General features: G+C 34.1%; 3 protein-coding genes, 1 long non-coding RNA gene and 1 other non-coding gene across 20 annotated transcripts; 1 reads left to right on the top strand and 4 right to left on the bottom strand.

Moving 5' to 3' along the window:
* Positions 1–1,039: 1,039 nt before the first annotated feature.
* On the bottom strand, positions 1,040–4,895 carry LOC107949688 (uncharacterized). Its single transcript, XM_016884422.2, has 8 exons — positions 4,420–4,895; positions 4,067–4,206; positions 3,776–3,875; positions 3,577–3,675; positions 2,780–3,127; positions 2,223–2,315; positions 1,927–2,133; positions 1,040–1,614 (listed from the first exon to the last, which is right to left on the bottom strand). The coding sequence occupies exons 1-8, from the start codon at positions 4,732–4,734 to the stop codon at positions 1,351–1,353; spliced, it is 1,566 nt and encodes a 521-aa protein (XP_016739911.1). The 5' UTR covers positions 4,735–4,895; the 3' UTR covers positions 1,040–1,350.
* An 11,446-nt stretch (positions 4,896–16,341) lies between these two features.
* On the bottom strand, positions 16,342–19,663 carry LOC107949689 (flap endonuclease 1). 16 transcript variants are annotated; one of them, XM_041090134.1, is made up of 8 exons: positions 19,457–19,663; positions 19,207–19,301; positions 19,065–19,083; positions 18,417–18,465; positions 17,702–17,861; positions 16,791–16,825; positions 16,627–16,675; positions 16,342–16,530 (listed from the first exon to the last, which is right to left on the bottom strand). In XM_041090134.1, the coding sequence occupies exons 3-8, from the start codon at positions 19,075–19,077 to the stop codon at positions 16,492–16,494; spliced, it is 345 nt and encodes a 114-aa protein (XP_040946068.1). In that variant the 5' UTR covers positions 19,078–19,083; positions 19,207–19,301; positions 19,457–19,663; the 3' UTR covers positions 16,342–16,491. The 16 variants fall into 16 exon arrangements, 10 of the variants coding, with proteins under 10 accessions (XP_040946068.1, XP_040946070.1, XP_040946069.1 ...); XM_041090136.1 differs by having other exon boundaries at positions 19,065–19,120; positions 19,207–19,245; XM_041090135.1 differs by having other exon boundaries at positions 19,207–19,245.
* Positions 19,664–21,414: 1,751 nt separating this feature from the next.
* On the top strand, positions 21,415–23,759 carry LOC107950830 (uncharacterized). The gene is made up of 3 exons (XR_001698223.2): positions 21,415–21,538; positions 22,013–22,092; positions 23,396–23,759. It is a non-coding gene; the product is annotated as an uncharacterized lncRNA (long non-coding RNA).
* A 13,699-nt stretch (positions 23,760–37,458) lies between these two features.
* LOC107949690 (glutamate dehydrogenase 2) lies at positions 37,459–40,663 on the bottom strand. Its single transcript, XM_016884425.2, has 9 exons — positions 40,368–40,663; positions 40,178–40,291; positions 39,388–39,609; positions 39,211–39,285; positions 38,993–39,109; positions 38,650–38,900; positions 38,384–38,459; positions 38,217–38,303; positions 37,459–37,955 (listed from the first exon to the last, which is right to left on the bottom strand). Exons 1-9 carry the CDS (start codon positions 40,473–40,475, stop codon positions 37,770–37,772), a joined length of 1,236 nt encoding a protein of 411 aa, XP_016739914.1. The 5' UTR covers positions 40,476–40,663; the 3' UTR covers positions 37,459–37,769.
* A 4,086-nt stretch (positions 40,664–44,749) lies between these two features.
* LOC121215712 (small nucleolar RNA R71) lies at positions 44,750–44,856 on the bottom strand. Its single transcript, XR_005911688.1, has one exon. It is a non-coding gene; the product is annotated as a small nucleolar RNA R71 (small nucleolar RNA).
* Between the last annotated feature and the right edge of the window lie 27,233 nt (positions 44,857–72,089).

Below are 72,089 nucleotides of genomic sequence, written 5' to 3'. Positions count from 1 at the left end.
ATATTCACACTTTCATTTTGGTCATCCAATTTTTAGGTTGCTTTCATCTTGATCACCCACAATATGTCCTTTTTTTTATGTATTATCGAGGTAAAAAAAAACATTTAACAATTAGAGTAAAAAGGCAGTAGAGACTACAATCATGCTTTAAAAATTGTAAAATTGTACTTGTTTATCCTTCCGAATGTTCTAAATTTCTTTTCTTTTTCAATATTGAGATCTTAAATTTCAAAACATCAAAATCAATTAGATAAATTATTGAATTTTTTTATCCCTTAATAGTGTCGACCAATTTGTTACTCTAATATTGAAACTAATTAAATTAATTAATTTAATCTCCTTCTAAATTTAAATTTTACTTTATGTTTCAAATTAAAATCAACTCAAATAAATCATCTTTAATAATTATTTTTAAATCCCAATTTTTTTATTATGTTATCATGAGTCTTTCAAACTAAGCTAAAAATAAAGAAAAATTCTTACAATTAATTTAATTAAATAAATTTTATCTTCATGCCAAACAAAACCCAGAACTTTTTATCACTTCTTCACTTAAACGAAGAACAATCAATTAATTTAATTGATTGCAATGTTTATTCTTACTTTTAACTTAGTATGGAATATTCGAGATTATATAATAAAAAATTTAATTTCGTAGATAATTATTAAATATAAATTAAGTTAATTTCATTAAAAATAATCCAAAAACATGAAATAAGTTTTTAAAATTTAGTAAGAAATTAATTTAATTAATTTCAATTTCAATATTACATTAACAAATCAATTAACATTATCAAGGTATAAAAAAAATTCAACAATTTATTTATTTGATTTTGATGTTTTAAAATTTAAAATTTCAATATAAAAAATTTTAAAATTTTCAACAATGTGATAAATAAGACAATTTGATAATTTTTAATACATTATTTTAATTTCTACAGCTTTTTCGCTTTTAATACTTAATTTTTTTGGTCGCAAAGACAAGTTACCTAGAAGTAAAATCAGGCCGCTTTTAATAAAAAAAATGTGGAATAATATAGATTGTTAAGCAAGATGAAGCTGATAATAGACTGCAACTGAAGTTATTTACAGGGGGGTCAAAAGGCACATCCTTTGCTCAAGCTTTACAATAATCACCATTTAACAGTACCGAAGTCCGCATCATGTTGCAATAGTTGAGGTTTCATTTTAGTGCTTGAAAATAATATTGAAAAACTTTCGTGTGTTCTCCGTTACTTGGATATAGTCCTCACCGATGTAATAGTTTTACTAATATGGTTAGCAAGAAAGTGCAACGGAAAGAATGCGTGTGGTTCATTGAAATTTCAGTGGTTATCAACAAAAACCTGCTTAGAGCCCTGGTATAGATTCAAGGTTGTATTGTTTTGGAGTTGAAGTTTCTACCTCTGGGTTTTCCTGTATTTTTGGCTTCTTAACGGCATCAGGAGTCTGTAAGTAGGTATAGGAAGTTGTCTGATTAACTGACAGGCCAGGATTGCTTATTCTGCTTGCCAGGAAGCGACGGATTAATCCCCGAAGGAAAGGGGCCATAGTATCTGGCTCATATTCTAGGTAGTACATGATCCCTCCCATGCATGCACAAAATAAGGCAACCTGCGACAGTTCGGAAGCATCAACTCAGGAATGAACATTTTAAGAAAAGACTTAATTCCGTTAATAGCATAGATGCTCAACACTCGGACAATTCACAGATTCACAGTAGCACTCAGCATGCATAAACAGTGTAAATATAATACATTATATTATTAGCCACCTAATTCATGACTTTTTGCAATAAGGATCAAAACTAAAGGTGCCTTGACCCGATATTTCTCAATAACAAAGTTGGTTATCAATTTCAAACTATGGCCACAAAGATGCTCTCATGAGAAAAAAAAAGTTTTAAGAGCCAGATTTCTAACATACCTCGGCATTTTTAACATCAGGAAGTAGCTTCCTGTTAACCAAAATATACCACAATGATTCCCCAGCTCGAGGAAGAACATATAGAGCAAGCTCACTGCGTCTAGCTTTTTTCTCCAGTAATACAGAAAGAGCTGATAAACCACCAGCGACCCAATATACCAGCTTGTGGTCTTTTGATGCAATCTTTCTATGCATGCATATAACCGCCTTGAATTGCACAAGAAAAATATTCAAGAACATATTCTTACTGATTTTAATAACAGGTAAAAGTTATTGAGAAATGAGAAACAAGCTACCTGAAAAATTCCAACAAATGCAGACAAGAAAGTTGTTGATCGAACAGAACCTTTAACAGCAAGCCAACAGGTACGAGCAGGGGTATCCAAAAACTAAAGGGACATCATAAAATTCCAAAAAACAAAAAGAGGATCAATTTCAAACTGAAGTTCCGTTGTCAACTACAAGAAATTCTCATTTAGAAAAGGATAAAATCATCAGATTGATTATTTTGCTTTGCAAGGCATAAGTGGTTTTACTCTACTACAAGCAGATTAAAATAAAAATCCATCATCCTCAATACACCCACCCAGCATTACTAAAGTGGCATTTTACTAAACCTCGAAATTTACTAAACCAGATTGACAATTCCATTTTTCAAGAGAGTATTTAAGTGCAAAAAGGCAGACCTATGCCAATCTATTATAGCGCTCATTATGCATCAAGAGTATGATGGTCTAGTTTGCTTTTTTTCATATAAAGTATAAACAGAAGCATATGATAGGAAAGTTCGAAAGCAAAACCAACTCCAAGGCCCCTCCGGACACATGCAGAAAGGAAAACCAATATGTCGTACCTTCTGTAGGTGCAGAACAACAAATGGCACAAACGTCAAAGAGAAGTACAGAGGAAACGTTTTCCTAAATGTAGCTGATGCAGCCTTAGCATTGTGCGATAGACAAGAATTTGTGTCGGGATGAATAATAGAACAAGGAATAATAGATGGGAACTCTTCCAACTTCACATTATTGGCCTTCCCTCGACTAGATAAGTAGGCTGAAATAGATGCAACATTCACTGGAGCACCTCTACAGTTTTCCCTTACAGCCTTGTATACAGGAGCTGCAACAGGACCAGTCTTCTGGATAAAATCTTGATATGCTTTTGGCAAGCTTTCAGGACGCATCACAAAGGCATACATAACCTGGTATAAAAATCAACTCAATAAAATGGGAGAAAGTGAAAACAAACGCAGATGATAAGAAAAGCATCAACCTAACCCTAGAAAGTGAAAAGTAGATACAAAACCACTAGAAATTACCAATCATTTGTTAACATCGGAAGCAAACACCTATTTGTAAGACAATAGCAACCATGAATACATATTAACTTTTAGAAAGAAATGTAGTCAGACGAAAATTCATTTGGAGGTCAAATTCACAATCTCATAGAAACATATTATGATTTGAAACATTTCCAGAACATCACATGTAAAAAAGTCAAGTTGTGCAGTACCTAAAATTTAGCCTAAGCTTCTCTTTGACACCTTTAGCTCACCAAACTATCATCAGTTGATGTGCATAGATAAGATGACTAATCCAAAGATATAAAGTAAGTATCTAGACACAAATATCAAGTTGAATTTTGCATTACCTGGGCACAAGCTAAAGAAAAGAGCAGAGAATCACCATGCCTCCAATGACTTCCCCAAAAGTGAAACTTATTTTTTGACTTTGCAGAATTGTAAGCACACTGAAGAGTAAAGCAAAATATTTGACTGCAAATCGGAGAACTCATATCTATTATACCAAATAGCTTTACAAATTTACTATTTAAAAGTGCATTCATGTACCTGTGCTACTCTAGCTAGAAGATACAGTGCAAGTGTACGTCTTCGGCTTGAATCATCCAAAGCCAAAATGGATAACCCTGCAATCGAACCTGCTAAAATTCTGTTCCATGACAACCTTAAACAATGTCAAAGATAAGAATATGCACTAGCATACATAAAAAGTTTTCAAATATTCAAATAAACATTTAACATAAACCAAAATTAGACATGCATCTCATGGGAATCAACCATTTAAAAACAAAACAAAACAAAACAAAAAAGCCAAATTAAAGCTATATATAGCAAGCATACGCGTTCACTGGTGTCTCTTTCTTTCTCAGTTTTCTTAGTAAACATCTAAGCGCATGGTATGATCCTGTGAAACCACCAAAAAGTAAACCAACGCGGCATGCTTCCTCTCTCACCATCAAATCTTTCTCGGAGACAAGTTGCTGGTGAACAAATTTAGACATTCAAACGTTAGGTTAATATCAAAATTCTGCATATTCTTACGTAATAATTCCTAGCAAAGCCATACGGTAAAACTCAAAATCACAGCAGTTCTGCAAAACTATCATCTCATCTCATTAGCCACTTTTTTTTTTTTAAAAGAGAGTTCAGTTATGTTAGCTCATAAGACTCCGTTTGATTGGTTAAAACCAAACCTTGAGATCAAGAAGCGAAGAATAAGACTGTCGTCTGGCGAGGCTGAAAGCGCGAAGAAGAATCCCGATACCTACTCTAACGCCATAAGAAAGGAGAAAGCTTTGGCAAAGATTACCAATGGCATTGGCCACGCAGGAGTCATCAGCATGGTCGCAGGGCGGGTCGTCGCCAATCGCCGCCGTCCTCTGACGCCTCTGGAGCTCCTGTATTGCTTCCCTCAATCGGTCCTCAGCCTCACGCAGCCGTCGCTCCGCCTCCACGCTGTCCGCCAACAAGCATGCTGAGGAATTCGGGTATTCAGAGAGAGTGGGCATTTTAAATTCGAAATCGCGGTTCTTTTGATTTGCATCTGAAAGCCAAAATTGAAGAAAAGAGATGAAAAGAAGGATAAAGAGATAATATTATAACACTGATAAACAATGTGTTTTCCACTCTTTTTCATTCTTTTTCTAAGTTATGAATTTGTTGCAAGTACAACGTGGAAGAAATTAGGCTAATTTAGGCATATATGCCATTTTTTTAAATTAATTAGGGTTATGGGCTTTTAGGCAAAATAAGGTGAATAGGTATTTTTTTTAATTAATTAGGCATTTAGGTTAACTTTAAAATTAATTAGAGAAATAGTTTGATTTAAATGGAAAGCGCATCTAGTTGGGCTAGCTTTCTGTACACGTGTTAGGAAAGCTTGTCTAGCTCGACCCGCTTTCTCTTAACGGTCAAAAAGCGACGGTTTTTTTAATGTTCTCGCGCCAGCGATAAAAAAATTTAAATATATCAACTGTAATTCTTTTACCCTATAAATACCCCGAATTTCATTTTTTTTCATTCACATCCTTCTCTCAACTCCCTCGTTTTAAATTTTTCGATATTTTCATTTAAAAATATCATTATTTTTAATTATCTCATTTTTAATCATTGAAATCGATTTCTCACGAATGGTCGCCTCTCTAATCCGCTTCGACAATAAGCATATTTTCGCCGCTCAAGCAACAATAGTAAGACGGAAATTTAAATTTCGTTTATTTCAATAATGTTAAATTTATTTTTTTTAATTTAAAATTTCTTTTTATTGTGTAAATAGGCAAATAATTTTGTTCTAGAGGGCTTCATTCATAATATGGGAAAGCTTGCAATCCTTGAAATTTGTGGAGACTTGCAAGCGACTGGATTTTTACATGCGTCTCGCATGTTCGGGGGCTACAAACTCAGTTTGGCATTAATCAGCGCGTTGGTGGAAAGATGGAGGCCCGAAAGGCACATTTTCCACCTTCCATCCGGCGAGTGTACAATCACACTCAAAGGTGTAGCGCTACAACTCAGTCTGTCAGTGAAAGGGCCAATCATTACGGGATTAGCGATCGTTCCGGGCAAAGTGGGCCTCTGCGAATCACTATTGGGGAAGGCCCTAGACAAGTTCGAAGGTGGTCGAATATCGATGAACTAGTTGAAGGATAATTTTGACAAGCTCCCTCAAGACTTTAAAGATCAAATGGAAGAGGTCATTGAACAATACATCTGAACATACATCATGAAGTTAATCGGGGCCATTTTAATGCCCGACAAATCTCGAAATTTGGTGAACGTAAGGTGGCTGCTACATCTAGTGGACTTCAATGATTGCGGAAAACTAAGTTGAAGATTTTCCGTATTGTCCATGTTATACCGGGAGATGTCTCGAGCCACAGTACCAAGTGCAACGTCAATCGATGGTTGTCTACTCCTACTGCAGTCGTAGGCCTAGTGGCGACTATCGTTTTTACATCCCAAGATGGTTGACCCATATATGTTCCTGTTGGTGACGAGGTAAACATCATTTATTAACAAATACGTAGTTTGTACAATAATTTTTTTATTATACGTTTCGACTAACATATCGCTTGTACAGGTGAAACCATGGGCCGAGCTACGTGGGAGTGCTCGAAAAGTTAGAAGATATTAGAAAGTTGTTAGATCAACGCTCGGAAGCCGAGATTAGTTACTTATTCTTTCGAACCTATATTAATTACGTAATGATTCGTAAAATAATCATACATAACGATATTTACAATTTTGTTTTTCATTTTTAATGAATTTCGTACGCTGACACCGATATCATATCTTGCATCCAGCTGGAAGTGTTGGAAAATCGGTAGATGTGGGACACCAATGTGCCATTGGTAGTGTACGCAACGGTGGAAATGCACGAATCAGACTGGGTGTTGCGATAGTTCGGATAGAGGCAACGAATTTTACTGCCATCACGAGACCTAAAGGAGCTACACAAGGTGGACATGCGAGGGAAGGATAACAACAACTAGGCAGTGCGGCATGGGGAGCACATCGAAGCGTGGGATCGTAGGATGCAATCCTTACCTGTTTGCGAGCCATTTTTCTCAACGGACACTTGGGTAGCTGATTATTAGTTGGTATGGTTCAAAGTCGTCGCCAAGCTGTATCTGCTATCACTGGAGGAAAGGAGTCAGCAAATTCGTCCAAAGAGGCAACGTCGACCACTACAGCAACTTAGGAGAGAACGCAATCACACGACAGGTTCGTCATCTGTTTCGGCAAAAGATGCACCGTCTATGGTTACACAATATCTGGGTCAGTTCGCTCCACTTATTAATGTTCATTTAAGTAACCCTATTTTTTTCACAAGCACCACCGCACTACGGACCATCACACGTGGTCGGTTCTTCTTTTATCGTAGGTACATATTTCGTGGCACCGATGTCCCCCGCATACTATACCCCTGTGCAGATGTTGATGTTGAACCCCGTACCAGGACAGACGCTGACGTATGCACCACCACCGATGATGATACCGATGCAGATGCCTGTGCAGCAGTCGATGATGATGTCGATGCCCAATACCTTTTCGACGTACTCGAGATTTGGGGCACCTTATGGTCACACACATAGAGTGACCAAAACATCTCGTGCATCACTATTTTACTAGGGTGACTCATCTTCGTAACAACCGGACGCGAGGTGACGGATACAGGATGGCAGACGAGGATAACACAACAATCAACTACGGAGGAAGATGACGACAGTGTCGATCTTGAAGATACGATTGCCCAGGAGGCATGCTAGGTACATATTTAGGCGATGATGACAACGAAGAGGAAGTCTACAGGCCCGAACCTCTAGATACACCTCTGAATGCACCTCTGGTTGAACCTCTGGTTGCACCTCCAGTTGTACGACCAATTGTACGTAGAAATCCTCCACACACCGTCGTCCACCACCTTGTGGCACACATTCTCCCCGACAACACGATTGAGCTTAGTTTTTTCTTACAATTATTGTGATATAAATATAGATATGTCATAAATAAAAAAATCGAGGTTGTTCATTCAAATAAAACATTTGTCTTTATTACTATCTATCATGAGTTATGCGTAAGTTAACAATAAATAACAAACGTCAGATTTTGTTATCGATATATTGTTTTGAATATGAAATTCGATTTGGATTTAGCTTGTGATTTGAATAAGAAAAAAAAGAAAGATGAACATGAAAAATGTAGAATAAAAAGAAGTAGGTAGACCGTACATCCAAAAATCATGACATTTCACAACTAAATAAATTATATATCCTTATAACCAATCGCAATACAAAACACCAACCTTTATAGTTTATATGGAATACAATAAACACTATTAGTATGGCACACTAATGAATATGAAATATGGTAGAAAGCAATGTTATCGACGTTAAGGCCCCAAAGTATCCCTGTACAGAGAACATGTTGGCTTCGTATGCCCTAGGTTTCTACAATACCTGCATAATTTTTGTTGACCATCTCTCTCCTGAATATCAATATTGTTCCTTATTCGAGTAGAATTCGGGCGACCTTTCGGGACGTGACGCAAGTCCTTACTTGGTACCAACTTGAACGATGCGCTGGACACAGGCGGCCACATACTCTCATTTGGGATAGTTGGGAATTACGGACTCTAGACACTGCGAATGCATTGTAGTCGATAGACGTCGTTGATGTAAAGCGCGTACTTAATCCGTATGTTCCTTTATACAGCAATGGCATGTGCACATGGGAGACGAAGTGCTTGGAATCTCCTACAATCGCAGGTCCATTCCGTTAGGTTCATACGATAGGATACACCTGACATTTTTTGGTCGGGCCTAACATACTTTGTGACTCAAAAATTGAGGTTCCGAGACGAGTGGCACACTACATACATCATGTTCACTCTCGTTGTACTTCATTGAATCTCTTGCATCACGTTATCGCAGAATGTACCACCGCCTACTATCTTTCCCGCATACACCGACTCTCTCTTAGAAAACAAAGGTTCTAGTTAAAAGTATACCTCTTTGACAACCGATGTTACCAGCAAATGATGTGTCCCCTTCAGTATCGAATTGATACACTCGGTCAAGTTTGACGTCATGTGCCTGTATCGTAGGCCCTCGTCGTACGACTGCGTCTACTGTTCGAACGGTATATTCTAAACAAACACCGCACTATAGGCGTTAATGGTGCTCAAGTTGTTTAACTTTTGATGGAAAACATGTTGCACAAGGTCATAACATGTTGATAAATAGCTATCAGTTAGTGCAATGAAATAACCTCTTATTTGAAAATTCGATGTGTAGTGAATACGTACTTGAAACTACAAATCCATGTCGATGATTAGATCTCGCTCAGTCGCTGAAGGATATTTTTGTTAGTAGTTGGATCCCACAAGTCGTATGTAGTACCGATGATGAGTGCAATCCTAGAGAGATCCGTGACAATTAATCGCCAAAAGTATTTTGGGTCCTCTATCCGATATGACACATATGTCGGGTTGCGAGCAAACGAGGCAGTGCAACCGACTCAAGAAGAAATATCAATCATTTACTATTTCTCTGGGAGTTATTATGAATGCTATAGGCAGAATCTTTCGATTACCGTCTTGAGCAACAGCAAGAAACAGACGTTGCTAATATCTTTTGTATAGCCAAGTGTCGTCATTTTGGACCATAGGCTTGCAGTGTTGAAATGTCTCTTTATATTGCTCAAAGGTTCAAAAGAAGCGATGGAATACTATTTTCCTAGGGACCAACTGATCGCCGTAGTACCTTGGGCGCGTTTCAAGATCGATTATAGAACCTGGTATATACCGATCCAATACCTGACACCATTGCCATAGATAGTTATACGAGCTCTTCCACTCGTAATGCAACTTTTCCATATCCTTCTGTTTGCAACCCACACTTTTTAGTACGTTAGAGTGTACTAGTACTGGCTACTTATATCCATAATCAACACCGGTATTTCAATTTGGGGACTGTCCTTCACCATAGGTAGAATAATGTCAGTAATCATGTTCGAGTCTAGCCTCAGATGGTCCTGACTTGCATCTATCGTAACACACGTATGGGGATCAGGATATTTTTTATCGTCCACAGCCATGTTTTCTTCTGGTAAGACGCTAGGATTGTCCACTTACACCTTCCGTCCTTTATTTCACACTTTTCTTTAAACTTTTTAGAGCGAGACTTCGTGACGTAGTAGTTCACGCTGTTCTTGATGATGTACCGTTTCAGTGCAGCAAGAAAACATCTTTGTTGGGGTATTCCATTCCAACTTTCGGTACATGTACATCATGATATGTGCTAACATGACTAAGTGTTCTATGCGGAAGCCTTAAAAACTCTAAACCACCCTCGACGATAGGTCAATGTTCGTCATGTGGGGCAGATGTTTATACACCCTGAATTGCGCATCTGGATCCGAAGCATTGTCTGAGGCGTCATAGTCAGACTCGTAAGTTTTCAGCTCTGTTGTAATCGAATCCACTTCAAAAAATAATGTCACTTATGAATCATTTGAATCGCATTTCTGGATTGGCTTAGGTTCTAACTCCTCCCTCCCCCCGTTTGCATCCGCAACCCCTTCTTCCTCACCTGTATCCCCTTCCTCGTCTGCGCCTTCATTATTACCTTCGAGCATGGTGTTGGACGTACCCTTGCTAGCCACTGTCGAAAGGAATAGGTCATCGATTCTCTTATAACCCATGTGCCCACCAGAATATTCAACGGGTTGATAACCGGTGTTCATCGATGATCCCCAATATAACTACTTCTGCCCCATAACATCGATCCAGTGTCAAAGTTAAAATCAAATGCACTGATTGAATGTCAAGCCCGAGTGTCTAGATTTGGGTTATGTTGATACTCCGACTGGAACTGACCCTCGAAGTTTAAATCGGTACGGGAGATTGATGAGTGTCTACCCATAAATGTTTCTGGAACATCGTAGTAGTCGCTTTGAAGGAGACTAGAAAACTCACCGCACAATTATGTAGTAGGACTTCCTACTTCAGTTTACCCATACTCGCCGCGACAATGGTTGAAGATGGGCCAGATCCATCAGCATCGGCGAACTTGACATATAACTCAATAACAACATTTCCCCTCGAGATGTGCGATGATATAACCATCTCGAGATACTTATAGGGGTCAAAAAATGTAAAAAATCTGCATTGCAACCTTGTAATTCTTCCCCGGGTCGATCTACCGACTTTTTTCCTAATTTCGATCTGTATCTCCAACATTTGAATGGTACTATTGGACGCAAATTCCATGGACTTCGCTCGTACAAATACCACCCCGAATTCTGTATTACATATTTGACCGTTATAGTATATAACAAATTTCACTCGTCGACTCATTTCAATATCGGTCACAATTTGGATGAATAAATGTAAAAAAGTAAGTACAGAACTGTCCGAAAGAATACACACAACTCTCACCCATGATGCAAGATTCTTCTGTTTGATATTAACTTGATGCATGTCTATGTTATAAAAATTACACCCCTTTTGTAAGAGAATTATGTAAGGAGAAAGAGAATACGTGCTATGAATTTTATTTATGAATGCACACATTCGTTGAATAGTGTATGATGCAAATAATTTTCATCATGTGTTCAGAACTTATATAATTTCATCGAGATTTTACGCTGCATAATATGCACAATAGGTATTTGAAAAGGTACTTTTACCTTTAGAAGATAATTTTTTTTAGAGAAAGCTTGCCCAGCTAGGGGGCCTTTCCTACTGACATGGCAGGAAAGTGCACCTAGTTAGACGCACTTTCTAAAAGCACGACCAGCTAGGTACTTCCTACCATGTTCGTAGGAAAGCCCCTCTAACTGGGTGACCTTTCTCTAATAAATTTACTATTCCATCAAGTAGAAAATCCTGACACTTCGAATAATTCAGACGCTTTAAACATTTCAACACATTTAGAATATGCTTCAGCGTGTTTTCAAGGTTTTTTTTTGCAAACAGACCCTTACCTACGGCTATAAAATAGCTCTCACATACCAAGCTTCATCATCCCCCAGTCATATAATTTCTCTCTAATCCTCTTCATTTCTCCACTATAAATCATTTCCCGGTCTTAAAAATTTCAGTCGTTAAAAATGTTTGGCTTACGTTTGAGATATTCTTGAGTCTTTGGTGATGCGATATCACTCCAAGCCGTACAAATTTCATATATCATGTCAAGATGGGATCATTGCTTCCGAAACCTATTCTAGGAAAGTCAGTTATAGGGTGATTTTGCTTTCTACGATCAAGGGTAGAAGTCGACGTAGAGGTCTCAATCGACGAATGTTATGCAGTAATGGATCGTGGTATGATGGGAGAACCAATTGATGGTCGTTATACGGCCACGAGCTCAATCTTTTCGAATACAAAAAATGATGCCCTATAAATACCATACAGAAGTTTGATGGCATATTCATACGAAAAAACTCTAAGGCTTCCCGCTATAATCAATATAATTTTTTTCTCCATTTCTAGGCAACCAGTACCTTTAACCTGTAATGCCCCAAAATTTCTAATTTCGTTATTGTGAAAATATGACACAAATATCTGTCAGCTTTAGTGGTTATGTGTTCTGGAAGTGTTTAGGAGGTCCCAAGTTCAAGCCTTCACTTAGGCAAATTTTGGTATCTTGAATGAATTAGGCCTTACTCTTGTTTAGTAGGCTTTTATTTAATTGTTGGGTAAATTACATCAGAATGGGTCTGCTAGTTTGGTGGTTAAATGGTGTGTTATTATGGTGGAGGTCTTGTGTTTGAACCCCTATTCAGGCAAGGGTATTTTTTTTTGCTCAGGTTTCGGGATAGAGTTGTGTAATAGGGGGATTCTGAGTAGTGGATGTATAGTGGGAATTAGGGGAGAAGATTAAGGGATTTTGGAGGTTATCGGAATTTTTTTCCCATAACCGAATTTTGACTCTCTTTTTCAAAAAAAATTCTGCTCTCTATTCTTCTCCCTCTCCTCTTGCCGAAATTCTCTGAATTTTTGTAACAACCCAATTTTGACCCTATTCAGAATGGTGGTTTTGGGACCATGAATCCGAGTCAGAAAAATATTTAAATATTATTATCTGTGTTTATACTGTGTGAATTTATATCCATGAAATTTTCGCGTTTTAATTTTGTCGTTTGAGTGTTGATTTAATAAAAAGGGCTTAATTGCATAAAATGTAAAAGTTCCGTTCTATTTGTTAAAGTACTAATTAGCTTTGGTTTATTAATTGTTAAGTCCTTAAAAGGAAATTAGGCCACTATATATGTTAATGGACGGTAATGGCATGCATTATGTGGTTTTCTTATTATATTACCAAGGTTAAAGTTGTAAAATGCATATTATTATGTATTATAATAAAACATAAATTAAAAATACATGCATTAGTGCTTATCTTTAGCCGAATATAGAAAGGAAAAAGAAAAAAGAAGAAAAACAATGTTTGGCCACTTCTAGGTTTAATTAATATCAAGAAAAGAAGAAATCGAAATTGGATCAGAAGAAATCTAAAGTTGTGGAATAGTCGTCCCGGCTCATCCGTCTTCGTCCGAGGTAAGTCTATAGGCAAATAAACGTTGTTAATTTTGATTATATGTAAACTTAATATGCTGATATGAATTTTATGAGTTTATAATTGTGATAGCCTAATATGATTATGCATAGAAATAATATGTTCAAATTTGATTCGATTGAATTACGACGTCTGAAAGTCTTGTACGAACCAAAGGAATTTCGATAAGTGTTTTCGAGTAAGACCCTGTGTGGGACAGTGGCATCGCTATGTGAATACATGTAAGACCACGTGTGGGACGTTGGCATTGTATGATAATTGTGATTCTTCAAGCACTCTATTTAATTCCGAATGGTTCAACGGGCAATGATAAATGTGATTGAACATGTTAAACGAGCTAAAATGATCAGGTATGTGATAGTGGTTTACCTAATTGGTAATAAGGTAAATTGCTTTCTTAATATGTGATAAAAATTATTCATGATGCTATTGAAAATGTATGTGTTTATGAGAAGTATATTCGGCCTTATGATATGTATAATATGTGAGATTAAGCTTGATTAATGAGTATAGGTACATGAAGGCATTTGTATATTCGGATATATATATGATAATATGATTTTGAGAATTTGATGATAAATTGATAAAGTATATAGGTATATTGGACAAGTTAAAGTTTACATATGAATGAAATATGTGGGTTATGAAACTATAAGCTTGAATTTAAATGTGATTAAAATAGTATAAATTGGTTTGGTTAATTAAGTTGTTTATGTTATTGAGATGTTTATTTTCTTATGACTTACTAAGCTATGGTAGCTTATTGTGTGTATATTGTTTGCCTATGTTTTATAGATTTTGGAAGCTAGTTACGGGCTCGGGGATCGTCAGCAAAGTCTATTACACTATCGGTTGTTTTCGGTATTTTATAAGTTTGAACTTGAATGTATGGCATGTATAAGTTAGATTATGTTTTGATAAGTTTGGTATTGTATATATGAGCCATACGAAAATGACTAAAGATGATGATTAAGTATATAATTTTGATCATGGTATATATATGTGTGATGAGCTTGGTATACTATGATAATGGTTGTGTGAATTTGATCATGGTTTAAGCTTGCTTCGATAGTAATGTGCATTTATTTGTATATGTGATACTTGGATTATGCTTGATGTTGTGAATCTTAGGTTATAAGATTGGGTAAATAGGTAATATTGTTGGATGTATTATAGATGTAATAATAGTTAAATTCGGTTCATAAGAGGTAAGTATAAGTGATGATTTTGATTTAATTGTTGTGCGGAAATGTTGATTAAAATACGAAATCATTTGTTTAGTTTATGTTAATGATCATTATGGTTGTAATTGGTATGTGTGGTTTATACTATGAATTAGGAATTTGAATATGGAATTTTGGTTAAATGAATTTAGTTTTTCAGGGTATAATCACTTTGGTAAATTGAATTGGAAACAACCAGTAATTTTACAGATGTATGTTCGGCTAGGATAAATAATTTATGCGTGATGGTTATGAGCTATTTGTAATTCGGCATATGTACTTATGAGATTAATAAATGGTTTGTTAGTTGGTTCGTTTTTAGCATGGTAAAATAAAATGTAAGTTGATTGAAACGTAGTATTTGGGTATAAAATTTAATAGTGGTTATGCTTGATTTTGGTATTGGTTATAGAAGGAAATGATAAAATTTTTGGTTATAGGTTTAATTATGTATTAGTTGAATATGAGATCATTGAATTAATCTTGTATATGACCTTGTTATATATTTTATGATAGGTAATATTATCATGTATGGATTTGATTTTGGTTAGTTAAAGTGTTAGTCAATATGGTTTTATGTTATGCATATATGTATATTTATGATGAGTTAATGATATAGGCAAATTATGTTTGATATATATAGGTTTAGTTCTTTGAAATGTTTTGACTTGTTAAATGTTTGGATTAAGTTGATAGTGGACATTGTTAAAGCATAAATATTAAATACACTTGCATTTGGCTCAAGCTTTGGAAAATGACCAAATGAATAGTAACATGTTAATTATTGATAATGAGTAGTTTGAGTGGATGCTTATATTCGGTCAAATAGTATGACATTATGGTGATGTGTTGTTTTGATATTTATTGACATGTAATGTTTTTTATTTAGTGTTATTATTTATGCAAGCAAGTTAATGAAATTGGTAATTATGTTTTGAGGTATTATATATATACAGTGAGTAATGCTAGTTAATAGACCATGTTTCCATGAATCTTTGCCACATATACTATTAATCAATGAGTTTTGATACATGCTATTTTAGATAGTAATAAATGCATGATTATAATGTATATAAAAATTTTATAAGGTGATTAGTTAAATGTATGAAAGTTGTGCATCGTTCGATAATGCCTCATAATCCCATTTCAGTAACGGATACGGGTTGGGGGTGTTACAGTTTTTCCATCTTTCTCTTCTTTTTCTTCTTCTTGATTTTTCCCTAATCCATTTATTTTCCTTCGTTTTCGCACGCGGTTAGTGCTCGCTTAGTTTCAGTAAGTGTTCCTCTTCGTTTCTGTCATGAATCTCTTAATGACTGAAGTGGTAATGTTTTTTCTCTACGATTTGGTGTAAAGGGAGGCTCGGACTGGTGAATTCAGTGTTCTCGTCTTAACAATAGTTAAACGGGCACTACACCAAAACAGGTTTTTAGCGGCATTTTTTTATGCCTTTAGCGGCGCTTAAAAATGCCGTTGTTGACAACGCCGCTAACTTTTGCGGCGTTTTTAAAAATAAACACTGCTAAAAGTCATGACCCTTAGCGGTGCTTTTCCCACAAACGCCGCTATAGATCATGACTTTTAGCGGCGCTTTTTTCACAAACGGCACTAAAAGTGTCATTCCGCTAAACATTTTTATTAAATAAATTTTTATAATAACAAATGGAAAGGTCAAATTTTATTTTGAATGTATTACTTTTCATTAACAATAAAAGTAAAATAAATTATAGTAATAAATTTCAACATTCACCTATAATAAATAAATAAATTAACATAAACAATTAAATTTCCTAACAAAAAATAAATTTCATTATACGGGAAAAGAACATATGTTCCTTTCATTATTATATAATAAAAATTAGTACTACAAATACGGTTATTATACATACGCTTCTGTTTTCTTGTAGCATTGAATTGATTGAACTCTACAAGTATCTACTACTGACCGCTGACAAAATTTTGGCTACATATTTAATTTTTCAATGTCCTCCTTATTTCCAGTCTAATAATAAAAACAACAGCACCTTAATTTTCCGTAGTGGTGAAACAACAAAAGAAAACTTTACTTATCACTCCATGTTTGACCAAAGAAAAATACCTCCATGGCTTCTTGCAAATCCTCAGTAGCATCTGCCCTCTTTGAGTAACTACATGACAAATTTAGTATAAAAATTATGAAAAAGCAACATTCTACTCATCAAGCTCCGGTCATATTGAAGGAAACCATCAAAAAAACAATTTGAATAATTTGCAATAAAGTACCGCTTAGCAAGCTCTTGTTTTTTCAAATCTGGAGGCTGCCCATCAAAAACATAGCTGAAAGAAAATACCACAAACATTAGCAAATAAAAGGTCTTTGGGATGTGGTACCATATAGGCAGCATAAGGTAGAAAATATCTGTGTTAGGAAAAATACTACAACCAAGAAGTATGAAGGTCATCGAACAAAATACAGATTGTTAGAACTGTTTAAATCGTTGTACGAATGACTAAATTTTGCTATTTTCTCCTTGAGTTGGCTCATCAATAATGAAAACAAGGCTCTCTATCAGTAAGGGAAGCAACACCGAAATCGGGTCAATAGGTTAAGATTCTAATTTCCTCTGACACACGTAAGCAGTCAACTATGCATCAGTTTTTTCACAAATTCAAAACCAGAAAGATTTTCTGCCTTCCTCTGGCCATAGTTGTTACCTCTTTTGCTCATCTACAATGGTCAATATTAACATATAACATCTTAAAAAAAATAAGAACAGAGCAAAGAATTTTCTTTTCACAAAAAAGATTACTAGTTGTTAGCTTGGCTACACTAGATGAAGTTCAAATCACTAAAAATAAAACCACTCCTAATAGCTCACAATAGCAATTGTATAAAGATAAAATGAAGACAGAAAACAAATATATCACTCAAAATATAACCCAAAGTTAAAATCCTGAAACAGAATGATCCCAAGATTGATAAATTTTTCTAGAGGAATAGATGAGGTATTAATAAGGTTAAAACAGCCTAAAAATACAAGAGATTATATGAGATAACTCATAAAATCAATGCCCTTAAACCACATATCACAAGAAAAGCATAAATTTCACAAAACATGGAGAAAGTTGCAAACAACGAACAAAGAGAACCCATTTTATTAAATAACTACACAAATATAAATAAAAGGAAATACCTTGCATCTGAGCTGAAGAGGAGTCCAAGAGAAGAAGCAGGGAGAATAAAAGAAGTGAAAAGAGAAGCCTTTTCTCCATCTCCATGGTGAAGGCAACAAATGGTAAAATGAGAGACCATGAAAAAGAAAAGAAATGGTGGCAAAAAGAAAGCAACAGCAGCTAAAAAAAAATAGAGCTCTTTGAGACTATATATATTAAAATACAAAACCCACAAAAGAAAAAATAATAAAAAATGAAAATCTGGTTTTGATGCTCTTTAGAAATAGTAAATTTCAAAATTCAGAAGTACCCATATTATGCAATTATACTTTGAAGTCAGCTTGATTAAGGATAAAAGATCCATTCCACCATTAGTTTTATAATATACAGCTGGTCATCATCAACTAATCTTCCTTTGTTTTTAACTAAAAAGAATCATTTATAATTTTTGTATTTCATAAGAATTGCTCTAACCAGTCAAAGAAATCCCTACATATCAACTCATTAACATGATTCTAATTATTTTTGTACTGGGGAGGGGCATTTTCTGATTTATATAATAGAGTTTTTAGATTTCATAAATAGGGTTAAAATAACGAATATGAAGTAAATTGTGAAACTTTAAAAACCGAGGGGTCATAAAGCAAACTATATGGGGGATTTTAAATTCACTTAACAACATTAAGAAAAATAAGTCTGGTTGAAAGTAATGGAGCCAGGAGAGAAGAGAAAAACCTCTTAGCTAGCTGCCTCAGCATAAGCATCTTGGATGTTCTCAGCAAGCCTATGAAGAAATATATTAGATATGCCTCCAGCAGCAACAATGAATGGACCAGTAGCTAGTGTTATGAGAACAATCTCCCAACAGTTGATAAACCAATAATATGATCAAATTGTAAGCCTTTACATATGATCAAATTATAAATCAATATAAAGGAAATTTATGCTTTGGCCCCCACAAAAAATGGAAAAAAAGTATACTTAATCCTTTCAAAAATTATAAAATCATAAACTAATACATTATAAAATATATATTTGACATCTCAGAAAATTACAATTCAATTTTGGCCCCTAAAATAAATTCTGGATTCACCCCTGCATAGACAAATGCCATTGCAAAAATAATATCCAACACAAATCACTTCAAAAGATATTGTAACTGGCTGGCCTCTAGTGACATTCAAAGAGGGCAGCAACTACATATTCTAATAAAAAACAATGAACCATAATAAACCCAAAGATACAACTTTTAAAACTATAAAAACAATGAACCAGTAATATAAACTTTTAGCTTTGATACATTTGCTTGAGAGACATCAACGAGTTCATAATTACGTCCAATGAAACTAAAATCAATAAAAGCTAAAATCCAAATCCAAATACCTTTTGGGGCCATTGCTTGCTGCAATAAAAGAGTTCAAAAAAATGGCGCATCGAAGCTGTTAGTGATTTAGAAAAAAAATGAAAACCCAAAACAAGAATGATAAAGAAGAATTGAGAGAGTAGCCGGCAAAGGCAAACCTACTTGGAATTGTAGAGACTACCTCACCCATCTGAAGCCGATCTGTTGGAAAATGATCAAAATAGAGAGAAAATACGAAAAGGGAAAGCATCTACAAACTAGCAAAAGTAGATTAAGGTAAAACAAAAGGGCAAGTCAAATTTACTACAATTAAAACCATTTAATCCAAAGGGCTTTGGGAATTTGCCTTTCTATTTTTGCCAAACAAAAAACTGAAAATTTTGTAGCTGAATTACATGCCAAAAATACTCGCCTTCACAAGCCATAAGGGCAACTTAGCTACTTGTGTTTTTCCGACTCTTCTTCTTCCTTGATGCAAAGCTGCTCGGTCCGATTTCTATTTGGGGGATTTCAGCTGAAGAAAAACAAACTTTTATTTGGGGGATTTAGGGCGCACGACGGAGATGAGAAGAAGAGGGAGTAATGAGCGGGTAACAAAAAATCATATTTTTTTTGGGAGTGAGCGGGATTTTGATTACCTTTTATGCTTCCACATTTGCGGCGTTTTAAAAAAAATGCCACTAAAAGATTACATTCATTAAACAAAGCCGTTTTGACAAATTTTAGTTCATATTTACGGCATTTTCCGAAAAAACGCCATAACTAAAATTTCATCCCTAAACTTAAATGACACCGTTTTGAACAATTACAATACATGTTTGCGTCGTTTTTTATCAAAACCTTTTGCGGCGTTTTTTTCTAAAAACGTCACTAAGAAATTTAAATTCTTCTATTGAAACGGTGCCGTTTTCGGAAATTTTAATACATAGTAATGGCGTTTTTCTGAAAACGCAGCTAAAGCTCGCATATTTTTTATATTCAATTATTGTATCTTTCATATAAATTTTACATAAAGAATTATTAAAATTTTAAGTAATATTTAAAAGAATTAGATAATATTATAAAATTTATTTTTTATTTCATTTTTATTTTTGTACTTTTTTTTCTTATAATTGGGTCCTATCCAAATTAAATAATTACCTATATATACATATCAAATATATCAAATGGTTTAGATTAAATATTTTTAAATATAAAAGCATTAATTAATTGTATAAAATTGTATCATTTAACAAATCTCAAATAAACCTTAAACCCTAAATTAACCATTCAATATACATAAAGTCTATCTATTATATATCTCTTAAATAATATAAACTATACTCATAATTTCAATATATTAAATTTATTATTATCTCTTTTACAATTATATAAGAACATATTTAATATATAAATTAAAAAAACTAGTTAATCTAAACCTTAAACCTTAACTCGACCCTTGAAACCCTAAATCCCTGACTCTTAACCCCTAACCCTAACTCCTAACCCCTAAACCTTAAATCCCAACCCTTAAACCATAATGCCTAATCCATAATCCCTAAATCCATATATAATTCCCAAACCTTAAAATAGTAACTCCTAAACTGGCCTTAAATCTTAAATTAACCATATACCGTAAACCATATAAACTCTAAACTATAATGATAACTAATTAAATATTTTAAAATTAATACTATCTTATCTTTTTCAATTATATATGAAATTATTTAATATATAACTTAAAAAACATATTTAAAATATAAATTAAAAAATAATTAATCTAAACCCAAAACCCTAACCTGACCTGTGAATCCCTAAACCCTAAATCCCTAACTCTTAACCCCTAACCCTTAATCCCATAACCTTTAAACCTTAAATCCCAACCCCTAATACATAATCCCTAAATCCATACTCCCTAAACCTTAAAATAGTAACTCCTAAACCGGCCTTAAATATTAAATAAATCATATACCTTAAACCAAAAATCCTAAAATATAGTGATAATTAATTCAACATTTTAAAATTAATACTATCTCTTTTTGTAACAGCCCGATTTTGACCCTAATCGGACAAAGTTGTTCCGGGACCACAAATCCGAATCAAAAAAATATTTTTAAATTATTTTTGGTATTTGCAATATGTGAATTGATATGTGTAAAAATTTTGTATAAAAATTTGATCGTTTGAGTGCTCAATTTGATAAAATAACTTAATCGCGTAAAATGAAAATTTAGAAGGTCAAACTTAAAAGCACCCAATTGTTGTTGTCTTTCAAAAATGAGGGTTTTAAATGGCAATTAGGCCATTTAGTAGATAGTGGGCAGCAATTGCCCTTAAGTTGTATGTTTTATAATTTATTTAATTAAGGTTAATTTAGTCATTAAGTAAATTATAATATTATAACTAAAAATAAGTAATGAAAAGATGAATATTTCATCTTTCTTAGCCGAATAGTGAAAATGAAGAAACCTTCCATGGCTTTTTAAAGTTTCGGCACTTCCATAGCAAAATTAAGGTATGTTTTGGTTTCGGTTTTTGATAATTTTTATGTTTTTGAGATCATTGCTTTGTGTACTACAAGACCCATACTTTAATTTTAGAATTTGATGGTGATTTTGAGATATGCCATTAATGAATGCTTGAGCTTTGTGATAGTTGATGATGAAATATGAAAGATATGTAAAGGATTAACATGTTTTGTCTTTGAATGTTTAGTGAAATTGAGTAATTAGGGTTAAAATTGTGAAAATAAAATTTTGAGGGACTAAAATGTGAAATAAATGAAATGTGCGGACTTGTATGAAGCCTATGAATATTCGGCCCTAGCATGGTGTGGGCAAATTTTGTGTATTTCGTGTTTTGTGCAAAAAGAACTAAATTGTAAAAAGTGTAAAATGTCAAGGGCGAAATGATAATTTACCCATTTATGTATTTTTGGATTTAATTGAATGTTTTGATGAATAAAAAGGTTAAATTTGAATATGTTTAGATCAAGAATGAAGAAAATGGAATTGGATCGGGGGAAAACGAAAGTAGTCGAGTAATCGATCGTGTCCGCCGATATCCGAGGTAAGTCAATTAGCAAGTAAATGTTATCTAAATTGAATATATATATACATTTTTTTACCACACATATGATAAGTTAGAACTTAAAATGTGTAAATTAAATAAAACCTTGTAATTTACCTATATATTATAGCCGAATATAAGAATTAATATTAATAAGTTGATGTTAATGATTTACGTTTCATGTATGTTAGCTAAATATGCTATAAATTCAATGATTCGAAACAAATGGTGGAATAAATATACATAGATGTGTAAATTCGAATGTAAGGCTTAATTCTTTGGGTTGAATTTAAGTTATGAGTTAAAGATATGGTTCTAAAGTATATTATAAGTTCTTGTAATAAAATTTAAATACTATGAATTACATATATTTTTGTGCGTATTGTTAGAACATAGTTATATACGTATATTCATGTTCTTGAGCTGGAAAATTAATGTATGAATTTTATAGGTATAAGAGGGTTCGAACATAGATTACAAAAACATTTGTGCTGAATGTAATGTTTTTTTTTAGTTATACCTATGTGGTCCGAGTGTAAGTTTACTATAAAGAATCGAATATAATTCAATGTTACGGATATGCAGTTACTGAGTAAGACTTATGTAATTAGAAATAACTATACGAAAGAGCGTCTTTGTATTTGAGATTCTCAGGCTTGTGCCTAGCAGGCTTAATGCCAATGAAATATTCAGACTATACGTCTAGCAGGCTTAATGCCGGTGAAATATTCAGATTATACGTCTAGCAGACTTAATGCCGGTGAAATATTCAGACTATACATCTAGCAGGCTTCATGCTGGTGTACGGAATTAGGCTTTAAGCCTAGCAGGCTATGTGCCGGTGAATTTATTTAAAACGTGTGTTCAGAAAGTTCTTGTTAATGTAATTTTAAATGTAGTCGGACATGTGAATGAATTATATCTGCAGATATGTATTAATTAAATGAATGAATGGAAATAAGGTAAGTTGTCTATTCGGAATGAAATATCATAAGTGTTTGTAATATTATAAGTTACCAATTTTATTTAGAGATGTAAATTGGCTTAGTTGATAACTAAGCTACCATAACGAAGGCTTATATATATATATATATATATATATTTATATATGGATGAATTAAGGTATGTTTAGATTAATAGAAAGGTATATGGAATTGAAAGTGTAACCAAGAGATGTATTATATCCTTATATATAATTTAATTGTTCTTTTATTTTATTTGTTAAATTTTATCTATGCTATTGACTTACTAAGCTTTAAAATGCTTACTGTATGCGTTTGTGTCTGTTTATTTTGTCTTATAGATTTTGAGGTGGTTACGAGTTCGGGATCGTCAGTAAAGTTTATCACACTATTGGATAATTACGGTATTTTAAGCTGAAATTTTCTTGAAACTATGGCATGTATAGACTAGTTTGAAATTGTTTCTTTTGAGAGTATATTTGTATTAAAGCCATGTGAATATGGCTTAATTAGCTTGCTCTACTCGATTTTGGATTGGATTAAAGGCCATGCACATTTTGGTGTTGGTTTGACATTATAGGTGTGTGTGGTTTATTCGAACTAGGTATGAGCTTAATATATATATAACATGGTTATAGGTGAAAGTATACATTATTTTAGAGAGGAATTTGGTCTTGAATGCTAATGAAAAGTTAAACTTGAGAAGTTGGATTCTATATGCAAGTATATATGTTAAAATGGGGTATGAAATGCAGTTTTATAAGGTGATGAAATAAAAACTTTGGTAAATGATATTTGTATAGATAATTACGTGTGTGCATATGCGGTTTTAGTATTTATATACATATATATATACTTGATAATTAAAGTTGGCCTTGAAGTTTATAATATTTTGGAATAAGGTGATGGTTGAATATGCATGTTCGGCTTGGTCATAGTAAATATTAAGTAAAATGTTTCACATTTTAATTTAGCATCCGCATTATATATATATATATATATATGTATGTATAATGGTGATTTATCAAAATATTTGACATTAAGAATGGGGTGGTTGTTGTTAAATAATGAACTTTGCTTAAAAGTATATTTGACTTGTTAAATATATAATATGAGAATAATAAAGTTGAAAGTATATATGCAGTTAGTGAGTAGAGAATATTAAATTATTGAGTTATAAATTTATGCAAAGGTTGAATAAAAAAAATGCTATGTACTGGACCTGTATTAGTAAATATTATATATATATTTGTATATATATATTCATATAGAATGTCTTGAAATTTGTTTGATTCAAGTATATAGGTGATAAGAAATATAATTATGTATATAAGATTTGCTAAATTGACACGGATATATATATGTATAAATTGCTATATGAAACTTAAGTTTTTCATTAAATGAGTATATATATATTATTTATATTCGAGTATACCTTTGATTAAATTTGGTTGCGTTGATAAGGAATGCAACTATGTAATAATTTGAATTGTCCAGTAAGTATATTTAGCATTGTTCTTGCGTGTTTAAGATTGTTCAATAATTGTCTATAATCATGTTAAGTTCAGTAATGCCTTGTAACCCTAATCTGGCGACGGACATGGGTTAGGGGCGTTACACTTTTACGATTATATAAGAAATTTTTTAATATATAAATTAAAAAATAATCAGTAATCATGTACCCAAAAAACTTTAAAATCATTTTAAATAATAGTATTTTAAATTTTCCATGTGTTTTATTTCAAATTATTTCTACGTGTTATTATTTTTTTCCTGAAGATTTTAAATATTCAACTAGAAATAAATTGAATTTTATTTAATTAATATAAATAAATCAATTAAGATAAAATGTTTTTAGCTCTTTTCCAAAAACGCTGCTAAAGCCCCCTGCATTAGCGGCGCTTTTTCAGAAACGTCGTTAAAACCCTGAGCATTATCGACGCTTTTTCAGAAACGCCGCTAAAGCCCCAAGCATTAGCGGTGCTTTTTCAAAAACGCCGCTAAATCCCCGAAAGGTAAGAAAACGACGCCGTTGGGATTTGGTTTTTTACTAATGCTCGATCTTTAGTGACGATTTCCATAAAGCGCCGCTAATGCTCGATTTTTACCAGAGTTTTTTGTCCAAACGCCACTAAAAGTGCCGCTAAAAGCCTGTTTTGGTGTAGTGGGAGGGTTATCTTTGGTGGTAAGTTGGGTTTCTGTTCATTCTTGGTTGTCAATTCGCTTGTAAATCCGTTAAATTGATGTTGAGCATCTTGTTTATAGGCTTTGGAGTGCTTGGGGACTGTTTTAGCATCAAACAAAACCAGGTGTGTACCCGAAACGCAAAAAAAAAAGATTCGGCGAAAAGCTGAAATTACTTGCTGTTTGAAAAGCAGCAGTAGGCTAAATTTCAAATTTTGCCATAAATTATGAAAATCAAATTAGAGGATGAAAAAAATATGGAATTAAAGCTTATTGAGTCTAGTTTCTCATAGAAGAAACGGTGTAAGTAATGAAATTGTAAATTGTGAGGTATAATAAACTTTGTGAGACAAGATCAAATTGAATTTGGGTTCCCCTGTTCTGACTTTGGAAAATCATCAAAAAATGGATAAAAATAGTTAAGATTTAAAATTTACATGTTTAAATTATTAATGAGTCTATTTTCAATAGAAACAAATGGAAACATCATCCAAATTTTGTACTAAGAGATAATTAATTTTTAGCAAAGAAGGGATGAAGCTGTCAGATAGCAAAGAAGGGGTAAGTTTGAAGATTTTACTGTACTTATTGGCTAAACCAAAAATTCTGAAAATTTTATGGTGAAAGGTATTTGAGTCTAGTTTCAAAGACATCAAGCGGATCTTAATTCATAATTATGTAGCTCAAGATATAAATAATTTAGCAATAGTGACTCAAGTAGGTAGCTTTGAAGGAACATACAAGTAAATAGTGAAAACATATATGAATAATTAACTAGCACGGGTTACATTAAAAATGGATCACGCGGCCAAGGCCAATTTGGGTCGAGTGGGCCACATGGGCGTGTGAGTCCATTTTTCTGAAAAGTTCTGTAAGGTTGCACAGGTCGCCCAAGTCGATTGTGGACCTACTGTAGGGTCGGTAAGCTTTACTTAGACCCCTATATGTGTGATCTGTCTGTCTGATTTTTATACCGAGCATGACTTATGATATCTGAATGTATGTACTATTAATTGCATAATGGCATGACATATTTTGTATGTTGCATTGCATCGGGGTGGGTTGATGATATTTGGAGGAAGTGTCTGAAAGGCTATTAAGCCTGTTATCTGGCAGCCCAGCTGCAACCTTCTGATTATGTGCCGCATTTCGGTACAACATGGTGTGTAGGGATGGGTGGGTTGATTTAATCCCCACATGGTGTGTAGGGTTGGACGGAGATGGTGTGTAGAGGCTCGTAGGTAGGATTCTGATTTACTGTATCTGCATTCTGTATCTAATATCGGTCAAAGCCCTAATGTATTTCTAAGACTGTATCTGAATGGGCTAAGGCCCAAACTGATTTTGTGATGAGCACGGGCCCCAGACTGTATCTAACTAAATTCTGTTGATTATCTGTATGCATGTTTTCTGTGGGGATTACACACTGAGTTTGCGAAAACTAACCCTTTCTTTGTTTAATTTGTACAAGTAATCCCCAGACTTGACGGGTTGGTGCAGCGGAGGACTCGACGGTGGCCACACGTAAATTTTAGACTATTTTTCGTTAATGCCTAGAATTTATTACTTATTTGGGGGTTTTTGATGTATCTTCTAGACTATGGACTGGTTGGCTTTAAATTTGGGACTTTATACTGTTTTTTATGGATTTTTTAAAAGCTACAACTCTACAAAACACGTTTTTTCTAAAAAACTAAGGTTTTTCGTAAATAGAAATGATTTTCCCTAAATTAATTGGTTACAAAAGCTTCCGCTAAGAGACAAGTTTTAAAGCAAATCAACTAGTTTTTTTTCGAATTAAATAAAAGCTAACTTATTGTAACGATTTTTAAACTCGACAATCTTGCCTTCAAATCCCTTTCCATGTGACATCGCCAGATTCGGCCATAACGTCTAGGTCGGGTTTGGGGTGTTACATAACCTTCCTTCTTATTTGAAGGTCAGCACTGTCGTAGACGCAAGAGGAATCTTAAGTAGGGAGCGACTGTTACAGTGTAGTTAAGGTGATGGTCCTTTCGGGGAGATGACGGTTGATGTGAGCATGTTCACATTATGTGACTCGACAAGAAGGACTCGAGATTAGCCTAAGCTCAAAAGGCCCAAATGCAAGATGAAATCGTTCAAAACCCATACAACATTTGCATGTGGGCTGAGGCCAAACCATCCATATCATTTTGTTTATAATTCTATAGTTCTTATTAATTCTTATTTAGTATGAGACATTAATATGTGTCTTAAGTGTTTTTAATGCTATTAGCTTTTAGTTAAGTTAGTTGTTAGTTTTAATTGCGTGTTAAATGCATCTTGAGAACTAGTTACTAATTAATGTCTTGCATTATTTATCTGCATCTTTAAATTGTGACTTGCATTTTGTGTTTTATATTTAATTAAGTCATGTATTAAAACATCTCACATGGTAATAGAGTTTGTGTTTTAATTATGTCATGCGTTATGTAACTCATTTGTTTATTTAATTAGCATCTTCATTAAGCCTTGCATTTATACATCGTATTTGTTCATTTAGTTTAAGCATGAGTTAGTTTTATAAGTGTGTGAAGTGTGTCATTTATTTTGGTTGTTACTTTTTATGCATAAGTTATATAGTATGTTAATTTTTCATTATAAATAAGGTGTTTTAAGTTGAAAAAGAATATGAAAAGTTGACAATGCTTAATAACTAATTAATTGTCATGTAGGTGGCTATTCATATTGATCAAGAATGATTCTTCAAGTCTATTTCGATTTCAAGCACTCAAAGTCCATTATGGTGGTTGTTCAAATGAACCAATAGTGCACTTAAAGCTCAATCATAGTGCCAATAAAATAGATGAATACACAAGCATTAAGGCATTCGGTTTTAAGGAAGATGAAGGGACTACAAAACAACACAATTAAGAAGCATTAAGCCTTTATCAAAATGAAGAGACAAGACTTTTCAACTACACATGAATCAAGTGACAAGACATAACTCTTTGGCTGCCCACTATAATCAAAATAAAATAAACAAATGACATAATTAAAACACAAACTCTATTACCATGTGAGATGTTTTAATGCATACAAAACACATAATGCAAGTCACAATTTAAAGATGGAGATAAATAATGCAAGACATTAATTAGTAACTAGTTCTCAAGATGCATTTAACACGCAATTAAAACTAAAAATAACTTAACTAAAAGCTAATAGCATTAAAAACACTTAAGACACATATTAATGACTCATACTAAATAAGAATTAATAAAAAAAACTGTAGAATTATAAATAAAATGAGATGGATGATTTGGCCTCAAAAAGCCCAATGCAAACATTGCATGGGTTTTGAACGATTTCATCTTGCATTTGGGCCCTTTGAGCTTAAGCTAATCTCGAGTCTTTCTTGTCGAGTCACATGATGTAACAATGCTCACATCAACAGTTGTTGTTATTACACAACCCATTAATAACTACAACCATTGTCGCGCTGACCCAAGTTTGACCTCTAATGTGCTGGAACATCTGCTTTCCTCCTGAGAGCCCTCTTGTGTCCACCTCGGTGTTAGCTTTCGGGCAAGAATGAGAGATTCAAGATATCGACTGCTTGGAAATAGAGAAAAAAATTACGTTGATTACACCGGAAGTTTCCAGAGTTTTTACGTATGATTATGTCATCAATATTATGTATGGTATATATAGGACATTGTTTGCAGGTATCCAAAAAGCTTGAACTGCTGACCGCATAACGACCGTCACCTGGCCCTCCAGTTATACTCGAACTCGTGACCACATCACAGTCGCTGATTAGACCTTCACGTAAACTTCGACCCCTAATTGTATCAAGCATTATTACCCCGAAACGGGATTTCCCCATGACGGGTTTCTTAGGTGATGGTCCTATCCCGCTATTACATATGAAATGTATTGTGCTGAGGCGTGTTATCACATCCCTGACCCTTCAAAACTATCTAAGAACTTCCGTCGTTTCAGTCGAAAATCCTGAACACTTTCAAAATATCCTAAACCCTTAAAACCCTAAACCTAACCCTAATAAAATAAAAACTCAAACCTTAAAAAAATAAAAAAACCCCTAACCCTAGAGAGAAAGGATGGGCGTGCTTTTCTGCCATCTATGCAGAAAGCGCGCCCAGCTAGACGCACTTTCTTTTCCCACCTCCTAAAATTAGCTTATTTCCCTAATTAATTTTAAAACTAGCCTAAAGACCTAATTAATTAAAAAAAAAGGCCTATACACCTTATTTTGTGGGCTTTTGCTCATTTTTAAAATTAATTTAGGCATATATATCGTTTTTTTCTTTGATCATTTTTAAGTTATGAATTTGTTGTAAGTAAAACGTGGAAGAAATTATTTATTATTTAAAATAAAAATAATGGTCGGAAGTTTTGTAAGTAAAAAAAAAAAGTGAACAATCCATGAATTAGGAAAGCAGAAAGAAGCTGTGGCGACGTTAATCTTTTGATTATACAAAAGAAACTATGAAAATTATATAAATTTCTTACCCTCTAATTTATATAATCAAATAACTAAATTTTTATATATTCTTACCTCGATAATTGTAACCTTACACAATATAAATAATATGAACTCACATTTACCTTCGATTTTCCTAACGGTAGATAAAAAATATTTTCAATAAAATATCATTTTCAAATAAGTTAGAAATTTTATCACACGTGTATACATGTGAAAATCATAAATTCAAAATATAAATATGTGTTAAAAATTATATAAAATAAATAATGAAACATATAATTTAAAACTAATTAATAATAACAAATGAAATATAATCGATCTTAAAATAAAAAAAATAGATTAAAATATTTTATCATGGTATTGTCATCAATCTTGAGTCAATATCGAGCTAACTTGTGATACCAACTCAATCAATTACATTAATATTTAATATATATACATAATTGATGGAGGTAATAAAGTGTGCATAATAAAAATTAAAATGTATAAAAATATTAAAATAAAATTTTAATTAAGTTGTAAATTAAAAATTTTACCAATGTATTTGGTTTGGGCTCAAATTCCACCATATACATAATTTTTATTGTTTTTTAAATAAAAAGACTAAATTGCCTTCTAATAATATAATTTATTTTAATTACGAAAAAGTATTTTTATAATTTTCCTAACCGAATTGGTGATTCGGTTGAGATTAACACCAACTCAGTAAAACACTTAATAAATAGTATACATACATGAGCACGAGCATAACTCTAAGACAGATAGAGGCAAACATTTAGGTTTATACGTTTACATCTTTTTGTTCTTTTATAAAGTAATATTCAAGACCATTTTGGTAATTGAGTTATTGGTTTTGTAATAGTCCGTTTTTCAGTGTTGTCGAAAGTAGTAGTTTTGAGACCAATTCTGACGAGAAAGTTCGTGGATATATTTAATTAATAATTATGAGATTAAATATAGCATAATAGTGAATCGTGATTTAAGAGATTTTATTAATTGGTCAGTTAGTTAAGGTACAAGTGGTACATACCAAAAGTCAACTGATTTTGAAAAATGAGGTATCGAGACCTCATTCCTATAAACCAAGCCCCTAAATATTTTTATTAGATACTTACGGAGTTGTTATATAAGTGGATTCAAGTTTGGTCTTGAAACTTTGATGATTGGGTAATTAATTAAGGAGAAAGGACTAAATCATAAAATTGGTAAAAGTTAATTGTTATAAATTTTTAATTAATTGAAGGATCAATTGTGTAAATAGACCATTAGTTTATGGCCAAACGGTGGTGGGTGATGATTGGAATCCGCCAACTTTGATTAAAAATGGCTAATATTAGTCTAATCAAGGTTTTAATTAATTAATTATAGTTAGATTAATTTAACTAAAGTATAAATGTAGTAAACAAAAATAAAACAAACTATTTTCTCCTTTCTTCTTCAACTCGTCCATTCACCGAAACCATAGAACCAAAAGAGGGTTTTGAATATTAACTTTCGGTCCTCCTTTGTTGGTAAGATTCAAGTAATTTTTATATTTTTGAGATCATTGCAACTAAGTTCAGTTAACTCGTATATTCGTTTTTAAAATTGTTAAATATTTTCAAATTTTTTATTAATGAAAATTGAATTTTTTTGATGTCTAGTAGTTTGATTATAAGTTTAGATATGTTTAAAAGACTAATTTGTTAAGTTAATTTGGTTAGTTTTGTGTATAAGGACCAAATTGTAACAGTGTAAAATTTTTCATGTAGTTTTTGAAAATTATTTTTTAGAAGGTTTTACAATGATGAATTTGTAATTGGATTGAAAATCAGAGCTGGCATTTAAAAGATATAATAGTTTTGGCTTTAGGGACTAAATTGAATAAAATACAAAATTTTAGGAAAATAGTGAAAAATGAATAAAAGATATTATATTCATGAAATGAGATTTTTTAAAGTGATAAAATTTGATAATTTGAAATGAATTATCATATGGATCAAGGATTGAATCGTACGGAGGAAAATCGGGAAAAAAGAAAAATTGCAAAATAATCCCTAGAAATCAACTTGTTATCCAAATACATTAGGCAAGTTCATAGTGTATAGAAATGTACATTCATGTATTGATTGTTGGTGAATTGTGTATTTATATTTATTTATATTGCTTGGAACTTGAAATGCTATAAACTAATACCAAGTTGAGAAAGGACTTATCTAAAAATTGTAGAATACTTGTGAAACTTGATTTAAATGGACTCAGAATGAATGTGACTTGTTTACAGCATGTGTACTGTGAACATGGAAGTTCCCATGATTTATAAATATTATGAATCTTGTTTAAATGCCTATTTGAACGCAATAAATGATTAGGATACGATCGACATGTCAATTGAGTTATATCATGTGTTGTACGGGTTTGATTGAGATGAGATGATGACAAATGATATGTTTATATGTTCATTGAATATGCCGATATCCAACATTTGTTGCGGATTGTCGAGTTCTATTTATAGTGATTCAAGCGTGTTTCTGGGAGAGGATGTTTAGCCTTCGGGCTTAGGACTTAGTGCCCAGGTGTGCTTCTAGAGGTATGTTAGCTGTCGGGCTTGGCACTTAGTGCCCAGACGTGTTCTTGGTTGGTTTAGCTCATTTGAGCATTCTGGCGTGTTTTGGGTGGATAACTGAATATCCAAATTATTTTGCTATAGTTCATCGAGTTACCTATTAAAAGAAAGTATATTGATTGATTTCATGAGTTGTTTGGAAATGATATGTTTGTACGACTATTGAAATGTTAGTTGATAAAATTGAATGAATGATAAGTATGTACTTAAAGGTTGTTTGGGAACGATAAAATGACTGGAATGTTTATAGTTTACATGTATGAAATACTCGCTTTGTACTTGTTATATGTGGTGACAGTGCTATATGTTTAAAAGAAAAAGATATATGATTATGTATGTAACGAGTTGAAAAGAACGTGTTTAAAAATGGATTTGATCAATTGATTAACTTGATTTATAGGTTTTATAGTTTGACTGAGTGATACTGTTATGTATTGTATTGAATGGATTTGGGAAGATTATATGATTTAATTCATGATATACTCACCTTACTGTTATAAAATGTTTTGACAAGAAAGTGACTTAAACTAGTTAATTCTATTTACTTAAATGTGAATCTAATGTAAGACTATTGTTTATGTACCTATGAACTTACTAAGCATGTCAATGCTTACCCCATTTTATTTTCTTGTCTTCTGGAACTTGGCTATCGGATCATTTCCAAAGGCTCACACTATCTAACATCTCTGTTGGTAATCTTTGGTTCATCTTGGTTCGGTTATAAGTGACATGTAATAGGTGTGACATATATAAATGTGTGTATGTGTGTTTGGTGTTCAAATTTATGAATTTTCCCATTTTTGTATGTTTATTTAGGTATTGTATTAAAACAAGTTTATGGGATTGTTTCGGTAAGTTGAACTATAATTATGCTCATATGAAACGAAGATGTGTATGACTAGCTCGAATGTGTGCTAAGTGATTTAGAATGTTATAGTTGGATGAATGCATAAATTATAAGTGAATGGATTGAAATAGTTTAGTTGATTACTGTAACACCCTTAACCCATATCCATCACCGAAACAGGGTTACGGAGCATTACCGAAGTTTACAGATTAACTACAGACATTTCATATCATTTCACATTCATATCAGAAATCGATCAAAATCAAACATATTGTCCCTTATATGAGCCCTTGAGGCCTAAAATATGCATTAGAAACAAGTCGGGACTAAACCGGGTACTCAGAGAATTTTCACAAAATATCAAGATTTTCCCAAGATGCAGGGGACACACGCCCGTGTGAACAGGCCGTGTGGGCATTCAAGATAGGGACACACGGCCATGTCCTAGCCCGTGTCCAAATTAGGGTGCTCTCAAACTTGGGTCACACGGCCAAGCCACACGCTCGTGTGCTAGGCCGTGTGATAATATCTGAGCATTCTGTTTTGCAATTTTAAAGATGCAGGGGACACACAGCCAAACCACACACTTGTGTGCGAGGCCGTGTGTCACACACGGTTGAGACACACGCCCGTGTCTCTGCCCATGTGGACGAAAATAGGTCATTTTCAAGCCACATTTCTCACCCAAATTTTTCTTCGACCTACGTTAACACTTTAACATATTCACAAACCAATATTAAGGCATTCAAATCAATCCAAAACCAAGTCTTAAACATGTCATATACCACATATATCTTAGTATTCAAATTTACCATATTAATCAAAACATCTATTTGCTTACTTATACCAAATATACTATCTCATCTCACACATCAACATGCCCATAAACTATCCATCAGTCAACCACACCAAACACAACGAACATGATGAGGCCACACACATATATATATAACAAAAATATGTCCAACTCAAGTCATTCCAATGGCTATTTATAACAAAATACTTTTAAGCCAACATTGGCCAAATTACCCTATACATTCCATTATAACCAAAATTAGTTTTTTATATATATCGAAATGGGTCGATGGATAGTGTGAGATATCTCCGCCAAGCTTCCAATCCAACGAGCTTCCGAATTACTATAAAACAGAGGAAATAAAACAAAGTAAGCATTTAATGCTTAATAAGTTCGTATAACATGGAATTTAACTTACCATTATTTCATATATAAGGTAAGCATACAAACATATATTCCAAACCATCTTGGCCATAGCCTAACACATATCCATATCACATTAGCCAAGTAATCATATGTAATAAATCATAATAATGGATGAACTTAATCATTTAACATGGTTCACATACTTGTATCAGGCATATCATACTTCAATATATATATCAAATAATATCATTTCCATATAATTCAGGTATACACAGGTAATAGTTCACTTTGAACTCATGTTACTTCATATCAAAACTTTACCCGTTGAACCATTTAAAATATCGATGGATAGACGGGTAGTACACACAAAGTGTACAAAACTATAATCCGTCAATTTATGTATCATCCGTCAATTCATATTCAGGAATGTTCATACGAGCACGTAAATGGGAAGCTCTCTCTCTCGAGCCATGTAACGGGAAGCTCATTCGAGCTATATAATGGGAAGCTCATGAGAGCCATAATCGGGAAGCTCATGCGAGCCATAATTGGGAAGCTCGTGCGAGCCAATAGCGAGAAGCTCCAGAGGGTCATTAATCAGGACGCTCATAAGAGCTGCGGTGTGTCCACAACACATGCAGGATCACAACCAATCAGGATGCTTATAAGACCTATTAACGGGAAACTTGTGAGAGCCGTACAGTAAGAAGCTTAAGAGAGCCAATATTGGGATGCTCATGAGAGCTAATAACGGGATGCTCTTGCGAGCTGTGGTGTGTCCGCAACACATGCAGGACCATAACCAATTTGGGAACCCTGTATGCATCGAATTTTCATTTATTCAAACGGGACTTAATACTTGGCGGTCATCGTCGGATATGTGATTAATTTCATATACATGGCAATGCAATCACATACATACAATTCAATTAACACATATAAATTCTCAATTTAGTTACACGAACTTACCTTGACAATGTTCGTGTACACAAAAACTACTAATCCGTTACTTTCTCTTTTCCACAATCTAACTCCGTATTTGATCTATCCGTATCTATAAGAATGAATTTAACATCAATTTATATTCAATTCAATCCAATTCACATCTTTGGAAAAATTACCATTTTGCCCCTATACTTTTAATTAATTACAATTTCATTCCTAGGCTCGAAAAATGAAATTCATACAATTTAATCCTTATTCCAAGCCTAGACAATTTTTACATATAACACTAGCAGTCCATGTATTTCATAAAATTCATAATTTTTCCATGAATTTTTTCATCTTTACAATTTAGTCCCTAAATCACAATTTCATCAAACTTCACTTTACACAAGTTGTTTATCTATCAACAACCTTTCATTTTATACTATAAAACTTCATAATTCTACTATATTCATCCATGGAAAAACCCTAATACTTTGATAACATTGCAAATTAATCCCTAAGATAGATAAATTAACCTATTACGATCTCGAAAACATAAAAATCATTAAAAATGGGACAAGAATACTTACCCAACTAAGCAAAATAAGCTTGCTCAAAGCTCAACACCATAGCTAGGGTTTCCATGTCTTTGATTTTAGGAAAGATGATAAATATGATGATATTTTTATTATTAAATCATTTATCATCTTTTATTATTTTAACTTTCCAATTTAGTCCTTTTCTTTAATGAATTTATCATCTATTTGCCATATAAAGACATCCAATTTTAAATTCCATAGCTATTTGATCCTTTTAGCTACTAGAATTCAACTTTTGCACTTTATGCAATTTGGTCCTTTACATCCAATTAAACATGTAATCGATATTAAAATAAATTTTCTTCCGGACTCGATTTTGTGGTTCCGAAACTACTGTCTGATTTAACTGAAAACAGATTGTTACAATTACGGTGCCAATTGTGGCATATTTGTTAGACATTTAGGAATGCTTTATAAGTTATATTTTGGGCATGAAATGTGCCTATTTAAGCAGGTGTTGATGTTAGTAAAGGAATGCATTATAGGTCTTTGTATAAGGTTGAACCAAATTTGCACATTAGGTGCATTTTCTTGCACACACGATTTGACACACGACCGTGTGTCTCACATGGTTGGTTGACACGGCCGTGTGCCATTGGTAATTTAGATGCATTAATGTTGACATGGTCTCAATCTCTCACATGGCCCAGCCACATTGCTGTGACAATGTTGGCAAAGTTTTACAATTAGGTCTACACGGCCATAGTTTGTTACATGGCCTGGCAACATGACCGTGTGACCCCTGTTTACTGAAATTTTTTATATATTTTGTTAAATTTACAATTATGTCCCTATTTATTTTTGGGATGTTTTAAGAGCTTTCATAAGCTTGTTTAGGAATCAGATTGATGTGTAAATCATTGCATACTTGAGTTATGAACGTTTTAATGATTGTTTTGATTGCTAAATGTCAGATTTACATGTATTTGTTTTGTTATCTTCTGTAGCATCCTGTAGCTCGGGTCCAACGACCGAACCGGGTATAGGGTGTTACAGATTCTTTCTGTCATATCCTTAAAGCAACTAACGTAGTAGCAGAACTTTGGGCTTTGTGAGATGGACTCATCTTAGCCTAAGAACTTATATTTCATTGAAGTGGGTGCTACTACTGATTTACTTTATGAAGAGAGTCTCTAATTGTAATATTTTGCTATTTCCTTTGATTGATGATTAAAGGACACTCCCTCGTTCTATGAGTTCTATCTCGATGACTCATGTCTTTTGTAAAGGGAACAAATCAGCGGATGCACTAGCTCATTTGAGGAATAATTTTCAACCTTCCCTCTTTCAGATAATATTTCTTTCAATGACTTGTTTAGTATTTGCACTATCCTCTTGGTAACTCAATTCGTCTACTTCTAGATGATGCCGGGGTCAATTATATATTTGGCTTTAATTCAACTTTTATTAAAGATAATTCCCTTTTCCAAAGTAAAAAATTATTCAGCCGAGCTTTTATTAAAGATGGTTCTCTTTTAAAAAAAAAAATTAATTCTCAATTCTCACTGAGGTTAAATCAATAGGTGTATAAAAGTGTCTTTTGTGACAACCATATGATATATTTTATTAATGATTTAATAATTTGTGCCAAAAGAAAAAATAACAATGGTAAAGTAAAATTGTATTTAATTTGATAATATGAACACGTCACTTGAAACGAAACGGAACTTACAATTGCATGGAAAATAATAATAATAATTCAACCCCAAAGTTGAAAGAATATTGAACACATTGAATGGGACTATTCCAAATACAAAGCTGGTACAGGTATCCCCCCTAATAAATATAAGGATAAATGGGAGAACCATAAAAAGTTAAAAAAAGCTTTGGAGGGGTAAGCTAAGAATTCTTGAAAGTTATTGCTTGTGCTTTTCAATGGAGACTATAAACTAAGAGAAATAAAAGCCGGAAGGGAGGCGTTTATGCTTCCCATCCTCTCAGGATAGTTGCACGGGCAACACGGTTCACCCCAAGTGTAAATGCACCCATCCGGAGATTGCAGTCGTGCGACTGGCACATGTTCTTGATGTTATGAAAAGCTTTAGTCATGTATTTCTTCAGCTCCTGGTTCACTTTCTCCTCATCCCACATGAAACCTTGGATGTTCTGCCAAATCAGATGAAAAATTAATGACATGCTATACTATCCTCCCCCATTAACCAATTGTCCCAACGTCAGCAGTCCATTAACCACCAGAGATCAAGTAAGCAGCGCAAAAGTAACATTTTCTTAAACAATACGGCAATCGTACATACTGATGAATTCTTTAGTAGTTATAATTGTTTTGCTTTTGAAAGGTTTAGAAGTAAGATGCAGGGAAACAGATTAGACGTATTTTTTGTGCTTTTTTCAAGGAAAGTCCATTACCTGAACCCACTCAAAGTAGCTGACAGTCACCCCTCCTGCATTTGCATATATATCGGGTAGTATTATTACTCCTTTCTTTGATAGAATCTGCAATATCGAAATTTTGGATCAGATTTTGCTTCCACCTATAGTATACCAGAAAACGGGGGGGGGGGGAGGGTATTTACCTCATCTGCTTCTGGATCTGTAGGATGGTTTGCTGCCTCTATTATAAACTTTGCCTTCACATCTGCAGCATTTTCCCTTTAAAAGAGTAGAAAATAAGTAAATATGCAAGACAACCCCAATGCAAAGCAGTTCATGGGGATATAAGATGATACCAATTAAGGACAAATTAGAAGAAAAGTCTAATTAGATGAAATCAAAATATGGTAACATACAGCAGACCGCGCAATAGTTTATAGGACCAAGATGCTCAGCAATGGATCCTAACCTGTTAAGGACTCCACCTAAGGCACACGGGATGAGAACATCACATTCATGTACAAGCAGTTCATTTGGATCCATGGAATCTCCACCATTGAAGCTTTTCAAACTTCCAGTAGCTTCTTTATGCTTTAGCAGTTCTGGTATATCAATTCCGTTTGTGTTCTTAAGAGCGCCAGTTATGTCACTCACAGCAATAACCTTACCACCCTTCTCATGTATGAGCCTTGATGCCCAAGACCCAACATTACCAAAACCCTGCGAATAATATAAACATTAAGAAAGGAAGTTCTGAAGCACCTCAAAGGGAAAGGTATTTTAACCATGTAATGGTTCATGTCGAAATATACCTGGATACCAAAGGTCATTCCCTTAATTGACTTCCCATATTCAGCAAGTAAAGCTTCAGTTGCATATACAACACCACGGCCAGTTGCAGCCTCCCTGCCTAGTGATCCACCTAGATCCTACAATTCCCAGTATAAGCATATCTAGATTTTGTTATTCTACCCAATTATTGCTAATCAAACATCATATTACAAGTATAAAATCTGTCTTTAGCACTTACTATAGGCTTTCCTGTGACAACAGCTGGTGAGTGTCCATGGAACTTAGAGTATTCATCCAGAATCCATGCCATGGTCTGTACATATTTATTCTTAGTATGCTTATTTAATAAATTTGTGATTTAGAAACCGAAAGGAAGTGCATGAAAAACGAAACATAAAAGGGAGGACTGTATAACCTGTGCATTAGTCCCCATGTCTGGTGCAGGAACATCTGTATGTATACCGATAAGATCATGGATCTTTTGAGTGAAGACGCGAGTTAGACGTTCCAATTCACTCTTACTTAAATCCCTAGGATTGCATCCAATGCCACCTTTTGCACCGCCGTAAGGAATGTCTGCTACAGCCGTCTTCCATGTCATTAGTTGAGCCAGGGCATTTACTTCATCGGGCTCGACCTTAAGCAAAATCAACACACATAGATTGTGAATCCCACGTATGATGTAAGGTCAATCACAGATACACACAATTGAAACTCCATGTTGAAATTTAGAACAGAGGAAATAAATCAAATGTTTAATTATGTATCACGTAATGACTAAATTTCACTAACAGCGTCAGGGCCTAAGATGATATTCTCCTCTAATTCCTAAGATGCCAAGGTTTAGATTTTCCATTATTATCATTACTGGCCTTAAAAGATTACTTTTTAAAGGGTGCAGAAGAATCTTATCAGAAAAGCTCTAACAGGAAACTAAAGATCACAGCATTGTAACTCCACGGACATTAAATTATTTGAAAAAAAAGGTGTAAAGTTGATTTAACAAACAATGAAATGTCAATCAACAAAATTGAAAAATCATTAAACAAAGGATTGTCTTTTGTTTCTATAATAAGTATGGCTACAGCCTACAAACAAACTAAAGTAGAGCGAATGGCCGTCTTCGAGCATAAAGAAACAAACAAGATCATAAAACAAAAAACATAAAAGACAAAAAAAAAAACCAACAGAAGAAAAGTGATCACCTCAGGATGATATCTGATTCCACCTTTCATCGGGCCACGAGCATTATCATGTTGGATCCTAAATCCAACGTAAGTCGCCAAGGTTCCATCGTCCTTGGGAATCGTGCACTCCACCTGATCACAAAAATGAAAATTCCAATCAGAACATAACAACTCATAACCAAAATAGAGAAAATTTTCTAGCAAATACCTTGATTTCTCTAAAAGGGATCAGAAGACTCTTTTCAAGCTTAGAGTCTAACCCAAGTAAACGAGACGCCAGTCGGAAATTGCGGTTGGTTGCAGCAAGAGCATTCATGGCTACCTACTAAAAACTCAAAAAAAAAAAACAAAAAAACCCAGAAACGGGAATGATGGAGAGATCAAGAAAAACAACAGTTCGATGACTTATAAAACAGGGAAAAGCAAAGAGAGCACTTTGATTGGTTATTAATTGAAGAAAGAATGAGAAAGAGAAGGAAAAATAAAAGACTGCCTTTCCCAAGAGACACACAAGGGGTGGGTGTATATATAGGGAAAAGACAGCTGTAATGAGGCGTTATTTGGGCGGAGGATAATCAAACAGTTACTATATGAAAGGGTAGTTCCAAGATTTATAAAAGGTTTTTTTTTCTTTTTTTATGTCAATTTTGCTTTAAGCTTTATTTTAGTATATAAGTTTTATAAATTTGATATATGAATTTTTATTTTTAATGTTTAATATAGTAATTTTTTTATTAGAATATATGTATTAAATATTTATTTTGTTATTTGGTTTAAGTATTAAATTAAATATTCAAGTTAAATTCAAATATTAAATAATATATTAATTTTAATTAAAAACTTTAAAAGGTTGGAGTAGGAATTTTTATTTTTAAATATATCAAACAAAATTTTAGTACAAGGAATATATAAAAGAATATTTACAAGAATATAGCAAAATGTAATATATCTTCCGACTTTGTTCCACGTCAGTCAAGTTGCAACTTTTTATATAATATTTTATTAAAATTATCCAAACAAATTATCCACTTACAAATCCTAATTAAATTATCATTATTTAAAAAAATTAAAAATTTACATTTTATTGTTTTTGAAAATATAATATATATATATCAACAGTAATGGAAAATTTTCTATTTAGGCCCTTTATAATTTATAAAATTTTAAATAGTAAATATAAAATTACATTTTTACCTTTCAAAAATAATAAAAATTTGATTTAATCTTTTAAAAATTATATATTAAAATATTAAAATTATATTTTTACTATCATAAAAATATACGATTTAATTTTAATACCCACAAAAAAAATTTGTGAATTCACCCCATATGTGAAATAATATTTTTCTTACTAGTGACAAATTCTAGTCATAGCAAATAATCTGATAATTGATGTTTAAATATATATGCTATTATTTAAATGTTTTATTGAATTGATTTTTACTTTTAATTGCATCACCAGCTCAGGTATTAAATAACATATATTTTTTATAATTAAAATAAATTATGTTACTTGAGGGTACTTTAGTCTTTTTTATTTTAAATAAGTTTATTATTCGAGGGTATTTTAGTCTTTTCATTTAAAAAAGAATAAAAATATACATATGATGGGATTTAAACTTGAAATCACTTACACTAATAAAGCTTTTAATTTACCACTCAACTAAAATTTTATTTTAATATTTTAATATATTTTAATTTTAATTATGCACATTTTATTACTTCTATTAAATGTATATCTATATTATTATTTAAACTCTTAACTAAGTTGATGTCACCCTCAATAAGGTCATGGTTAAGAAAATTTTTATAATTAAAATAAATTATATTATTCAATAGTACTTTAATCCTTTTATTTAAAAAGGCAAATAAAAATCCGTATACGGTGGGATTTGAACCTAAACCAAACAAAATGTTTAATTTATGACTTAACTAAAACTTTATTTTAATATTTTTATACATTTTAATTTTATTATTCACATTTTATTACCTACATCAATTGTATCTATACTTACTATTTATTAAGTATTTTTATTGAGCTAGTGGCTCCCTCAACCAAGTCACCAACCCAGTTAGGAAATTATGGAAATATCATCCTATAATTAAAATAAGTTATATTATTTGAGGGTAGTTTAATCTTTTCATTTTAAGAAAAACAATTAAAATATGCATATGGTAGGATTTAAACACGTGCCAATTAGATTAAAAAATCCTTAAATTTACCACTCAACCAAAGCTTCATTTTAATATATTTTAGACATCTTTATTTTAATATGCACAAGTTAATATCTTCATCAATTGTATATCAATACTTACTATTTATTAAGTGTTTTATTGAGTTGGTGTCATCCTCAATCGAGTGACCAACTCAGTTGGAAAATTATGGAAATATCCTTCCCTAATTAAAAAAGCTATACCATTCAAGGGTATTTTAGTCTTTTTATTTTAACAAAAACTAATTAAAATTTGCATATGGTGGGATTTGAATCCGCGCAAATTAGATTAGTAAAATATTAAATTTATCACTAAACCAAAGTTTTATTTTTGATATATTTTATAATTTTTATTTTAATATGCACAAGTTATTATCTCTATTAGTTGTATGATAGGTGCTAAAAGTAACATATTTTAACATCATTCTTAATGTGTTTTTGGGAGATTATTCGATGTTAATGGTGAATTTTATGCTCTTAATCCTTTAAATTCATGTTTTTATACTTAGGAGAGCATTTCGGAGCAAAATGAGTGAAAAAAAAAGCAAAAATCGAAGAAAGTTTCAGGAGCCACACGGGCTGGGCCATTCCACACGAGCTAGACACACGGCCATGTCAGCCACACAGGCTACCACACAACCATGTGCCAAACCGTGTGGAAATCGCGAATCGTACTCCAAACCTATAGGAAAACATGTTTTTTAGGTTTTTCGAGTATTTTAAGACATGTATATGACAAAGATAAGAAAAGAGGAGTGAGCCGTCATAGAATACTCAAGAAAATAACTCGAAAAACACAACTGAAGCTGAATCTAAAGTAGGTTTCCTTCAACATTAAAGATCTCCTTTTGATTTCTTTGAAGTTTATTATGAGTTTCTTTGTTTCTTGTGGTTATACTGCCTTTGGGATGTTTTTATTTGCTATCATGAACTAATTTTTCAAATAACTAAGGAAATGAACCCTATGATGGATTCTGTTATTTGATTTCTATTTTTACGCAATAAATATTTGAATCTTGTTCTCAATTATGTGTGCTTAATTCTTGGTTTAATATTTCTAGGCTATTAATCCATGTTTGATGTGCTTAAATTAGAAAAGGAATAGACCCTATTTAAGAGTAGATCTAGCTTAATTGAGTGGAGTTGCATGCAAACCTAGAAATAGGATGACATAAATCTATTGGTTTAGAGTCAAATCTAATAGGGGAATCTATAGATCGAGTTAATGCGATAATAAGTGTTTTAATTAGAAAGAAATTTCAATTAATCAACCTAGAGCTAGTTGCTCTTAGTCTTGAAGAGAGATATTAACATAATTTAGGGATTTCTATGGATCAAGATACTAAGTGAAGAAATTGCGTAATTTAGATTGGTAGTGACAGATGAAGTCTAGGTGAATTCCTTTCTGGGTCTTGTTTCGCTTCTTGGTTATTTTTCAATTATTTTCTTGATTTGTTCTTTGTCGTGTTCTTTAGTTAATTAATTTAGTTAATTTTAGTTTTAATCAATCACTCCAATTTGTCGATTAAATAATAGAAAGACAGTAATCACTAGAAAGATATTCTTCGTGGGAACAATATCTTTGCTTACCGTAACTATATTATTAATTGATAGGAGCACTTGCCTTAGTCAGATTTTTAGTTGGTTTACAATTGCAATCAATTTTTTGGCGTCGTTACCAGGGACTAAAATATTAGGAAAACTTTATTTCTATTAATTTAACCCTTTTTAATTTTATTTTAATATTTTTGTTTTGAATTTAATTTTTACATTCTAATTTTTTTCGTTTGTTTGATTCTTACAGGTTCTTTTAGTTTATAACTAGAGGGAACCTGTCGGAACCATTAATTTTTTATAGTGAAGTTGAAAAGAGTGCTCGCAGAATCGTAGAAAAGTTAGAGAAACAAGGAAAAATCAACAAAATATAGTAGATGATCAAGAGAAAAAGGATATTACTGTGGAGATGAGTGATAATCAAAATAATCAGCAGCTTTCTACACCTCCTACTCCTCGTACTATGTTTGAATATGCTAAGTCCATTCTGATTGGGGCTGAATCGAGTATTGTGAGACCAACTATTGCTACAAACAATTTTGAGCTGAAGTTGAACACAATTCAGATGGTATAACAATAGGTTTAGTTTGATGGTTTGCAAGATGAAGATCTAAATACTCATTTGGCTAACTTTCTAGAGATTTGCAACCAATTTAAGATCAATGGCACTACTGATGACGCCATACGCTTACGGTTGTTCCCATTCTCTTTAAGAAGTAAGGCAAAACAGTGGTTAAATTTATTGTTGCGAGATTCTATCACGACTTAGACTCAAATTATTGAAAAGTTTTTGTTAAAATATTTTCCACCAGCTAACAAAGCTAAGTTGAGGAATGACATATCTTCTTTTGTTCAGTTTGATATTGAGACTCTTTATGATACATGGGAGAGATTTGAGGATTTTTTGAGAAGGTGTTCTCACAATGGCCTACTTTTGTGGCTCCAAGTTCAAACTTTTTACAATTGTTTGAATCATTTGACTAGACAGATGATTGATGCAGTAACTGGCGGAACATTGAATAACAAAACACCTGAGGTAGCTCAAAAGTTTATTGAGGGGATGGTACTGAATAATTATAAGGCATAATTGCAAAAAAGCCCTCAATCTTTGGCGGTTTTTGGATATATGCCCCTAACCTTTTTTTTCCTGAAATTGGCCCTTCACGTAATGGATTTTTCAGACATCAACCCAGTTGAAACGGTTACCGTCAGCTGACCATTAGTCAACAGCCGGTCAAAAAAATTGGTCTATGTGGCGTTCGAGTTGACTGATGACGTGGCTGACATTAAAATAAATAAGCTAACGTGGCAAAAAAATTAAACAAATTTAATAATCATAAAAAACCTTAAATCCCCAAACCCCCAAATTCGATACTTTCTTCCCAACTTCTAAAATCCCTAAATCATGAAATTTCCCAAATTCTTTGTAATGGCCTGAATTTTCAGTGGTGTCAGAATGGTGATTCGAGATCACTAAATCTGACAAATGAGTAGAAAATATTATTAATTTAGTAAGAATAAGTAAATATGAAGTTAGGAAAATTTTTGAAATAGTGAATAGTGTACTAGGAATAAATATTAAAATAATTAAAATAAAAAATGAGGTATCGAGACCTCGAAGATTTTAAACCGAGCCATAAGTATTTTTAGAAATATTTTTAGAGTGTCATTGAATTGGTATTAAAGTTTCGTTAGAAAATTTTAACGTTTGGATAGTTAATTAACTAAAAAGGACTAAATTGAAAATAGTGTAAAATTTGTTAAATTGTGATTAAATAGCTTAAGTGATTAAAAAGGAGGGATTTAAAAGGCAATTAGGCCCAAATTATATGGGCTGGACAGTTGGGCAAGAAAAATCTGGAAAAGTGATGTAATAAGGGTAAAATTGGAAATTTTGTAAAAGTTAACAAAAAAAATCTCAATTAAAAGAGTTTCTAGGTAATTCTTCATAATTATCAGCCAAAAAACGCCATTGAAGAGTCCCTCCAAACTGGTTTTTCATATATTTGAATCATATCAAGAACCCGAAGCAAGCCGAGGAAAAGAAAAAGTAGTTGATTAGTCCCTGAACTTTTACAAATTCTGCAAATTGACCCAGGTAAGTTCATATGGCTGAAATTTAATGATTAAATGTTAATTTTATGAATTATATAATGTATGATGAAATATATTTAGTGTTGAAATGAGAGTAAAATAAAAATGCGAAAATCGAATAAATGATCAAATTAAGCGGAACGCCGGATTTGAGTCCTTCTGATCAAGAGATAAAGTGATAAGTGGTAGCTTTAGCTACACTTATCTGATCAAGTGAAAAAGTGATAAGTGCTACACTTATCTGATCAAGAGACAAAGTGATAAGTGGTAGCTTTAGCTACACTTATCTGATCAAGTGAAAAAGTGATAAGTGATATACTTATCTGATCAAGTGACAAAGTGATAAGTGGTAGCTTAGCTACACTTATCTGATCAGGGACAAATGATAAGTGATCATACGTAAGACCATAGTTATACTATGGTAAAGTGAAAGTGAAGTACTCAATTTTCCGTAACTGTTCCTTAATTTTGATCAAGGATGGTAAGTGACAAATGGGCCCAAAGGAATTATGGTAAAAGAATAAGTAGTTTTGAGTTTATACCAAGGAACTCACCAAAGATTGTGGTTGACAGGTAAACTTAGTAATTGTGTATATTGTATAAGTGTACAAATGTTTGGTAAGATTTATGTTTTATGCCTATGAACTTACTAAGCTTTTCTATAAGCTTACATGTGTGTGTTTATTGTTTTTGTAGATTAACGTATTTATACATTCGGAGGATCGGATCTACATCGAGAATCACACTATCTAGATATACTCCGGTAGATTTTGTTAAATAACTTTTGGATTTATATGGCATGTATAGGGAATTGAAGTAAAAAGTAATAGAATGAATGACTAAGTATGCAAAGTAAAATTGAATGTGATAGTTGTGTTAGACATTGAAAAATACATGTTTTTAGTTTGAAATGGTTGATTGGTTGAACTTCATTAGTATTCAAGTGAAGTAGTTGAAATACTGAAGTTGGTTGTGATTTGAAATTTGCAGGGAAGGTTAGGTAATTATAAAGAGGTTATATTCAATTTTTTTTGAAATTTCCAATAGAACAGTTTTTGAACAGTAGCATTGATGTAACTTTGAAAAATCACAAAAAACAGTGGAAATATAATTAAAAGTTGAGTGAGATATGAAATTAAAGCTGAAAGAGTCTACTTTCACATGAAAGCAATAGAGTAAGCAAAAGATTTATATATTTTTAGATATTTGAAATTTAGTGAGACAGAGTCAGAATGATTTTGAAGTCCCCTGTTCTGACTTTAGAAATTCATTAAAAATTGTAAAAAAATAATTATGAGTTATAATTTATATTTTTAAATTATTTAATGAGTCTATTTTAAGTAGAAATAAGTGGAATCACCATATGAAGTCTTTAAAATGAGATAATTTAATTTTAGTGACAAGAGGTCAGGATAGCCGATTAGTGAAATAGGGGATACTTCAACTAATAAACTGTAATAATTGGCTAAACCAAAAATTCTTAAAAATTTATGGTGAATATATATATGAGTCTAGTTTCAAGGAAAATTTATGGATCTAAATTTCTAGTTTTTTATCTTGAGTTATAATTATTTTAGTGACTGCTGCGCAGGTAGACAGCTTTATTATGAATGGTGAAATTAATTTTTAAAGTAAATTTTTATGCCCCGAACTTTTAAGTTAAGTCAAGTAATGCCTCATGCTCGACTCCGGAAACGGTCTCGGGTAAGAGGTGTTACATTCTTAACCTCCAAAATCTTCATTAAATCCCTAAAATCTTTAAATCCCTAAATCATTAGCATTCCAAAATATTCTTGAAATCCCTAAAACTTTTACGAATCGTTGAATCCCTAAAACTATTAGGAACGACATCATGAAATCCCTTAGACCCAAATCGTGAAATCCTTAATCTTTCTAGAATTTTTATTTTTCTTCCTTGTCATCTGAAATTATGGATTAACATAGTTCAAATAGTCAATCTAGAGGTCGGATAACGTATGGCCCGGATGGTTCGAAGAAAAAATCGTCCTATGCAAATGTTTTTACTTCATCGCGAAAGGAGTATGCCTACGATGGACCAACAGTAAAATGTCACTACAATAAGTTAGCTCGAAGAGACACTTTATGGAGTGATTTAAATCCGGGGAGGAGATTTTATGGTTGTTCAGATTTTTGGGTAAGTGAAGAATTTTTATTTGCAAATTGAGCTTGAGCTCAATTTTGATGATTTCATAAATCTCAATATTTGTTTTGTTTTCATTTTGGATTATTTCAATTTGGCTGAATTGGGATTTTTTTTGTAGGACAGTGGTTATGAGTTCTTCAAGTGGTACGATAGGAAAATGTGTGATCGTGCGACTGAGTTACTGCGTTAATTGCGTGATAGTGAATGAAATTTTTTGAAGGATAATTTAGCACTTAAAAGGAATGCTATGGATTTGGTTGCATTTGATGGTAACCATAATGGTAACAGTAGTGTTGTTGACATTGAGGTTGAAAAAGGTAGATCAATTTGTGGTGTTGAAGGAGAAGTAGCTTTAAGGAAGAAAATGTTGACCATGAAGCAAAATATTAAAGTTATCAAAAAAGAGAAGTCAATGTATAAGATATTATTTTCTTGCTCTATGTTATGTATTGTATGGATCACCATAGGTTTCTTTTTTGGCAGTAGTGGTAAGAGGCATATGTAGCTAGCAGTTGCAAATGTTGATTGACAAATATTGGTTGTTTATTTTTATGTAATTTAACATTATGCTTGGAAGTAATGACCAATATTTGTTGTTTATGCCTAATTTAATTTAGCTTAATAAATAATGCAATGACAATAAACATAAGAATAAAAGGACAAATTTGATCATTTAAGCATATGATTTCCCCATTGCAATTTGGATAAATGTACTTTACAAAAGCATATGATTAGTCTATACACCATTCACCCTATACACCATCAACGCTATACCAACCAAAAACCAAAATGTGAGTGAGCTATACATGAGCAAAAAAACAAACCAACATATTGGTTTTCAATACAACAAAATAACATTCAACAATAGTGTACTCCAAAACCAGAATGTTGTAGGCTCAAAATGTGACTACCATCTTTTATTCCAAAACCAGAATGTTGTAGGCAAAATACCTTACACCATACTTTTTGGATCACGAGCTGTCACGAGATGGTCCTGGGAAATAGAAAACAGATACAAATAGATAAATGAATTATGGCACAAGTTCAAAAGCAAGTTATCATAGTGAATCACGAGACAAACAACAAAAGTCATTCAAAACAAAATAACGATGATTTACTCATGTTTCCTGCAACTGAGTCTTGTGTTCTCAGGTGGTCGAGAGGAACTAGGGTGTTGAAGAAGTTTGTCCACTACCATCTTGGAATGAAGCTATCATTATGCTCATTGTGGTTCTACCAGACTACAAGAGTATTTTATATTAATATTAACAATATATAAAATAACTTATATCGATAGTAAAATGAAGAAACTTACATAAAATGTTTGCTTTCCTTTAGATTTATCTAAGGTAGTTTACCTTTTAATGGAAGATTTCCCTTTTTGTTTAGGTGGTTGTGCATCTTGCTGCAAAAAATGGACCATAATCATTGGTTAGACAAAAAAATTACTCAATATATTTAACTGAAGAACAACACAATACCTGTTTCGAATTTATGCAAGACTGCTTGTTATGGTCATGTTGGTCCCATTGAGTACATGTCATAAGTAGACCTTTCCTTCTCAAGTGACCAGGCTTCATTTTTTTTTGGTTCATCTTTGGCCATCCTCCTATTCTTTTTGGGCCTCCTAAGCATCTTCCTTTCAATAGGAGGTAGCACTGGCTAAATACCAGTTTTTTCCCAATCATGTGGCCCATTTATGGGATGCATTGGAAAATAGTTAGCTTTCTTATAGGTATCATTGTGATAATATTCATGCAAATATTCATCTGGTTGAAGCCCTAAATGATACATGGCAGCACATCCATGGGAACATGGAATCCCACTAATTTGCCAACTTCTATAACTACATATCCTTTGACTTAGGTTCACTGTATACTGATAACTTCCTTTCCTCAACTCACATATATTTTCACCACTCCATATCAGTTGCCACTCTACACAGTCTTTCTTATTAGCATCAAACTTAGTTTTCACCAATGGACCATAATTTTGCTTCCATCCATTACATAGCTTCCTTTTCTGTACTATCCTAGTCATCATCTTGGTCCTAATATCCTCAAGCATTCTGATAATACTTTTGAACCTAGCTTCAACAATGCTTGAATTGAATGCTTCACACAAATTGTTGTCAACTATATCTGATTTACAAGTAGTCCCCAAAAATGCCCTAGTCCACATCTTTAGAGACTTCTTCATCAAATTTTCGTAAGCATCCTTATCTTTATTCTCCAGTGCTGAACATAGATCCTCTCACTTTCTCAGTCGTGCACTTCACAATCTGCCAGAAATCACACTCATAAGATTCCCCTGACTTCCTTCCTGACCAATTTGCAAACACGTGCCTCGCACAATTCCTATGCTCCACCCTTGGTAGTATGTCAGAAATTGCAATCTCAAAGCCCTAATTCAAATTAATGAACAAGATATATTGTTAAAAATTTTTAGTTAAATACAAATAAGAGATTACAAAAATAATACCAAGCTTAAAATTGCATATTTACTAACCTTTTGTTGGTCACTGATAATTGTGTACCCATACCCATCTTCCAAGCCCAAATCAGTTGATAGGAGACTGAGAAACCAGGCCCATGAATCAGTGCACTCTACTTCAACCACAACCCATGCAATAGGGAACATTTGGTTGTTTGCGTCTCTTCCAACAGCTGTGAGAAATTCATTCTTAAATGAGCCTTTTAGGAAGCAACCATCTAGCCTAATGAGTGGCCTACACCTCGCTTTCCAGCCTCTCTTTAGTGTATCAAAGCACACATAATACCTCTTAAAATGAGGAAGGGAGTCTACTTTCACCCTTTGAACAACCAATTTTATTGTATTTCTGGCATTTTTTACCTTAACTCATGAGCATAGTCCTATGGTAAGCCAAATTCCTCCTTATGATTCCCAGTCATTTTATCCTTCACTAATTTCTTTGCTCTATAACAACAGTCAATGGTCACATTTACATGCATCTCAGAAGAACATCTTCTTTGAATTTCCCTCAGCTTCATCTTAGGGTGATCCTTGATAATTGCTTTAAATGTTGGGCAATCATAGCAACAGTCACCATTTTATTTTTAAAACTAACCGAACAATGGTGCTCATCCTAAAACGTCTTTATTTGCAAGCATTTTGCAGCAAGACTGTAGCTAGCCCTAATTCTCTATGGAAAGTTAGGGGAAGCAATGCACCTCACAACAACCCTTTTTGGTTCATTCTTAATAAACTTTAGTTGTCTTCTACATTCTTTGGAGTACTTTCAAATTGCACTCTTAAACTGTTTTCCATCCTTGATCAACATTTGTAGACTAAGTTTTAACTTATCATTGTATAAGAGAAACTTGCTCCTCCTTCTCTTACCATCTTCATGTTTTTCATCTTCATCGGACCCAACCAAGCTTCCATGTTCATCTGAGTCCCATACCTCAGTCTCATTCCCATCCTCCTCTACTCCACTATGTGCCGCAGCAACATTATCTAGTCCATCTGATGTTGCAAAATCACCAGCATATTCATCAGCAACATTATCCACTCCACCTGATGTTGCAAAATCACCAGCATATTCATCAGTAGCAACTTCACTATCATTATCCTCTCCAGTTGACCCTAAACTAATATGTCCACCACTTTCCATACCAATATCCCCATCTACCTCAATACTAATAATAGACACACCCTCTCTATCAACTTGTACCTCTCCTACATCACCCTCCCTACTAGATTCTACCTTTTCCAGATCACCTTGACCATCAGATTCTACCCCTTCATCATCACCCTCCCCATCAACTTTCACCCCTTCAACATCACTCTCCCCAGTAGTCGACAGAAAAATTTCATCTACAATTATAGGTTATCAACCTCATGTTCAACATATAACTTAATCTCCTTAAAATTGACCTAAAAGTCTAACATAGCTATGGTGGAAGTGTCATCATAAATCACCCTTAGATTATTTTGTAACCTTATTGTACCAGGCTCATGAAAATATATTAACATGACAGTGTTAAACCTTAACCCAATTTTCACTATTTTATATAATTCAAAATAAGATATTATGTCTGGGTCCTCTTTAAGCCTAATCATTTTCCCAACTACATATCTAACATATGGGTCCTTTACAAGGTGCCCACCCACATGCAAAATAATATAATATTCATCATCTGATGACATCTACAAAAAAATAGTAACACATTGTAAGTAAAAAACATTAAAAAAACAAAACAATAATAGAAGTCTACAATTTTAACATCTTTTCTGAACAAAAACAAATTGCTTTGAATAAACAAACAATTTTCTAAGCAAAAAACATAAAAAAAACAAAACAAAACTCACTACTTACATCAGGACCACTTCTTTGAATACAATACAAAACAGTAACACATGTCTACAATTTTAACATCTTTTTGCTTGGGTAACATAAATCAACATCATCGGGACCACTGTCGCATCACAAATCGACAAAACAAACCCTACATTGTGGCACTGAAATTGCAATAATAAATCACAATTATCCATCTACAATTTTGACAACAGTTTTATCAATGATATCGGGACCACTATCGTATTCAAAATCGACAAAACAAACCCTACATTGTGGCACTGAAATTGCAATAATAAATCACAAATAACCAACAAATAAAACCAAAAATAGAATTTATTTTCCCAACAAACCAAATAAGAAAGCACTTACCTTTTGATTTTGGGTTATGAAAACAGCTCACGATTGTTGAAGCTTTTTCGTTCCTAATAGTTTTAGGGATTTAACTATTTGATTCGTAAAAGTTTTAAGGATTTCAAGAATATTTTGGAATGCTAATGATTTAGGGATTTCAAGATTTAAGGATTTAAAGATTTTAGGGATTTAATGAAGATTTCAGAGGTTAAGGATTTGGGAAATTTCATGATTTGAGGATTTTAGAAGTTGAGAAAAAAGTATCGAATTTGGGGGTTTGGGGATTTAGGATTTTTTTGTTTTATGATTATTAATTTTTTTTAATTTTTTTGCCACGTCTACTTATTTATTTTAATGTTAGCCATGTCATCAGTCAACTAGAACGCCACGTAGACCAATTTTTTTGATCGGCTGTTGGCTAATGGTCAGTTGATGGTTACGGTTTCAACTGGGTTGATGCATGAAAAATCCATTACGTGAAGGGCCGATTTCAGAAAATAAAAGGTTAGGGGCATATATCCAAAAGCCCCCAAAGGTTGAAGGCTTTTTTTTCAATTATGCCTAATTATAAGTGGCAAGTTACAAGAGTAAAACCTGTCAAGGCAGCCAGAGTTTTTGATATTGATGCAGTTTCTGTGTTAGCAAATTAGGTTGAAGCTCTGGGTAAGAAAATTGATGGTTTGAATTTTTCTAAGCAGGTGAATCTAGCAGTGCAATGTGATGCGAATGGAGTGGGGACGATTAATTCAAAAAAATTCACCCTTCAAGTCTAACATGGAGCATGAGCAAGTCGATTTTATGGGTAATAATTCTAGATCTCATAATAAACCCTATAGCAACAGTTATAATACAGGTTGGACAAACCATCCAAATTATTCTTTGAGTGGTCAAGATAACTAAAGGTCACAACCCCCTTCAGGTTTGCAGCAGCTTTATCAGCAAGAGAAGAAACCGAACCTTGAGGAGATGTTAACTAAATTTATTTCAGTGTCAGAAACTCAATTTCAAAACACTAAAAAAATACTAAAAAAAGCAAGCATCGATTCATGGACTTGAAAATCAAATTGGACATCTTTCCAAACTTGTTTCATGAAGACAACAAGGTAGCTTACCTAGTAACACTGAAACTAATCCAAAAGAGCAAATCCGTGCAATCACCGTTCGAAGCGTGGAAGGGTTAGTCGAGCCTGAACAAAAGCTGAAGTTATAAGTTGCTGTAAAAAGTGATGAGGTTGAAAAAATAAGAAAAAGCATAAGCCAGTAATCAAATACTACAAACTATGAGTTCTATATCCAATAGCATTAAATAGAGATTACATAAAAGAATAATATGGTAGATTTCTTGAACTCTTAAAAAAAATTGTACATTAACTTACCGTTTGTTAAAGCCCTTTCATAGATGCCAAAGATTGTAAAACTTTTAAATGAGTTGTTAAAAAATAAAAGGGAGTTAGACGACTTGTCAACTGTGGAGCTCAATGTAGTTTGCTCAACCATTCTTCAAAACAAACTACCCAACAAACTTAAAGATCTAGGGAGTTTTACTATTCCTTCTCTCATTGGTAGCTTAAATGTTGAAAAAGTTTTTGCTGATTTAGGAGGGTAGTATAAATGTCATGCCTTATAAGATGTTTAAACAACTTGGTCTTTGGGAACCTAAACCCGCTAGGATGAGTATTCAATTAGCGGATAGATCAATTAGATATCCTAGGGGTATTATTGTGGATGTACTTGTGAAAGTCGATAAATTTATATTCCCTATTGATTTTTTTGTATTGGAAATGGATGAGGATTGTAATAGGCCCAATTTGCCCGGCCCTTACAAACAAAAAATATATAGTAATAGAATTAAAAGTCCTAAGCCCGATTAGCCTAAACCCAATCAGTTTTAACCCAAACCCAAACCCTAGCCTAGCCCAAAAAAACCAACTCAGCTAAGACTGCCCTCCAAACACCGAAAGCAACAGCCCCCTCCCAGTGCCGCAGCAGCCTCACAACACATCACCTAATGTTCTCCCCTCGCACGTGCTGTCCTCCTCACGAGCACCTCCACGCCACGCTCCCCAGTACGGCCGTACCTGCGCAGCAAACAAGAACAATGCAGCACAAAATAACAGCAAAAAGGACAAAACAAAAATAAAAATGTAGAAATTTTTTGTTTTATTTTCTTTTTTCATTTTCAGCTATAAAGGCCGATTTAAGAAATTGTAAAGAGGTTACAGAGATACAGGATCAATACAAGGAAAAAAGGAGGAAAATATCAGTTTTTTGAAGGTGGTTCTCTTTTCTTTCTCATTCTCTTTCTCTGCGTTTTCTTTACTATTTTTTTCTTTCTATTTTATATATGGAAAAGAGGGAATAAAAGAGGGGATCTTACCTTGTTGTCGGCGCCGATGAAGTCCTCTTCCTTTTCGCATGAATCGGAGTCGGACGGACGGAGGCTTGGTTCCTGAAATGGCTAAGGGAGGTATTTATTTTTTAAAACTGCTGAAACTGTTTAGAATGCTGCCAGTTTAGGGTTTTTTTTGTTTTGACCCTCAAATGATACACGAAACGACACCGTTTGGAGTCTAATCAGTGGCTCCAAAATGGTGCCGTATTGACCATTGCCCAGCAACTCGATGATTCGACCCGAACACGACCAGATTTGCGTGTTTTGGTCTAGGAGGGAATATTTGCGCCACTAGTCCTCTGATTTATTTCATTGATTTAATTCATTTTTTTTATTTTCAAAATTTGCCCCACATTTTCGATATTACTTCATTTCGGTCCATTTGCAGCGCAGCTTTTGAGTGGGCAAGGAATATTTCCTATTTTAGTCCCTATGTTATTCACGCTTTGTAATTTGGACTTTTCCTTTTGTTTATTTCAGATTTACCCCTAAATTTCTGCTTTAATTCCAAATCAGCCCATTGTTTTATTAATTAGTTTAATATCAATTTATTAATATTATTTGGTTTTTTATTATTGTTACATTTGGTTACATTTTCGGTTATTTATTGTTTTACATATATATATTACTTTATTATGCACTATTATTTTTTAAATTCTTTGTTTTATTATTATCATACATTATTGTTTTAACTTTGTGACGAATTATTTTTTATATAATATATTTTTAATAACTCTTATTTTATAATATACTTTTAAAAGCCACTTTTATATATTTCATCTTTAAAGATTTATTTGATAATATCCCTATTTAATATTTTTTATGTATACAACCTATATTAAATTATTTTTATTATATATATGTATGTACATAAAATACTATTGATTTCAAATTGTTTGTTTTTAATTATACTTTTGGTTTATTTCAAACTTTCATGTATATATATATTATTTTAAACTTACTTTAATATGTAATTTCCCTTCTTTCATGTTACCCTTTTGTTATTTAAAAAACTTCTTGTATTTTATTTAATTTGCTTGTTATTTTTTTTTAAGACTAACCTTTTAATTCATCTTGCTTGCTAATGTGGATGTTAGTATATGCATAGTGTAGGGTATAAAATTGTTGCTCTTACGTATATGACATTGTTTGTTTGTATATATCGAATCTTTGTTATTCATTAATGCATGATTTAGTTTACAAATTATCATATTGTGTTGTACATTATTATTCGATCATTTTTTTATTTATTCAAAAGATTACAAATGTTAACGTTATTTCAAACAAAAATTTTCAAAATGACGCAATACTCAAAATTTGGAATCCTCGAGAGAATTGAGCCCTAACGTATTGGGTTCCGATTTTCCTCGCTGAATCTAAATAATCGAAAATTTTCTTTAACCAAAGTACATAAGCCAAAAACTCATTTTCGGGAATTCAATACGTCGAGTCCTAATGTATTGGATGTGACACGTCATTTTCCCGAAATGAAGATTTTAAGCCACAATAAGGGTGATTTTCAATGCTCGGAATTTTGAGAAATTGTGCCCTTACGTATTGGGTTTCGATTTTTCATCTGATTTAAAGCAATTGAATATCCTCTTTTTAAAAAAATTCCATCACACAAGTTTGGAAAATCAAAAGACAAACTTATTCTCGAGGACTAAAATGTCGTGCCCTAATATTTTGGGTATTCGTCTCGATTTATCCAAGCATCTTTTATAAAATTAACATGAATAAAAAGGAAGGATCGTATTTTAAAATCTTTTCAAATTCTCGACTCTAAGACATTAAACAATCGACTCGGTACCAATTTTGGGCGTTACGAGGGTGCTGACCCTTCCTCATGCGTAACCGGCTTCTGAACCTATTTTCTCAAAAATTCGTAGACCTAAAATCGTTTTCAAGGTGATCCGATCACACCTCTTTAAAAGATCGGTGGCGACTCCAATTTTCATTTTTTAAAAAGTCGACAACAAACTTTTTTTGTTTTTCAAAAAAATGGATTTGACAGCTTGGCGACTCCGCTAGGGACGATAAGAGAGTCAAGCCGTAAAATTGATTATCTTTTGTCTTATTGTTAAAAATTGAAATTTGATTTGAAAAATTACGGTTCTCTTTGCTTTTGTTTGTATGATTACTGTGAATTGGGTTTTAATATCTTCGCATCATATTGCATAAAGGCTATTCAGGTCTTACCCCTTTAAGTAGGAGTGAGAAGCTACTCTTTCGTGAGGTTTTCACCTCTGTGCAGGATAGTGGATCGCTTCCGGGATACATCCGTACCTATGCCTTCGTGAGATTTTCATCTCCGTGCAACCATAGGGAAATGTATTCCCCTAAACTGAACTGGGTCCGTATGAGTCTATAATGGGTGAGGATCGAGGAAACTACTGGTTCGGTTACCTCAACTTTAGAACCGAGCTGCATGTAGAAAAACTTAAGAGCCCACCCTTGATCGTACTGCGAAGACCCTAGCGACTGCCCCGAAAGATGTTTGATTCTTTTTTTACTTACTTAAAGTTGCATTTTTTGTTGCACTAATTTATGGTGTTTTTTATGTTTGCATGTCATTTCATATTCAAAAGAGTGTCGATTCAGGTTCGATTACTAAATTAGAAAGCTTAGCATGGAGAACGGATTTCTTGATAAAGTAGAGGACAATGCTGTTGTCCGTGTGTGGTCAGAGAAAACACAATCAGAGAAAGGAGATAGTCTAGCCGGAGGGTACACGTCGGAGTTATGGGACTACACCCGTATCAGTGCAACGCAAAATAGCCTTCGGGAATTACAGGTAATATGGGACCATTGGAATGACGAAACTAAGCACTTGTTCAACTCTAGTTTTGGGGATTTGCCATATCTACTCGACATTAAGGTAGACGTACATTTGTTCTGGGCCATCGCTCAATTTTGGCACGCCGCGTATGATTGTTTTACCTTTGGAAGGGTTGATTTAGTGCCCACTATAGAAGAATATACAGCTTTGCTACGTTGTCCAAAGATCCAAGTTGATAAAGTCTACTCTAGAGCCGTTAATGTTCCAACCTTTACAAAGAAGTTGATGAAAATCACCGGAATGAGTGAGCAGTGGGTCACAGCATGGATCAAGCAGAAAGGGGGAAAACAAATGTATCCCTTGGAAAAACCTACAGAGCTGATTTTGGGGCACCCTGATGCGAGGAAAAGGGTCGATGCCTTTGCTCTAAGCATTTATGGGCTAGTAATTTTCCCTAAGGCACTAGGGCACGTAGATGAGGCAACCTCAGATCTCTTTGACCGACTTGATAAGAGGGTTACACCAGTACCAGCAATTTTGGCAGAAACCTTTAGGTCATTGAATGCATGTCGAAGGGCAGATTCATTGGGTGCGTGTAGCTTCTACTTGCATGGTTCCTCAGATCTCTGAAAATTATTCTCCGTTAAAGGAGATAGCAGCTACACCAAGGAGGGATGACATCTCGGAGGAGAAATGGTTGGTCATTCTTCAAAATCTTCGTGAGGAGGACGTCGAGTAGAGAGCCTCATGGTTGCTTCCGGATGAAATATTGTACCCATGTGGTAACTTTGATTGGGTCCCGTTACTTGAAATCTGGGGAGCGGTTGGTTATGCTCCATTGATGGTGCTAAGACAGTACAGGTCAAGGCAGTTTATACCTACAACCCAAGCCTTAGTTGAGTTCGAATTCTCGTATAAAGACAATGGCTATAAAAGGAAGATTCAAGAGATAACCAGTGCATGAGACCAAACTCAACGGATGAAGAGATTAGCCGTAGGCCCGATGACGACTCCTGAATATAATGAATGGTGGGTTAGAAGAATCAATGATAACATTCTGAGGCCAAGTCAATGAGATAGTCAATCAATAGAAGAACATTTACAGGTTGTTCCTTTCAAATTGGAAATTATGAAGCAAGATTTTGAGAAGAGGAATACAGAGCTTGAAAAGAAGATCGAGCAGTTGGAAGAAGAAAAGATGCACTTGGGATTAGATGTGGATGTTCAAAAGCTAGAGACCGAGAAATTAAGAAAAGGAAAGAACAAGGCTGAGGAAGACTTGGATAGTTTGAAGACAAACTATAAGAAGTTGAGGTTATCAATAAGAACTGCTGGGCTAGGGAAAACTCCAGAGCAATGGCGTCAAGAGATCCGGGAAGAAAAGATCAAGGCTGATGGATGGGAAAAGAAATTCCGAGAGGTTCAGACGCGAAATGGAGCTTTAGAAAAGAGTTTGTCAGAAAGCCAAAAGGAAAAATACGAACTAAAAGATAGAGTGGTTGAGTTGGAAAGATCTCTTCATCAATGTTGAAGTCAAAATTCTACGATGGAATTAAGGGCGAGCTTAGGCAAGATCGAAGAAATAAAAGGAAGAATAGAAGAGTTGGAATCGACATTGCGAAGTTGTGAGATCCGGACTGAGTACTTGGAAACCAATGAAAGTCGTCAGAATGAGCAACTTTACCATCTTCAGAATCAAGTTGAAAATAGAGATCGTATCATGGGAGAAGCCGTGGTTCAGATCTGAGAGGTAGCTAATCACCTGCAGACTTCAGCGATACAAGCCGATGCACTGAGCGTAAAGTATGAGCTGGAATCAACTCGAGGACAGGAATTAGCTTTTTTTACTTAGGAAAATTAAAGTTCTAAGCATTAGGGCAAGAGCATATATGTAACCTGTTTTATGTAAAGAATTTTGTTTTCTAGTGAAAGTTTTCTAAATGAAATTGAATCAGAATTGATGCCTCTTTGCATTCATGCATTGCATTACATTGCATCATATGCATTAAGGTCCACCGAAAGACCCTAATTGGTTAAAATTTTTATAGTTAATCTGGAAACCAACAAAAACTTGACACCTAAGCACCGCTATTGTACCCGTGCAAAATCGAAGATTATGGATCAAAGATTGGAAAATTTGGAGCGACTTCAAAAGGAAAAGCAAGATCAGTTACAGATGCAAATGAAGGAGGAATTGGAAAAAATTCAACATGACATGACAGAAAGGATGCTATAGTCGCAAAAGGACATGATGATTGAGCTGACGCAATTACTAAAAGGAATAAATAAGAGGAAAAGTCCTATGATTAATAATGAAGAAGAAGACAAGAATGGACCCACCTATCCTCCAAGCTTTACGCATTCGCATGCGCAGGTTTAGACTGAGGCGCATCCGCGTAGATCCTCTGTTTCAATAAGGCCTCAGCGATTTCAAACCGATATTCCAATACCGATGAACTCTCAAGCTGGATTAGGTTCTAACCTTGGTGAGAACCCGGTTAATCTTGCTGTCCCGGACTTCGATGAAGTAGCTGAGAAAGATAAAGAAAAGGAAGAATTACCAAAACAGTTTGAGGAGAAATAGAAATGGATCGAAAAGAAGTTTAAGGCAATAGAAAACACTGAAAGTTATCATGGAATAGATGCAAAAGATCTGAGTCTGGTCCCGAATTTAGTGCTCCTGTATAAGTTCAAAGTGCCAGAATTTGAGAAGTATAGTGAGACCAGTTACCCTGAAGCCCATATTACAATGTTCTGTAGGAGAATGACTGGGTACATTAACAATGATCAACTATTAATACATTGTTTTCAGGATAGCCTCATTGGGGCGGCGTCTAAATGGTATAAACAATTGAGCCGAACCAAAATCAGCGCTTGAAGAGATTTGACGCAGGCTTTTATAAGACAGTACAGTCATGTATCTGAAATAATGCCTGATAGAATCACTTTGCAGAACTTGGAAAAGAAGTCAAACGAAAGTTTTAAACAGTATGCACAAAGGTGGAGAGAGATTGCAGTTCAAGTTCAGTCACCACTTTTGGAAAAAGAAATGATGATGCTTTTCATCAACACATTGAAGGCGCTGTTTATCACGCACATGTTAGGAAGTGCCTCAAAGAGTTTCTCAGATATAATCATGAATGGCGAAATGATTGAACATGCTATTAAAAGTGGAAAAATAGATGGTGGGGAGAATAATCGAAGGTCAGCTCCAAAGAAAAGAGAATGTGAAGTAAACAATGTGAACGCATACAGTAAATCAATTACAGTGAATCAACCAAAGAAGATGGTTGCTAATCAACAAGGCTCATCGAAACAAGAGTCGGGAATGAGGTAAAATACTGAGAAGCCCCAGTTCACTCCATTCCAATGACATATAAAGAGCTGTATCAGAATTTATTTAATGCACATGTTGTTGCTCCTCATTACTTGAATCCTCTACAACCCCCGTATCCAAAATGGTATGACACAAACGCACAATGTGACTATCATGCGGGAATTTCAGGGCACTCAATAGAAAATTATACCACTTTCAAGAAGGTTGTAGAAGGACTTATTAAATTGGGTGTTGTCAAATTTGATGACTCACCCAGCACAGAAGGTCTATTGCCCAATCATGATGATAAGGGAGTGAATATGTTGAGTGAAGGTACGGGGGAAGAAATCAAGACTGACATTGCTGAAGTAAAAACCCCATTGAAATGGGTCTGGAAGGAGATGGCAAAAAGAGGGTTAGTTGTTTCAGATTTTGAGGAAAGGTATGAGATGGGAAATTATTGTGAATTCTACCATAAAATAGGGCACGAAATCCAAGAATGTGAAGGATTCAGGGCTTTAGTTCAAAGCATGATGGATAACAAGGAGATGAGGTTCTATGAAGATGCTGAAGAAAGGAGGAGCATATGCGTGACAGAGTCGGGAGCAGGGACGCCGAAAATAAATCATCATGTGGTCATTATCTCACGCCCTAAGAGTAATGAGGCTAGGGTTCAGGTAACACAAAAAATTGTAATCACGAAACCGTCAAGTTTCACATATAAGGATGACAAAATGGTCTCGTGGAGTTACGGATGCAATGTGACAATCCCAGGAAAAGAAGTTGAGGGCAATATGGTAAAAGAATATCATGAAAGGGGTTCTTATACATGTAATGGGAAGCATTATGGCACTCAAGTAGAATTTCCAAGAGAAAAGACTCCGATGGTAGAACAGAGGAAAGGGAAGGCGGCGAAATCTGAGCCATTGGTTATTGAACCAATAAAAGAAGAAGAAGCAAATGAATTCTTGAAGTTATTGAAACGTAGCGAATACAGTGTTGTGGAGCAACTGCATAAACACCCAGCCCGTATTTCAGTATTAGCTTTACTCTTAAGTTCAGAAGTACATCGAAATGCATTGATGAAGATACTAAATGAAACATATGTGGCCAATGACATTTCAGTCAATAAGTTGGATCGGTTGATCAATAATATAAGTGCTGACAATTTTATTTTCTTCAATGATGATGAAATACTGTCCGGAGGTAGGGGTTCTACTAAAGCTCTACACATTACTAATCGATGTCGGGGGGACACATTACCGGGGGTTTTGATCGATAATGGATCCGCACTGAACGTATTACCTTTGTCCACTCTTAATCGAGTACCTGTGGACAGTTCACATATGAAAGCCTGCCAGAATATAGTAAGGGCATTTGATGGAACGGAAAGAGGGGTTATAGGAAGAATTGAAATACCATTAAGGATTGGACCAACTACTTATGGGGTGGACTTTCTAGTAATGGATATTAAGCCTTCCTACAACTGTTTATTGGGAAGACCATGGATACATTCGGCAGGGGCAGTACCTTTATCATTACATCAGAAGGTGAAGCTAATATCAGAGGGTCGATTGGTAACAATAAGTGCGGAGGAGGATATTATTGCAATGGTAACAGGTGATACACCTTATGTAGAGACCAATGATGAGGCAGTGGAATGTTCTTTCTAGTCTTTGGAATTTGTGAGTGCAATGTTTATCGCCGAAGGAAACATAATTGCGGTACCAAAGATATCCAAGTCTACCGAGATGGGTCTACAGTTGATGGTAGGAAGATGAGCTTCGCCAAGGAAAGGATTGGGAAAATACCTTCAAGGAACGATTGAAGCACCCATGCTGAAGGGAAAGTTTGATCGCTTTGGCCTGGGTTACAAACCAGATATGAAACAAAAGAGGAAAGAAGCAGAGAAAAGACAGGGGAGAAGAAGGGCACGTTTGAGCGGAAAGGAAGTCAAGTGGGAGTCTTTGACCTTTCCCCACATATCTAAATCCATTGTGTCGGGTGGGTTTATTTACCCCGAGGAAGGGGTGTCCAGAAGAGAAAATATTGAAGAAATGTTGGAAAATGTTCACATCAATGTTATAGAGACAATGGAAAGAAGGACCTTACTGGAGATTTGCCCTTACGAACCTGGGAGTGAGCTAAACAATTGGACTGTGGAAGAAATACCTATAGTCTTTAGAGCTTATGCAGAGTAATGTTCAAAACATTATTGTTGTTTTAGCCTAAGAATGAAAAGAAATCCTTTGTGACATAGGCTTAAGTCTAAATATCTTTATCCTAATAAAATACATCTTTGCATTCATTTTGAACAATTATTCTTTTATTCTTTCCAGGCAAGTAAATATTTTCCATTTGATTGATTGTCTTCCAAATGATTTTTTCATTATATTTATAACCTGATTGTACAAATAATTATTCATAAATTTATATTTTTGTATATTTTTTGGTGTATCCCCATAGGTCCTCAGATATCAATGACATGAGTGATGTTGTTTCAAACACGGAGTCTCTTTTTGAGCAAGACATGTGTTTGGAAGGATCTCATGACTTTGAAAATGACAGAGACTGTGGTGTATCTCTGGACTTGTTGAGAATGGTGGAACAAGAGGATAAACAAATCTTACCTCATAAGGAATCATTTGAAATTGTGAGCCTAGAGGAAGGAAAAGAGGTGAAAATTGGAACTGATATCACCGCAAAGACAAAACATGACCTCATTGAGTTACTCCGAGAGTTCAAAGATGTTTTCGCATGGTCATACCAGGATATGCCAGGGCTAAATACTAGCATTGTGGTACATCGTTTATCTGTAAAAGAAGATTGTAAACCAATTCAGTAGAAGCTTAGAAGAATGAGACCTGATATTGTGTTGAAAATAAAAGAGGAAGTCAAAAAGCAGTTCGATGCTGTATTCTTACAAGAGGTTAAGTATTCAGAATGGGTAGCGAACATCGTCCCTGTTCCCAAAAAGGATGGAAAGGTACGAATGTGCGTGGATTATAGGGACTTGAATAAGGCTAGTCCAAAAGACAATTTTTCGCTGCCGCACATTGACACTTTGGTAGATAACACAGCTGGCTACTAATAATTTTCTTTCATGGACGGATTTTCTGGATGCAATCAAATAAAGATGCATCCCGAGGATATGAGGAAAACCACATTCATTACCCTATGGGGAACATTTTGTTACAAAGTAATGCCCTTTGGATTCAAGAATGCAGGAGCAACGTATCAAAGGGCAATGGTCACCCTGTTTGATGACATGATGCATAAAGAAATTGAGATCTATGTTGATGATATGATTGCAAAATCTAGAACTGAAGAAGATCATCTCCGAGTCTTGAGGAAATTGTTCTTAAGATTGAGAAAATTTCAGCTCAAGCTCAACCCAGCAAAATGCGTATTTGGAGCCAGATCGGGAAAGTTGTTGGGCTTCATAGTCAGTAGGAAAGGGATTGAGATTGACCCGGATAAAGTTAAAGCAATACGAGATCTGCCTCCTCCAAGCACTCAGAAAGAGGTCCGAGGTTTCCTAGGAAGGTTGAACTACATTGCCCGGTTTATTTCACAATTGACTGAGAAATGCGATCCAGTATTTCGCCTTCTGTGGAAACATAATCCGGGAGAATGGGATGAGGAATGTCAGAAAGCTTTTGACAAGATAAAGCAATATTTGGCTAATGCTCTAATACTATCACTGCCTAGTTCAGATAGGCCATTGATATTGTATCTAACGGTGTTTGACAATTCCATGGGATGCGTCTTGGGCCAATATGACGAAATAGGAAAGAAAGAAAGAGCAACATACTATCTCAGCAAGAAATTCATTGATTGTGAAATGAGGTACTCGTCCATTGAAAATTTGTGTTGTGCTTTAATTTGGACAACTCGAAGACTAATGCAATACATGTTGTAACATACGACTTGGCTGATTTCAAAGTTGGATCCTTTAAAGTACATGATGGAATCAACTGCTTTAAATGGGAGAATGGCTAGATGGCAAATTCTACTCTCTGAATTTGACATAGTATATGTCAGTCAAAAGGCTATAAAAGAAAGACTGTAAGCCTTTGAACTTCGACTTTCCAAATGAGGACTTAATGAATGTGGCAAACACTGAAGAAAACCCTCGAATAGACCGCATCTGGAAGTTAAATTTTGATGGAGCTTCAAATGCTATAGGTAATGGATTGGGGCAGTCTTGGTATCCCCAATTGGAGATCATTATCCTGTCGCTAGCAAGTTGGACTTCGATTGCACTAATAATATGGCAGAATATGAAACATGTATTATTGGTATTCGTGCGGCCATTGAACGTAAAATCAAAGTGTTAAAAGTGTATGGAGATTCCGCATTGGTGATATACCAACTCAAAGGAGAATGGAAAACCAAAGACCCTAAGTTGATCAGTTATAAAGAGCTGGTTCTTGAATTGATTGACGAGTTTGATGACATCACTTTCTGTTATCTCCCACGAGATGAAAATCAGATGGCTGACGCACTGGCTACTCTAGCCTCGATGATTAAGGTGAATAAGTTAGAAATCATGAAGCTTATTCAGATGAGCATACATGAAGTTCCGGCTCATTGCTACAGTATTGAAGAGGAGGGAAAATATGATCACCCTTGGTATCAGAGTATACTACAGTATGTGAAGAATCGAAAATACCCTGATCAAGCGATAGAAAATGGCAATAGAGCACTGAGAAGAATAGCCATTGAGTATGTCTTAGATGGGGAAGTGTTGTACAAAAGAGGGAAAGATCAAGTGTTGTTAAGATGTGTAAATGCCATGGAGGCTAGAAAGATCCTGGAAGAAGTCCATGAGGGCATTTGCGGAACCCATGCAAATGGTTTTACAATGGCCAGACGGATCATGAGATTTGGATACTATTGGTCTACTATGGAAGGGGATTGCATTAGCTATGCCAAGAAGTGTCATAAATGTCAAATTTATGAAGATAAGATACATGTACCTCCCTCACCTCTGCATGTCATGACTGCTCCGTGGCCATTCTCCATGTGGGGCATGGATGTTATTGGGCCAATATCACCGAAGGCTTCGAATGAGCATCATTTCATCTTTGTGGTCATTGATTACTTTACCAAATGGGTAGAAGCTGCTTCATATGCAAATGTCACGAAATCGGCGGTTAGTAAATTCTTGAAAAAGGAGATCATTTATCGATATGGAGTGCCTGAAAGAATCACATCCGACAATGCGTTGAATTTGAATAATAACACAATAGCAGAGGTTTGTAGTCAGTTCAAGATCAGTCACCATAACTCGTCGCCATATCGCCCAAAAATGAATGGTGCAGTGGAGGCTGCCAATAAGAACATAAAGAGAATTGTGGGGAAAATGACTGAAACCTACAAGGATTGGCATGAAAAGCTATCATTTGCTATCTTAGCTTACCGAACATCTGTTAGGATTTCTACTGGGGCAACACCCTTTTCTTTAGTTTATAGGATGGAAGCCGTTTTACTCATTGATGTGGAGATTCCTTCTCTTCGGGTATTAACTGAATTAAAATTGGACGAGGCAGAATGGGTTCAGTCTTGATACGACCAGTTGAACTTAATCGAAGGGAAAAGGTTAAAAGCCATCCAACATGGTCATATGTATCAAAAACGGATGATGCGAGCCTATAAGAAAAAGGTTCGTCCCAGAGAATTCCATGAGGGGGATCTGGTGTTGAAGAAAATTCTTCCTATACAAAAGGACTTTAGAGGGAAATGGATGCCAAATTGAGAGGGTCATTATGTCGTAAAGAAGGTCTTTTCTGGTGGAGCTTTGATTCTAAGTGAGATGGATGGAAAAAACTTGTCAAATCCTGTAAACTCAGATTCAATCAAGAAAAACTACACTTGAAGGAAAGGGACCAAAGTGAAAACCCGCAAAGGGCGCTTTGATTCCTAAAAAAAATGGAGAGGTCATAGTGAAAACCCGCAAAGGGCGCCTTGAGATCCAAAGGGATTTGAGTTGAAAACCCAAAAAGGGCGGCTCAAATATTGATCAGAATGGGGCATGAGGTGATTAGAGCATTTCAAATTTTGATCAGATTGGGATATTTAAAGACTTTGCTATACTTGAATCAACAGGAAAGGGTATACGAGTATTGACAGAGTACTGTAGATCTCTTAAATACATGTCAAACTCAGAAGGGTCTTCAGAAAGTTTGTACAGAGAAATTCAAGCTGCGATATCTGGGGCATCTAGTTTTTATACTATTCATGTTTGCTTCTTTGGAATACTTCATTCTTTTTCAAGATACAAGTCAATTCCTTTTTTATTCTCAATTTCCTTGATATTTTATTCATTGCAAGTTATGCTCTCAAATCAAGTCTATTTCTATCCATTGTTGTGTTCTCTTTGTAAGCATGTTGCATTAGAATAAAGGATTAATGGACTAATAAAACTTTCACAAAGGAAGTTCTGCATATTACTCGAAAAAGTTTCTAAATAATACAGTAACCTGAAACAGAATTTTTGTTTAGAATGAACCAAGTTTAAAGGTCAGAAATCTAAGAAGGAAAAGTCTGAATCAAGATAATCCTTTTGGATTTTGTTGATAAAACATTGATTGAACAAAATAATCATGAGTTAGTAAGAAGAGATCTCCTTGGTAGAAAATTCTTCGTGCATAAATTTTGGATGTGGCACTTTAAGAGTGGTATAAAGACTAAAGAATTACACGTTTGGCATCTTTAAATGGCGATGGGAAAGGATTGAGAAAGGACCAGATCTCCTCATTTTGTAGTTACATCTTGAGGATGAAGATACAACTTTTTGCGACCTAGAGGATTGAACTTGTAGGTTCACAATGGGGGAAATTTAATTAAATGTTTCATTAAAGACACCGGCCAAGAAAGAATGTACTGAAGTATGGCTGTGACAAAGCCTTAATAAATTTCGAGTAATCGACCTAAATAGGATCATTCTCGGAAAAATAAAATTCTGCATTCATGCAAACACCATTCACACATGTCTAGTTAGGAGCATTTGATTCATTTTAATCATGCCATCCTAATCATTAGGCATAATTAGGTTCATTATACAGGTCATGTTCCCCAGAGAACAGATCTGGGAAATTACAAATCTTGTCTCTCTAAGCAGTAGCGGAGCAGATCGAAGTCAGCGAATCTTATCTTCAAGTGTAAGGAGGCAGATTGAAGTCGGTAATCCTATCTCCCTGAGATTACAGTGGAGCGAATTAAAAGGATCTTTTCTCTCTGAAATTACAGTAGAGTAGATCGCATCAGGTCTTATCTCCCTGAGATTACAGTGGAATAGACCGAAAAGATTCAAATCTTATCTCCCTGAGATTACAGCGAAGCAGATTGAAGCCAGTAATCCTATTTCCCTGAGATTACAGTGGAACGGATTAAAAGATCTTATCTCCCTGAGATTACAGTGGAATAAACCGAAGAATTACAGATCTTATCTTCCTGAGATTACAGCGGAGTAGATTAAAGTCAATAATCCTATCTCCCTGAGATTACAGTGGAGTGTATTAAAAGGATCTTATCTCTCTAAGGTTACAGTAGAGTAGATCGCATCAGGTCTTATCTCGCTTAGATTACAGTGGAATAGACCGAAGAATTACAGATCTTATCTCCCTGAGATTACAGCGAAGTAGATTGAAGTTAATAACACAGTGGAGCGGATTAAAAGGATCTTATCTCTCTGAAATTACAGTAGAGTAGATCGCATCAGGCTTTATCTCCCTGAGATTACAGTGGAATAGACCGAAGAATTTCAAATCTAACTCCCCAGGTGATGCAATGGAACAGATTAAAGCCACATCGGTGAATCTTACTTCCTCCGACATTGCAGTTAAAAGGATCAAAGCCACAATGGCGAATCTTACTTTCCAAAAGTTTAAGCCACAAATCCTATTTCCCCATCGTTGCGGTGGAATAGATCGAGGCACTAATTCCTATACCTCTGGAGATGCAGTAGGATGGAATGAGGCTACTTGAAGAAGAACACCAAGGTCCAAGCACGACCGGGAAAAATTGGTCTTCTTTAGTCTTTGCTCTATTCTCGTTACACGACAACGAGCAAAGAGGGGCAGCTGTAATAGGCCCAATTTGCCCGGCCCTTACAAACAAAAAATATATAGTAATCGAATTAAAAGTCCTAAGCCCGATTAGCCTAAACCCAATCAGCTTTAACCCAAACCCAAACCCTAGCCTAGCCCAAAAAAAACCAACTCAGCCCAAGTCTGCCCCCCAAACACCGAAACCCTAGCAACAGCCCCCCTCCCAGCGCCGCAGCAGCCTCACAACACATCACCTTCGGCTCGCCCCTCGCACGTGCTGGCCTCCTCACGCGCACCTCCACGCCACGCTCCCCCGTACGGCCGTACTTGCGCAGCAAACAAGAACAACGCAGCACAGAATAACAGAAAAAAGGACAAAACAAAAATAAAAATGTAGAATTTTTTTGTTTTATTTTCTTTTTTCATTTTCGGCTATAAAGGCCGATTTAAGAAATTGTAAAGAGGTTACAGAGATACAGGATCAATACAAAGAAAAAAGGAGGAAAATATCAGGTTTTTGAAGGTGGTTCTTTTTTCTTTTTCATTCCCTTTCTCTGCGTTTTCTTTACTGTTTTTTTCTTTCTATTTTCTATATGGAAAAGCGGGAAGAAAAGAGGGGATCTTACCTTGTCATCGACGCTGATGAAGTCCTCTTCCTTTTCGCATGAATCGAAGTCGGATGGACGGAGGCTTGGTTCCTGAAACGGCTAAAGGAGGGCTTTATTTTTTAAAAACTGCTGAAACTGTTTAGAATGCTGCCAGTTTAGGGTTTTTTTGTTTTGACCCTCATATGATACACGAAACGACACCGTTTAGAGTCTGATCAGTGGCTCCAAAACAGTGCTGTCTTGACCATTACCCAGCAACCCGATGATCCGACTTGAGCACGGCCAGATCCGCGTGTTTTGGTCTAGGAGGGAATATTTGCGCCGTTAGTCCTCTGATTTATTTCACTGATTTAATTCGTTTTGTTTGTTTATTTTCAAAATTTGCCCCGCATTTTTTATATTACTTCATTTCGGTCCATTTGCAGCGCAGCTTTTGAGTGGGCAAGGAATATTTCCTATTTTAGTCCCTATGTTATTCACGCTTTGTAATTTGGACTTTTCCTTTTGTTTATTTTAGATTTACCCCTAAATTTCTGCTTTAATTCCAAATCAGCCCATTGTTTTATTAATTAGTTTAATATCAATTTATTAATATTATTTGGTTTTTTATTGTTGTTACATTTGGTTACATTTTCGGTTATTTATTGTTTTACATATATATATTACTTTATTATGCACTATTATTTTTTAAATTCTTTGTTTTATTATTATCAGACATTATTGTTTTAACTTTGTGACGAATTATTTTTATATAATATATTTTTAATAACTCTTATTTTATAATATACTTTTAAAAGCCACTTTTATATATTTCATCTTTAAAGATTTATTTGATAATATTCCTATTTAATATTTTTATGTATACAACCTATATTAAATTATTTTTATTATATATATGTATGTACATAAAATACTATTGATTTCAAGTTGTTTGTTTTTAATTATACTTTTGGTTTATTTCAAACTTTCATGTATATATATTATTTTAAACTTACTTTAATATGTAATTTCCCTTCTTCCATGTTACCCTTTTGTTATTTAAAAAACTTGTTATATTTTATTTAATTTGCTTGTTATTTTTTTTAAGACTAACCTTTTAATTCATCTTGCTTGCTAATGTGGATGTTAGTATATGCATAGTGTAGGGTATAAAATTGTTGCTCTTACGTATATGATATTGTTTGTTTGTATATATCGAATCTTTGTTATTCATTAATGCATGCTTTAGTTTACAAATTATCATATCGCGTTGTACATTATTATTCAATCATTTTTTTATTTATTCAAAAGATTACAAATGTTAACGTTATTTCATACAAAAATTTTCAAAATGACGCAATTCTCGAAATTTGGAATCCTCGAGAGAATTGAGCCCTAACGTATTGGGTTCCGATTTTCCTCATTGAATCTAAATAATCAAAAATTTTGTTTAACCAAAGTACATAAGCCAAAAACTCATTTTCGGGAATTCAATACGCCGTGTCCTAATGTATTGGATGTGACGCGTCGTTTTCCCGAAATGAAGATTTTAAGCCATAATAAGGGCGATATTCAATGCTCGGAATTTTGAGAAATTGTGCCCTAACGTATTGGGTTTCGATTTTTCATCTGATTTAAAGCAATTGAATATCCTCTTTTTAAAAAAAACTCCATTACACAAGTTTTGAAAATCAAAAGACAAACTTATTCTCGAGGACTAAAATGTTGTGCCCTAATGTATTGGGTGTGTCATTTTATTACTCTGAGACAAGGAGGTCTTTGGTATTCGCCGCGATTTATCCAAGCATCCTTTATAAAATTAACATTAATAAAAAGGAAGGATCGTATTTTAAAATCGTTTCAAATTCTCGACACTAAGACATTAAACAATCGACTCGGTACCAATTTTGGGCGTTACGAGGGTGCTGACCCTTCCTCGTGCGTAACCGACTTTCGAACCTATTTTCTCAAAAATTCGTAGACCTAAAATCATTTTCAAGGTGATCCGATCACACCTCTTTAAAAGATCGGTGGCGACTCTAATTTTCATTTTTTAAAAAATCAACAACAAACTTTTTTTGTTTTTCAAAAAAATTGATTCGACA

The sequence above is a fragment of the Gossypium hirsutum genome, chromosome D03 (assembly GCF_007990345.1).
Source record: "Gossypium hirsutum isolate 1008001.06 chromosome D03, Gossypium_hirsutum_v2.1, whole genome shotgun sequence".
Taxonomy (NCBI): Eukaryota; Viridiplantae; Streptophyta; class Magnoliopsida; order Malvales; family Malvaceae; genus Gossypium; species Gossypium hirsutum.
Note: the sequence above shows the minus strand (reverse complement) of the source record. Positions and strands in the feature narration are given on the sequence as shown.

Excerpts from the sequence above, each read along its gene's own strand:
- LOC107949688 (XM_016884422.2), bottom strand. The coding sequence starts at position 4,734 with ATGCCCACTCTCTCTGAATACCCGAATTCCTCAGCATGCTTGTTGGCG. Across the intron at positions 2,134-2,222 it reads CATTTGTTGGAATTTTTCAG|GCGGTTATATGCATGCATAG; the intron begins GTAGCTTGTTTC and ends GTGCAATTCAAG. Across the intron at positions 1,615-1,926 it reads CTGATGTTAAAAATGCCGAG|GTTGCCTTATTTTGTGCATG; the intron begins GTATGTTAGAAA and ends GAACTGTCGCAG.
- LOC107949689 (XM_041090134.1), bottom strand. Across the intron at positions 17,862-18,416 it reads CTGAGGCAGCTAGCTAAGAG|CTGCTGTTGCTTTCTTTTTG; the intron begins GTTTTTCTCTTC and ends ATTTTTTTTTAG. Across the intron at positions 16,531-16,626 it reads ATTTGCAAGAAGCCATGGAG|ACTGGAAATAAGGAGGACAT; the intron begins GTATTTTTCTTT and ends TTTTATTATTAG.
- LOC107949690 (XM_016884425.2), bottom strand. The coding sequence starts at position 40,475 with ATGAATGCTCTTGCTGCAACCAACCGCAATTTCCGACTGGCGTCTCGT. Across the intron at positions 38,901-38,992 it reads GAATGACCTTTGGTATCCAG|GGTTTTGGTAATGTTGGGTC; the intron begins GTATATTTCGAC and ends TATTATTCGCAG. Across the intron at positions 37,956-38,216 it reads GCTACTTTGAGTGGGTTCAG|AACATCCAAGGTTTCATGTG; the intron begins GTAATGGACTTT and ends CTGATTTGGCAG.